Here is a 71608-nt window from a genome sequence, read left to right as displayed (position 1 = left end):
GCACAATGCAGGGAGGAAGAGAAGCAGTATGGTAGTGGAAAGCGCTCAGGACTGGGAGTTAAGAGACCTGGGGTTCTTATCTCGGCTCCACCACTTGCCTGCTGTTGCGTGATTTGGGGATCCACAACAAGTTGGTGCATTTTGCTTTACCAAGTGTTATTCAAGATAATGTGACAAACGGGTTGTTGTTTTTAATGGCTACCTATCAGTCTTCTCATCGTTTAAATTACTCCATCACCCGATCTTCCAAGCAAGGGAAGGTGATGGGGAAGAGGGAGGCGGGACTATCCATGCAGCTCCGTAAGAGGAAAGAACTCAGATGTGGTTAGGGGACTGGGGACAAGAGGGTCTGTGCTTTCTTCCAGATTCAAAACACGTGTGGGTAAACCTGGAGCTGATCACAGGGCTAGTGGAAAGAGCACGGGCCTGGGAGCCAGAAGGATCTAGGTTCTAATCTCCGCTCCTCCATGTGTCTGCTGCTGTGTGACCCTGGTCAAACCACTTCTTCTATGCCTCAGTTACCTCATCTGTAAAATGAGAATTAAGACCGTGGGACGTGGACCACATCCGGACCTGATTAGCTTGCATCTTTCCCAGTGCTTAGTATAATGCCTGATATGTAGGAAGGACTTGATAAATGCCATTTAAAAAAAAAAAGGGGGGCGAGGGGACCCCAGGCTGGGTCACTGCAGCCAGCCCTCTCCCCGTTGGTCGCAGAGAGTGGCCAGTGCTATCACCACTTCCACCAGGCTGTGTGGGTGAAGGGACCACATCTGGACCAGAGACAGAGAGGCCACTCTCTGTTAGGAACAGCGTGGCTCAGTGGAAAAAGCCCGGGCTTGGGAGTCAGAGGTCGTGGGTTCGTATCCCAGCTCTGCCACTTGTCAGCTGTGTGACTGTGGGCAAGTCACTTCACTTCTCTGTGCCTCAGTTCCCTCATCTGTAAAATGGGGATGAAGACTGGGAGCCCCACGTGGGACAACCTGATTCCCCTGTGTCTACCCCAGCACTTAGAACAGTGCTCTGCACAGAGTAAGCGCTTAATAAATACCAACGTTGTTACTCTGGCAAGGGCAGGCTGGGAGGGTGGGTGGCCGGGTGCTGAGGTGGCGGTCCTTCTCTCCACTCATCAGCCGGGGCTCTGGAGCGGTGACTGGAGCGGGGGAAGCCCTTTTCCCTCCCCTCAAAGCAGAAAAGCAGCGCGCTGTCCCAGCTTCTCAGGAGGGTTCATACTACTCAAAGTCAGTCTCCCCACTCATCAGACCAGAGTGGGGAAGACAGAAAAGTACCTGCCGTTCCTCACCAGACCACAGAATGAAAAATGAAACCTCTTTTTTCATGGAATTTATTAAGTGCTTATTATGTGCCAGGCACTCTAAAGGGCTGGATTGGATATAAGCTAATCCAGTTGGACAAAGCCCATGCTCCACATTGAGCTCACAATGTACTTGTTAGGCGCTTACTATGTGCCAAGAACTGTTCTAAGGGCTGGGGTAGTTACAATAATAATGTTGGTATTTGTTAAGCGCTTACAATGTGCAGACCACTGTTCTAAGCGCCGGGTTAGATACAGGGTAATCAGGTTGTCCCACGTGAGGCTCAAAAGTAAATCCCCATTTTACAGATGAGGTAACTGAGGCACAGAAAAGTTAAGTGCCTTGCCCACAGTCACACAGCTGACAAGTGGCAGAGCCGGGATTCGAACCCATGACCTCTGTCTCCCAAGCCCTTGCTCTTTCCACTGAGCCACGCTGCTTCTCGAGTTAACCGTGTTGGACACAGTCCCTTGTCCCACATTGGGCTCACACTCTTAGTCCCCATTTTTTTTCAGATGAGGTAAAGGAGGCATAGAGAAGTGAAGTGACTTGCCCAAGGTCACACAGCGGACAAGTGGTGGAGCCGGAAACAGAACGAATGACCTTCTGACTCCCAGGCCGGTGCTCTATCCACTACACCATGCTGCCCCATTTTACGGAAAAAGTAGGTCACTGAGGCACAGAGTAGTGAAGTGACTCTGCCGAGGTCACACAACAGATAAGTGGCAGAGCCAGGATTGGAACCCAAGTCCTTCTGACCCTCGGGCCCATGCTCCTTCCACTGTACCGTGCTGCTATTCGTGTTTGTTTGTTTTTTAGTTATTTTAGTTGACAGAAACAATTCTGCCAGAGCCAGCAGTGGTCTGAAGCCTGGACAATCCCCGACCCGGGGAGCACTGTGACCCCGGCCAGCCAGGCCCAGCGGGGCAGACCACGGGGGTGGGGGTGGGTGGACAGGCACCAGGCTGGCATCAGAGGGTAACAAATGCCTGGCATGGGGAGGTGGCGCCACGTTGGATATTCGGCCCCTTCTCCACAGGACTGATTGAAATTTGTAAGTCAACCACACTCCTTGGATGCAAATCACACCCCCGTCAGAGACCACTGCTTTGGGACTTCTTTGAGCCTCAGTTTCTTCATCTGTCAAATTCATTCGTTCATTCAATCGTATTTATCGAGCACCTAGTGAGTGCAGAGCACTGAACTAAGAGCTTGGAAGAGTACAATACAACAATATACACATTCCCTGCCCACAATGATCTTACAGTCTAGAGGGGCGAGAAAATGGAATTAAATGTCTATTTTCCCTCCCCCTAGACGCTGAGCCTGGTGAAGGACAGGAGCCCAAGTACCCCAGCACTCGGAACATAGTAAAAGCTTAATAAGTATGACAATTACTAATTATTATTATCCTTTGGTGGTTATTTTTCAATGGTATTTGTTAAATGCTATGTGCCCAGCACTGTATTAAGCACTGAGGTGGATACAAGCTAACCATGTTGGGCCCAGTTCTTGTCCCACATGGGGGCTCACAGTCGTAATCCCCATTTTACAGATGAGGTAGAGGCCCAGAGAATAATAATAATTATTATTATGATATTTGTTAAGCACTTACTATTTGCTAAACACTTCTAAGCACTGAGATAGTTCCCAGGTACTCAGGTTGTCTCACGTGGGGCTCACAGTCTTTACAGATGAGGTAACTGAGGCATAGAGAAGTTGAGTGGGTTGCCCAAGGTCACACAGCAGATAAGTGGCGGAGCTGGGATTAGAACCCATCTCCTCTGACTCCTAAGTCCATGCTCTTGCAGAAGCAGAATTAGAACCTAGGTCTTTCTTACTCCCAGGCCTGTGCTCTATCCACTAGGTCATGCTGCTTCGTGGCTCAGTGGAAAGAGCCCGGGCTTGGGAGTCAGAGGTCGTGGGTTCGAATCCCGGCTCCGCCACTTGTCAGCTGGGTGACTGTGGGCAGGCCACTTCACTTCTCTGTGCCTCAGTTCCTTCATCTGTAAAATGGGGATTAAGACTGTGAGCCTCACGTGGGGCAACCTGATTACCCTGTATCCACCCCGGCGCTTAGAACAGTGCTCTGCACATAGTAAGCGCTTAACAAATACCAACATCATTATTATTATTATTATTCTCGTGTCCTTCAGTACTAGATGACCACATCATCGCAACCAAGTTCAGATAGAACATTGCCTCAGGTGCTTGTGATCTCGCAAGTTTGCCAGACCTTGGAGTAGAGGATGAGAGCTCGCCATTTCATGCTGGGTAGGTGCTTCAGAGAAGGCACACGGAGTCACTCAGTTCATCCGACACGCTGATGGGGTGGTCTCCGAGCCGCCGTCATTTAACAACGTCGGGACGACGGCAGCGGAGCCAGCTTTCCAGCCTTCTGGACGCCGAGCTGACCGGGCTAACGTGACTCATGTGGTTGTCATCTCTGACGGCACCGCAAAAAAACTCCCTGCCCAAGTAGCGGAATTTTTTGTCAGCTTTAAATATTACCGTGCCCCTCTGTCTGGCAAAGTAATGGAGACAAGACCCAAATCGGGATAGAGTTGCATTGGCAGGATGCTCATCTAATCCCCATTCTCCACGGTGGAGAAACCCTGGGCTGAATCAATGTTCTGCTGTGAAAGTCTCTAAGCATTTTGCAAGCTCCCTTTCTCTCCACAGATTTGGATTCCAGTCCCCCCATTCCTGCCCTAGCTGGGTGCAATCAGGACCCTGCGATACCCCCAGACTCCCCTCTCCTCTTTCTCCTCTTTCCCCACTCCTCCGTCCCTTCCCCAGGGAGTCAACGAGGTTGAGTCTCTCCTGACCGAGCCTGGGTCGGATTGACTTCAGATCGAGCTCAGTCAATGTTCTTTTGTCTAGCGGCTCCTCTGGCTCTTTGCCCAGCCTCAAGGTCTCCCTGTCTCTTCTTTCAGTTGGCCTTATTTGTGCAAGCTGCGTGTTGTAGTCTTGCTGTCCTGGCTCCCCTCCTGCTTCCGGCCAAGACACGCAATACCCAGGAATGGGGTGGTCCCCCGTCATTAAGTGGCACGCAGTGGTTTAGGAGACCATCGGTGCCCTGCCTCAGCGGGAACATGACTTTGTTCTTTCTCAGACTATCAGCTCAATGCATTTAGCAGCTTGTGTGAAACATGAGGTGGCCATTTGCTCCTCTCCAAGAGTGTTAGCCGTCATTGCGGAAGAAGCCACTAAATAATAATCTTTGCCATCTTTACCTTCGCACAAAATAGCTGCACATTCAAGAGTCCGCCATCTCGCCATTACTACGTGGAGACCCCACGCAGGGCATTTCTGAATGCATCAATCAGCAAGGTCGGAAGTCCTAAGTGGAAAAATTGGGGGGCCATAATGCAGCCTTCCTTGATGCCATTTGTGACCGCAAAGGCTGTTGAGAAGCAGCCTTGATCCTGAACCCTGACAGTCCCAAGCAGCTTTGATCCAGAAATGTGGCAGTCCTAAGTAGCCTTGATAAGCAGGATGGCGCAGTAGATAGATATGGTCCAGGGAGTCAAAAGGTCATGGGTTCTAATCTGGACTCCGACATTTGTCTACTGTGTGACCTTGAGCAAGTCATTTTACTTTTCTGTGCCTCAGTTACCTCATCTATAAAATGGGCATTGAGATTGTGAGCCCCGCTTGACTTCAGAGCTCTCCATCACCTTGCCTCCCACGGCTCAGTGGAAAGAGCCTGGGCTTCGGAGTCTGAGGTCATGAGTTCGACTCCCGGTTCCGTCACTTGTCAGCTGTGTGACTGGGCAAGTCACTTCACTTCTCTGTGCCTCAGTTACCTCATCTGTAAAATGGGGATTAACTGTGAGCCTCACGTGGGACAACCTGATTACCCTGTATCTCCCCCAGCGCTTAGAACGGTGCTCTGCACATAGTAAACGCTTAACAAATACCAACATTACTATTATTACCTCACCTCCCTTCTCTCCTTCTCCAGCCCAGCCCGCACGCTCCGCTCCTCTGCCGCTAACCTTCTCACCGTGCCTCGTTCGCGCCTGTCCTGCCGACGACCCCCGGCCCACGTCCTGCCTCTGGCCTGGAATGTCTTCCCTCCTCACATCCACCAACCTAGCACACTTCCCCCCTTCAAAGCCCTACTGAAAGCTCACCTCCTCCAGGAGGCCTTCCAGTCCCCCCCCATTCCTGCCCTAGCTGGGTGCATTCAGGACCCTGTGGTACCCCCAGACTCCCCTCTCCTCTTCTATTCTATCTCCCCCCCCTTCTAGACTGCGAGCCTGTTGTTGGGTAGGGATTGTCTCTGTTGCTGAGTTGTACTTTCCAAGCACTTAGTACAGTGCTCTGCACACAGTAAGCACTCTCAATAAATATGATTAAATGAATGACAAGTTACTGTGTCCAACCCGATTTGCTTGTATCCACCCCAGTGCTTGGGATATAGCCTTATTGTTAGAACAGTGCCTGGCACATAGCAAGTGCTTAACCAATACTATATTATTATTGCTATGATTATTATTCTCATTATCATTATAATTACTTGCAAGCTCTGTGAGGCAGGAATCATGCCATCAGTAAAACTCTATTGTACTTTCCCAAGCTCTGACTAACGTGCTCTGCACACTCCCCTTCCCCATCATGACTGAACGAAACATCAGGTAATTGCCCCCTTGCTTTCCTGCACACTCGTACCCCCCCAGCTCCCCACCTCCGCCAACCATGGCCAATCAAACTTTTCCTGCCTGCCCCCAGCCTGTTGCAGAAAAGGACAGAACCTGTGGCATGAGGCCTCATATAAGCTCGTGAGTGGCTACGATAACCATAACTGTGGCTACAGGGATGCTGTGGAAGGTGAATCCTGAGAAGCCTGATATTCTGCTTCTCTAGCCACAGCTTCCTACTGACTTTCTTTTTTTTTAGGTCTGTACTGTGTATCTGTCCTTGTACTCTTATGCCATTTTGATGCTTTATTGTCTCACTGCTTCAGATGCGTCTCCAATCCTTTCTGGTCCTTTTCAGTGCCTGGAACATAGTAAGCGCTTAACAAATCCCATAAAAAATAAAATAAAAAATGGATTGGGAAACCCTCGAGGTTCATTCATTCATTCAATAGTATTTATTGAGCGCTTACTATGTGCAGAGCACTGTACTAAGCGCTTGGAATGAACAAGTCGGCCACAGATAGAGACGGTCCCTGCCGTTTGACGGGCTCACGGTCTAATCGGGGGAGACGGACAGACGAGAACGACGGCGATAAATAGAGTCGAGGGGAAGAACGTCTCGTAAAAACAATGGCAACTAAATAGAATCAAGGCGATGTACATTTCTCGATGTCTAATTCCCACTTTTGTACTCTTCCCCAGCATTTAGTACAGAGCTTCTCCCACCATGTTTAATAAATGCTATTTTACTATAACTACTAGTAAGTGCTCAGTAAATACGATCACTGATTGATAGAAGAAGCAGCATAGCCTAGTGGAAAAAGCAAGGGCCTGGAAGGCAGAGGACATGATTTCAGATTCCTCAACGCTCAGGCAGTCTATTCAATAGTCAGTCATATTTATTTTGCGCTTACTGTGTGCAGAACGGACACATTGGCTGCCCACAACAAGCTCACAGTCTAGAGCGGGAGGTTTTAGAAGGTGTTAACGTTTCATTACCTCTCTCAGGATCACACCTGGAGAATTTCCAGTACTCTTCCAGTCTCGGCTTTGGGAGGGTTAAGCAGAGGCCTGCCCATTCCATTCCCAGCTTGGGCAGTGGCTAGCGAGTGAAAGGCAATCTGCTACAAGTCAAAACTCACCCGTGCTGGGCAACAGCGGCACGGGACAGAGTAGAGGGCGGAGACTCAAGTTGACTGAGTGGATAAACTCTGGATCCACTACCAGAATGATTGCAAATGGAGGTGGGGCGTTCTGGGAGAGATGCGTCTTTGGAGTCGCTGTGGGTCGGAGATGACACAGCAGCATAAGAAAAGACAAAAGTTTCATTGCTCCTGGTGTGGCTGTCTCCAGTCCTCCCCACCCTGGAACTACAGTCACAGCTTGAGCCGCTCAGGTCACAGGATCCATGTCTAATTCCCATCTGTGTAGTCTTTCTTAGTTCTTAGTACAGTGCTCTGCACACAGTAAGTGATTAATAAATACCATTACGACTACTCCATTCGTATGTTTGTGTTTATTTGTATATTCACTTATTTCCTCAGCTACTTCATCTTGAAATCTTTGTTCTGCCTGAAGGACAGAGTCGTCCTCGTTCATTCTTCCTCCTGCTGTCATTATCTAGCAATAATTTTTGTCTCTCTTCTAGCTTCCGGTACTTTCTGAATACTGCTGGTGCTCCCCTTTCCACAAGCAGGACTCGTGCATGGGGGTCAGGCCCAGGTCTCTCATGTTTCGATGGTCCTGACCTGTTAGATGACCTAAAGGCACAGTGAAGCACGGCCTTGAACACTGCTCTGCACATAGTAAGCGCTCAGTAAATACTATTGAATGAATAAATGCAGTGTCCCGCTGGGAGATCAAGGCAGCAGAAAGACCAGCCTGTCTGTCAGTGACCCGTGAGGGGCAGCTGTCCTCTAATACAGCCTCTGTGAAGATCCAGACACCAAGAAGCAGACCTGAAAATATACCTTGCGTGGGCCAAACCTGTCGGCTCAGCAAGGATCAGTCTTTTTGTGCTCATCTTGGCCATTCGTTTATGTATTATAAATTAATTTATTATAAAGTATTTATCTATATTAACATCTGTCTCCCTCTCTAGACATGCCTGGGACCTCTCCTGTATTGTATGTCTCAAGCACTTAGTCCAGTGCTCTGCATAAAGTAAGCGCTCAATAAATGCTATTGGTTGAGTGATGGATTGATTGATTTCAGCCTCATTGGCAGGTATGGATAGGGCATAGTGAGAAGCAGCATGGCTTAGTGGAGAGAGCACGGGCCTGGGCGTCAGAAGGTCATGGGTTCTAATCCCAGCTCTGACACTTATCTGCTTTGTGACGTTAGAGAAGTCACTTCACTTCTCTCTGCCTCCGTTACCTCGTCTGTAAAATGGGGATTGAAATTATGAGCCCCACGTGGGACAGGAACTGTGTCCAGCCCAATTTTCTGGTAACTTCCTCAGCACTTAGTATAGTGCCTCACACAAAGTAAGCACTAAATAAGTATCATAATCAATTATTATTATTATTATTATTATTAGTGGATGGAGCACGAGCCTGAAGTCAGAAGGTCATACATGGTTCTAATCCCGGTTTTGCCACTTGTCTGCCGTGTGACCTTGGGCAAGTCACTTCACTTCTCTGTACCTCTGTTTCCTCTTCTGTAAAATGGGGATGAAATACCTATTCTCCCCACCTCTTAGACTATGAGTGTCACATAGGCCAGAGATTGTGTTCAATCTATTTTGTAACTACTACCGTGCTTTGGTACATGATAAGTTCTTAACTTTTATTATTATGTCCATTGCGTTCAATCAGTCGTATTTACTATTTACTATTTGCTGAGCACTGTATTAAGTCTTTGAGAGAGTACAGTATAGCAGAGTTGGTAGGCACATTCCCTTCCCACAGTGTGATTACAGTCTAGAGGGGAGTATTTAAAATGTGAAAAATATATTCAATAAAATGGATTTTTTCACTATATGGTAACCATACAGTTGAACGTTGCCCGCAAAGAAGAGGAACATTTTGTCAGCGGACGCAGGTTTCTCAAAGTCAGGTCCATAATCTATTCTGAGTGTGAGGGTTAAAGGGGAGCAGGGGGTTTTGTGGGGGGAGAGCCAAGGGTCAATGGGAACTTGGTTGGGGTCAGGCTTCATAGGGTTCACAGGCCAGAAAGCCACCATCTTGGATCTTGTCGGCCCTGATGGAAACCTCTCAGTTCACTTCAGAGTGCTAAGATGAGCAGGGCCAGAAGCTCACCTCCGAAATAAGAATACTTATGATATTTATTAAGCGCTTACTGTGTGTCAAGCACTATCCTAAACACTGACGTAGATACGAGTTAATCCGCTCGAACACACTGTCCCAGGTGGGGTTTACAGTCTAAGTGGAAGAGAGAACAGGAAAGCTGGATGAAGGGTGGAGTGTGGAGTTGTCATCTAGGCCTCATCCACACATGGTGTAGTGGATAGAGCACAGGCCTAGGAGGCAGAAGATCATGGGTTCTAATCCCAGCTCTGTCACTTGTCTTCTGTGTGACCTTGGGCAAGTCACTTAACTTTTCTGCGTCTCAGTTCCCCCTTCTGTAAAATGAGGGTTGAGACTCTGAGCCCCATGTGGGACAGAGACTGTATCCAACCCAATTTGCTTATATCCACCCCAGTACTTAGTACAGTGACTGGACATAGTAAGCACTTAACAAATAACGGAATCATTAATTATTATCGCATACCACCACCTCTGCCGTCTCCTCATGGCCTCCAGGAATACCACCTTCCGCTCTTCAATTCTTCCCCGGACAAATCTGGGGCTTTGTAGGGAGCGGAGTTGCCATCACCCCACATCCCCATTGTAAACATGGTGCTCTTCGTGAGCTGGAGGGACTGGAGCTGCATCTGCCTTGTTCTCTCTCCCCGCGCCAGGGCCCCTGACACCCTCTGGTCCAGCTGAATTAATCCCTCAGACTGAAAAGTTGGGGACCCCCACTATGACGGCCAAGATTTAAAATTTATGAAGCTAGAACTTGTCTATATCCCACGGCTGCTGGAAGCACCAAGGTCACACCACCGTCCTTGAGGAAATTTGAGCTTCATTAGGCATCCTAGCCGCTGGGTGGCTTTAATGTTCATCAAAAATCCATAAAGCAAGGCCGTCGGTGGAACATTCACACTCCCTGCGTCGTCTCCGTTTTTATGAGGAACCTGGTATTTGCCAGCCCACATCAAAAGGCCAGCCTGACCCATTTCATATTTTGCCTTTAATGTATCCACTCCTTGATGCTCCAGCTGTAGGTTTAGAAAAATCCCACAATAAGCCAACCCTGTTGTGCAATGTCCATTCTGCCAGTCTGAGAAGCTGACAGAGGGAAAGGAAGGCAATTCTTCCTTGCAACATCCGTTTGTACCCCGGGGCTTGCGCTGGATACAGAGACGCACTGCCGGGGTGGGTTGGAAACTGTCTTGCTCCCTGTCCCTCCCTACTTAAAAAAATCAAAGGGCTCGCTCTTGTTTTCATTTTGTTTTTGAGAAATTGCCTTTTGCTCTCTCAACTCCGAAAACTCTGCAACACTAGGATCAATAGGCTAACGAGGCATCTTCAACCATGCATTGCTGTTGGTCACAAAGGCAGAGGGAAGCAGTGTGGCCTATGTAGAGATCACAGGCGCGGGAGGCCGATTATCCAGGTTCTAATCCCACTAGAGGTAGCAATAATAGAAGTAGGAATAGCATGGCGGAGCGGACAGAGCACGGGCTTGGAAGTCAGAAAGTTGACTGACTCCGCCACTTGTCTGCCCTGTGACCTTGGACAAGTCACTTCAATTTCCTGGGCCTCAGGGACTTCATCTGTAAAATGGGATTAGGACCGTGAGCCCCACGTGGGACAGGGACTTTGTCCAACCCGATTACCTTGTATCTACCCCAGCGCCTACAACAGTGCTGGCAAATAGTAAGTGCTTAACAAATACAATAAAAAAAGTAGTATGAGTAATAATATTTATCAAGCACCTACTCTGTGAAGAGTGCTGTACTGGGAAAGAGTACACAGGGGGAATTATACATAAGCCCTATCCCTTGAAGGGCTCACAATCTATCAGTTTAAGTTATAAATCAATATAAACCCTGAGTTAATAATAATAATAATAATGTTGGTATTTGTTAAGCGCTTACTATGTGCCGAGAACTGTTCTAAGCCCTGGGGTAGACACAGGGGAATCAGGTTGTCCCACGTGGGGCTCACAGTCTTCATCCCCATTTTACAGATGAGGTAACTGAGGCACCGAGAAGTGAAGTGACTTGCCGAAAGTCACACAGCTGACAAGTGGCAGAGCCGGGGTTCGAACCCATGACCTCTGACTCCAAAGCCCGGGCTCTTTCCAGTGAGCCACGCTGTTTCAAGTTGCTCCCTTTGTTCTTCCCCCTCCAAGCTTCACAGCACTTTTGTACATATCAGTTATTCATTTACTTGTACTGATGTCTGTCTCCCTGCCTCTAGACTTTAAGCTCATTGTGGGCAGAGATTGTGTATGTTTATTGCTGTATTGTACTCTTTCAAGCACTTAGTACAGTGCTCTGGACACAGTAAACACTCAATAAATATGATTGAATGATTGCATGAATACAGGAGTTTTAGTCAAATCTCCTTAAAGTGAACATGGAGGCTTAATCTCTCCACCAAGAATCTGAAATGATGCACGTTTTCAGACTTTAAACAATCCAGGTAGATTCATTCATTCACTCAGTAGTATTTATTGAGCGCTTACTATGTGCAGAGCACTGTACTAAGTGCTTGGAATGTACAATTTGGCAACAGATAGAGACAATCCCTGCCCAATGACGGGCTCACAGTCTAAACGGGGAATGGCAAGGCATAAGAAGTGAAAGAATAAACTAAAATTTTACAAATGAAATCAGACTTTGGAACAAAATTTCGGTAGTTCCTCTATGAGGTTGTGAGTTCTGCGCTCAATCTCCAGTTAATGAAGGGAAAGCAGAGCCTTACTGATACTTGTTTTAAAGGATTCTTAGCTTTTGGGGGAATTTTCTCCCTGCCTTCCTTGAATTTTGTTTCCTTCATTTCACCTCATCGAGTACGAATCCTTGAAAAGATAGGGCAGGACCACGTTGAATGATAATATCGGATTTCTGTTCAAGGAATTAATTGAACGAGGGTGCTTTTGGATTCTGCTGGAGATTGTTCATATATTAATCAGATAACTCGCTTACCCAATGAAGTTGGCATTCAAAAACTTGAACCCATTCCATATTTGTCTCATTCCGGTCGATCCTGTTAAACTACTATAGGATAAGGGCTGTGGCAGGGCTCATCCAAAGAATTAAGTCAATAAGACGTTGAAGGAGAGTGGCTGACGTTATTAATGAAACAACATTGCAACACTTTTAATGTAGCATACCTTAGAGAAAAGTATAGTAGCAGGAAGTTTTTTTCCTTTTATTATTATGGTATTTGTTAATAATTATTATAGTATGTGTGAAGCGCTTACTATGTATCAAACACTGCTCTGAGCACTGGGGTAGATACGAGTTATCAGGCTGGACGCAGTCCCTGGCCCGCATGGGGCTCACAATCTAAGTAGGAGGGAGAACAAGCACTGACTCCTCCTTTTCTAGATGAAGAAACTGAGCCCAGAGAAGTTATGTGACTAGCTGAAGGTCACACAGCAGGCAACTGGCAGAGATGATGATGATGATGTTGGTATTTGTTAAGGGCTTACTATGTGCAGAGCACTGTTCTAAGCGCTGGGGTAGACACAGGGGAATCAGGTTGTCCCACGTGGGGCTCACAGTCTTAATCCCCATTTTACAGATGAGGTAACTGAGGCACAGAGAAGTTAAGTGACTTACCCACAGTCACACAGCTGACAAGTGGCAGAGCGGGGATTCGAACCCATGACCTCTGACTCCAAAGCCCTTGCTCTTTCCACTGAGCCACGAGATGGGATTAGAACCCAGGTACTCTGATTCCCAAGCCTACGCTCTCTTCATTAGGCTACCGGCTTCTAGTTCCTACTTTTAGTAGAAACCTGATAACTCGTTTATATCATTCCTTCCAGTGGAACTGCCTATCTAAATGTACAGTCTAGGGTCAGTCTAGGGTTGAGAAGAACTTAAACCCTAGCCCTAACAGAGTCAGTGAATAATAATAATGATAATTATGATATTTGTTATGTGCCAGGCACTGTTCTGTGTCAGGTTGGAAACAGTCCCTGTTCCACACATGGGGCTCACAGTCTTAATCGCCATTTTACAGATGAGGGAACCGAGGCACAGAAAAGGATGGCATTACCACCCTTCCCGTCTCACCAGCCCGCAACCTCGGAATCATCCTTGACTCTGCTCTCTCATTCACCCCACACATCCGATCTGTCACCAAAACCTGCCGGTCTCACCTTCACGACATCGCCAACATCCACCCTTTCCTCTCCACCCAAACTGTTACCTTGCTCGTACAAACTCTCATAATATCCCGACTGGATTATTGCATCAGCCTCCTCTCTGATCTCCCATCCTCCTGCCTCGACCCGCTCCAGTCTATACTTCATTCCGCTGCCTGGATTTTTTTTTTTTTTACAAAAACACTCTGGACATGTCACTCCCCTCCTCAAAAACCTCCAGTGGTTGCCTATTAACAATCGCATGAAACAAAAACTCTTCATTCTTGGCTTCAAAGCTCTCCATCACCTTGCCCCCTCCTTCCTCACCTCTCTTCTCTCTCCTACCTCACCTCCCTTCTCTCCATTCATTCAGTAGTATTTATTGAGCGCTTACTATGTGCAGAGCACTGTACTAAGCACTTGGAATGTACAATTAGTCAACAGATAGAGACAATCCCCGCCCAATAATGGGCTTACAGTCTAAACATCTACAGCCCAGCCCGCACACTCTGCTCCTCTACCGCTAACCTCCTCCCAGCCCCTTGATCGTGTCTGGCCCGCCGTCAACCCCAGGCCCACGTCCTACCTCTGACCTGGAATGCCCTCCTTCCTCACATCCACTAAACTAACTCTCTTCCCCTCTTCAAAGCCCTACTGAGAGCTCACCTCCTCCAGGAAGCCTTTCCAGACTGGGCCCTCCCTTTCCCTCTGCTCCTCCTCCCCTCCCCATCGCCCCTACTCCCTCCCTCTGCTCTACCCCCTTCCCTTCCCCATAGCACTTGTATATGTTTGTACATATTTATTGCTCTATTTATTTTATTAATGATGTGCATCTATCTATGGTTCTATTTATCTATTTTGATGGTAGTGATGCCCGACTACTTGTTTCATTTTGTTGTCTGTCTCCACCTTCTTTTTAGACTATGAGCCCATTTTTGGGTAGAGATTGTCTCTATCTGTTGCCGAATTGTACTTTCCAAGCCCTTAGTACAGTGCTCTGCACACAGTAAGTGCTCAATCAATACAATTGATTGAATGAATGAATGAAGTGACTTGCCCAAGGTCACACAGGAGACAAATGGCAGAGCCAGGATTAGAACTCATGACCTTCTGACTCCCAGGCCCATGCTGTTTCCATTAGGCCATGCTGCTTCCCTGACCAGAATCCCTGACCCTGATGATATCTGGGTATTAGCATTGTGCTGATCTGATCACTAATTCCCAGAAATGACAACTAGTTGGAAAAGTCAGAGACTGTCACATGATGTGGGGAATAAGAATGAATGAAACAGTGTCTTGTTTCTAGAAACACACGTCCTGTCAACCTCACCTGAAATCTACCAAGACCGACAGAACAGTCTAGAACAGTATCTGAGATTAGTAATTTTTTTTCACACTCTGGGAGGCTTCAGAATATATGGATACTTTTTCTATCTAGCTTATAGTCCTGTTAAATCATGAGCTCTCTGTGGGCAGGGAGTGTGTCACTTCTCCTTTTTGCATTTCCTAAACTCTTAATCCCTCTCAGGATCAAAGCCACAGAATTTCCAGTACTCTACCAGTCTCGGCTAAGGGACGGAGAGTCGAGCAGAGGCACATCCATTCCATTCCTAGCTTGGGCTGTGGCTAGCGAGTGGAAAGCAATCTGCTACAAGTCAAAACTCACCTATGCTGGGCAGCAGTGGCATGGGAGAGAGTATGAAGGGAGTGGAGGGCGGGAAGTCAAGTTTACTGCACGGAAAAAGGCCTTAGTACACCACTTCCGTATTTTTACCAAGAAAACTCTATGGATACACTACCAGAACACTTGTAGATAACAATAATAATAATAATGTTGGTATATGTTAAGCGCTTACTATGTTCAGAGCACTGTTCTAAGCGCTGGGGTAGATATATGGTAATCAGGTTGTCCCACGTGAGGCTCACAGTTAATCCCCATTTTACAGACGAGGTAACTGAGGCACAGAGAAGTTAAGTGAAGTTAAGTTAAGAAGCTGACAAGTGGCAGAGCCGGCAGTCGAACCCATGACCTCTGACTCCGAAGCCCAGGCTCTTTCCACTGCGCCACGCTGGAGGTGGGACGTGCTGGGAGAGATTTGTCCATGGAGTCACTGTGGGTCGGAGACAACTAGACAGCCTAAGGCAAAACAAAAGTCCTTAATACAGTGTACTGGATCCAGTGGATGCTCAAATAAAAGTATACCGTGACTAGATTAGAAGGAGTAGGATTTATTGAGTTCCTACTCTGCAGAGCACTGTACTGGATTCTTTCCAAGTTCTTGGGAGAACATAAAAATAAAATACACAGTTCCTTGTCTTCAAGAAGTTTGCCGCCTTCCTTATTCATAGGATTGTTTTAGTCCTTGTTACTAAATCTTTCATTTTCATTTTCTGCAGAAAGTAAAACAGAGCGCCAAAAAGACCTATATCTTGAATTCTGAGTTTAACATAGGACATTTGAAATCTCATAGCTGGGGTTTAATTTGTCCGGGAGAAGCAGTTATAGTCCAGCAGAAAGAGCATAGGTCCTGGGAGTCAGGGGATCAGAGGTCTAATCACATCTCTACCACTAGCCTGCTGGGTCACCTTGGGCAAATCACGGCATTTTTCTGTGCTTCAGTTTTCTCATCTATAAAATCGGGATTCCTTGCCTGTTCTCCCTCTCCCCAGTTAGACCACAGGCCCCATGAGTGACAGGGAAATGACTGTATTCATTCATTCAATAGTATTTATTGAGGGCTTACTATGTGCAGAGCACTGTACTAAGCGCTTGGAATGTACAAATCCATAACAGATAGAGACAGTCCCTGCCCATTTATGGTTTTACAGTCTAATCTACCCAGGGTTTAGTTCAGGGAAGCAGTGTGGCTTAGTGGAAAGAGCACGGGCTTGAGAGTCAGAGGACCTAGCTTCTAACCCCTGCTCCACTATGTCTGCTGTGTGATCTCGGGCAAGCGACTTAACTTCTCTGCGCCTCAGTTACCTCATCTGTAAAATGGAGATTAAGACTGTGAGCCCCAGTGGAACAACTTGATTACCTTGTATCTACCCCAGTGCTTAGATCAGTGCTTGGCACATAGTAAGCACTTAACAAATACTATGATTATTATTACAGCACTTGCCACATTGTAAACACTTAAAAAACACAGAGTGCCGAGGCTTCTCACCGTGGGCAGGTAATGTGTCTACCAACTCTAATATATTTTACTCTCCCAAACTCTTAGTACAGTTCCCTCTACACACTCAATAGGTAGGATTGATTGGTGGATTGACCCCGACGGCAAGGCCAGGGTGGGGAAGGGAGGAGCCTCTGAGGAGCCGAGAGAGCCACTACCCAGACCTTGCTTTGTTTCCTCTCTTGCAGTGCAGTTGAGCTGTTTAAAGGAGATAAGATGTATTTAATTATTACCCAAGGAGGGGCAGATTGAGATTGCTGTTTTCCCTTTTCAAGATTCCGCCTCTTAGCAGTCCCAGAATTCTACTCGCAGACTGGGGGGTGTCCCTCCCCAGCACCCCCATCCCAGTCAAGCCCGTTCCCCTTGCTCCTGTCCTTCAGAAATGTGTTCTTGGAGAGGGCAAGCTGTGGAGAACACCACTGGCCAGGGAGGTGTCTCTCTGATGCAACTCTCGCTCAGCTTTGCTTTCCCAGGAGGTCAGGTCGGGTGGCTGACCTAGAATGCTTTGTGAACTGGAAGGTGCTGAGGTACATCCAACTCCCTAACCCTCACTGGCTCTGTCTCCTGGCTCACACCCTCCCCCCTCAACTGTTGCATTTCAGGTAGGAGAGCTGTGTGGCCCAGTGGAAAGGGTTTGCCGCTGGGAATCAGGCTCCGGGCTCTAATCCAGGCTGGGCACGTCGCCTAAATTCTCTGAACCTCACTTTCCTTGTTTCTCTCCATCTTGGCTTTAACCTCATTCTGGGCACAGAACATGTCTACCAACTCTGCTGTATTATACTCGCCCAAGTGCTTAGTACACTACTCTGCACACAGACCATAAGCTCTTTGTGGGCAGCAAATTCATTCATTCATTAAATTGTATTCATTGAGCACTTAGTGTGTGCAGAGCACTGTACTAAGAGTTTGGGAGAGTCTTGTCTTGCTTTATGCCGTCAAGTCGTCTCCAACCCGTAGCGACAATGCAACAATAAACTGACGGGTTCCCTGCCCACAGGAGCTTACAGTCTAGATGGGGAATAACGATGATGATGATGTCGGTATTTGTTAAGCGCTTACTATGTGCCGCGCACTGTTCTAAGCGCTGGGGGAGATACAGGGTAATCAGGTTGTCCCATGTGAGGCTCACAGTCTTCATCCCCATTTGACGGATGAGGGAACTGAGGCAACGAGAAGTTAAATGACTCGCCCAACATCACACAGCTGACAGGTGGTGGAGCTGGGGTTAGAACCCGTGACCTCTGAGTCCTAAGCCCGTGATCTTTCCACTGAGCCACGCTGCTTCTCAAGCTTAAGGTCTAGATGGGGAGATAGACATTAATATAAATAAATAAATTACAGATAATGGGGAGACAGACATTAATATAAATAAATAAATTACAGATATATACATAAGTAATACAGGTCTGGGAGGGCAGATGAATAAAGGGGCCGAGTGGGGCGACACAGAGAGAGTGGGAGAAGAGGAAAGAAGGGCTTATGTCTATTATATTGTTATTCACTCCCAAGTGCTTAATACAGTGCTCTGAACACAGTAAGTGCTCAATAAATATGATTGATAGTAAGTGCTCAGTGAATAGAGAAGCAGCGTGGCTCAGTGGAAAGAGCAAGGGCTTGGGAGTCAGAGGTCATGGGTTCGAATCCCACCTCCTCCGCTTGTCATCTGAGTGACTTTGGGCAAGACCCTTAACTTCTCTGTGCCTCAGTTACCTCATCTGTAAAATGTGGATGAAGACTGTGAGCCCCATGTGGGACAACCAGATTACCTTGTACCACCCCCAAGCGCTTAGAACAGTGCTTGACACACAGTAAGTGCTTACCGAATACCATTGTTATTATCATTATTATTACTACTAATAATAAATACCATTGATTGATTGTTTAAGACCAAATTGCTCTTTGGAGGAGGCACTTGAACCACCGTTAGCTAAGGATGGTGGGGTAAGGAGGCAGTGAAGGAGGAGTCAATGTTCTTTGACACATCCTTTCCTTTTTTCCTTTAAAGAAAATCACCCCTGCCCTTTTCTATTTTTACCGCAGGCCAACTGGAATGAACACAGGCGACAGGAGGTTTAAGTCCAGGCCCAACCTTGAACAAGCCACTAAACTTCTCTTGGCCTCAGTTTCCTCAACCGTAAATTGGGAAAAAGAGTTCCAGCTCCTTTTACGTCTCAGGGATGTTGTGAGGATAGAATGAGATACCTAATGTAAGAGTGCTTTGGAGAAAATGAAAGCACTATTCAAAGGCCAGATTAAGCAGCATTGCTTCTAGTTTCAGATTAAGCTCCAATCTCTGATTTTCATGGGTTTCTTCCAGGTGGCACCGAGTAGGAAATGTTGGCAAACAGTCAGCTCTCTTCCTTCTACTTATCCACTCTCTTTTCCCACTACACTCCAGCTTGCTGTCTTCATTCCTCTGAAGCACATTTATTCACTGTGTCTCTTTTTCATCTCTTCTGTCACCAACTTTTTGACCAATCAGTCGTATTTATTGACTACTGTGTGCAGGGTATTGTGCCAAATGCTTGGGAGAGTACAACACAACAGTACCACAGACGCATTCCCTGATCACAACAAGCTTACAATCTAGAGGGGGAGACGGACAGGCAACAGACGCATTCCCTGATCACAACAAGCTTACAATCTAGAGGGGGAGACGGACATTAACATAAATAAATGAATTTTGGACATTTACATAAGTGATGTGGGAAGGGGTGGTGAAAAAAGGGAACAAAGTTGGGGAGACACAGAAGGGAGCGAAAAATAAAGGCTTAGTCTCTTGGAGGAGATGTGCCTTCAATAAGGTTTTGAAAGTAAGAGGATAATTGACTGTTTGATATGAAAAGGGAGGGCATTCCAGGCCAAAGGCAGGACGTGGGCAAGAAATTGGCAGCAAGAAAGATGAGATGGAGGCAGAGTGAGTAGGTTGGTGCTAGAGGAGCAAAGTGTGCAGGCTGGGTTGTAGGAGGAAAGTAGTGAGGTGAGGAAGAAGAGGGCAAATTGATTGAGTGCTTTAAAGCAATTGTAAAGAGTTTCTGTGTTGTGAAGGTGGATGGGCAACCACTGGAGGTGTTTAAGGAGTGGGGAAATGTGTCGTGAACATTTTTGTATAAAAATGATTTGGGCAGCAGAGTGAAGTGTGGACTGGAGTGGGGAGAAAAGGAGGATAGGAGGTCAAGAAGGAGGTTGATACAGTAGTCAAGTCAGGATAAGAAAAGTGCTTGGATTAACATGGTAACAGTTTATGGAGAGGAAAGGATGGATTTTAGCGATGTTGTGAAGGTTGAATGAACAGGATTTAATGATAGATTGAATATGTGTGTTGAACAAGAGAGAGGAGTCAGGGATTATGCCAAGGTTGCAGGTTTGTGAGACAGGAAAGATGGTGGTGCTGTCTTTAATGATGGGAAAGTCAAGAGAAGGACAGGGTTTGGGTAGGAAGGTAAGGAGTTATGGTTTGGACATGTTAAATTTGAGGTGATGGCAGGACATCAAAGCAGAAATGTCTTGAAGTCAGGAGGAAATTTAAAACTGCAGAGAGGGAGAGGAATCAAAGTTGGAGATGTAGATTTAGGAATCATCCGCAAAGAGGTGGTAATAGAAGCCATGTGAGCAAATGAGTTCTCCAAGGGAGTGGGTGTAGATGGAGAATAGAAGGGGACCTAGATCTGAACCTTAAGGGACACCTACAGTAAGGGGGCGGGAGGCAGAGGAGGAGCCCTTGAAAGAGCAACTGGGAATGAGCAGCCAGAGAGATAGGAGAAGAACCAGAAGACAGGGTCAGTGAAGTGGAGGTTGTTATTATCATTATTATTATTATTATAATGTTTCCAGGAGAAGGGAGTAGTTGACAGTATTGAAGGCAGCTGAGAGGTCAGGGAGGATTAGGATGGAGTAGAGGCCGTCCCCGCCTGCAAGTCCCTTCTCCTTCCAATTTGAAAGACCACAACTCTTTGTTTTCAAAGGTCTTCTGAAAACACATCTCCTTCAGGAGGCCTTTCCTGATTATTTTCTAATCTCCCAGTCTATATACCCAAAGTGCCATTTCAAGTCATTCTGGATAATCTAAAGTACCCTAAATACCCATGGCCACCCATAACAGACCCCGTTATTTAATCGGTAACTTCCGTAAATATCCCTTTTTCTGTCTTCCTCTTACCCGCAATTTAGTTTGGTGTCAATTTCCCCAGCCAGATTTAAAGTCCTGAAGGGCAGGAATCATGTCTACTAACTCAAATGTTGGTATTTGTTAAGTGCTTACTATGTGCAGAGCACTGTTCTAAGCACTGGGGTAGATACAGGGTAATCAGGTTGACCCACGTGAGGCTCACAGTTAATTCCCATTTTACAAATGAGGTAACTGAGGCACAGAGAAGTTAAGTGACTTGCCTAAAGTCAGGAATGGAATGGATAGGCCTCGGCTTGACTCTCCCTCCCATAGTCAAGAGTGGTAGAGAACTGGATACTCTCCAGCTGTGACCTTGAGAGGTGTTACTCTGGGTTCTTTCAATTATTCTGATTACTCTTTAAGTACTTCTCTGTGCATCTCCCCCATTAGAATGTGAGTTCCTTGTGAGAGGGGAAATGTCACTTGCCTCTCCTGAATTTACCGAGCTTTTAGAAAAGTGCTTTGCCATAGGTAATCGGTACATACTAATACTATTCTTTCTACTTCTACTTCTAGCAGTAGTAATAGTAGTGAGAAGGAGCGTGGCCTAATGGATAGAGTGTGTGCCTGGGAGTCAGAAGGACCCGGGTTCTAATCCCATCTCCATCACTTGTCTGCTGTTTGACCCTAGGCGAGTCACTTGACTTCCCTGTACTTCAGTTATCTCATCTGTAAAATGGTGATTGAGACTGTGAGTCCTATGTGGGCCGGGGACTGTGGCCCTGATATCTTATATTTATCTTGTACCCAATTGTTTTGTATTTACCCTAGCCTAGTACAGTGCCTAGCACATAGTAAGTGCTTAACAAATACTACCACTTCCACTTCTAATATTACTACTTGTCTTGTCTTATGCAGTCCAGTCATTTCTGACCCATAGCGACACTAAGGACACATCTCTCCCAGAACGTCAGGCTCTCCATCTGCCATCGTTCTGGTAGTGGATCCATAGAATTTTCTTGGTAAAAACATGGAAGTGGTTTTCCATTGCCGCCTTCCGCGCAGAAAACCGGAGACTCCGCCCTCGACTTGCTCCCATGCCGCTGCTGCCCAGCAAGGAGAGTTTTGACTTGTAGCAGATGGCCTTCCACTCACTAACCACTGCCCAAGCCAGGAATGGAATGGGTGTGCCTCTGCTTGACTCTCCCTCCCTACCGAGACTGGTAGAGGACTGGAAACTCTCCAGTCTATTTGTTCCCGAATTGCACTTTCCAAGCACTTAGTACCGTGCTCTGCACACGGTAAGTGCTCGATAAATACGATTGAATGAATAAATGAATGACTCTGAGAGGGGAATACTGCTACTACAAAACAGTTAAAGCAGTAGTTAAAATACTATATCAGGTCTGATTATTGTCCTTTCTAGTCACATTATTTTCACTCAATTTCACCCTCTATAATACATGCAGTTTTTTCTGTGTTATCTAAAAGATCCATGAATAAGACCTTTTTTTGATCAGTGAGAACACTCCTTATGTACTGTATGGGTTGCAAATGAAAGATTAACCCAGTGGTAACAGTACACCAAGATCATGTTTAGACAAGCAAATGCGATAAGCAGTGGTTTCCAGTGTTTAAACAATGGTTTAGGGAGAGCTCCCAAGATACCAGTTTTGTTTTTAATTCTGCTCTTAACATTGAAGAAATCTCCTAGCAGCCTGATGTAGAGTGTGAACAGCATTAAGACATGTTGTCTAACGTTAGTTATGTCTACCCAGGACACGTGAGGGGAATGAGTGATAGCAAGATACCCAAACCACTGTGTGTGGAGAGTTAAAACTGGGAAACCAAAAACAAGCAGTTCAGAGAAAATATTTTAAGAGCCTAGTTAAACAAAACATCAGACAATGCTGCCCCCCAGCTGAAAACTGAGTGTCAAATATCAAAGCTATTTCAGCATGATGTAGAGGATAGAGCACGGGCCTGGGAGTCACAAGACCATGGGTTCTAATTCTGACTCTGCTGTGTGGTCTTGGGCAAGTCACTTCACTTCTCTGGGCCTCAGTTACCTCATCTGTAAAATGGAGATTGAAACTGTGAGCCCATGTGCGACAGGGACTGTGTCCAACCTGATTTGCTTGTATCCAGCCCAGCTGGTTAGTAATAGTAAGCACTTAACAAATACCCCAATTATTATTACTATCATTCAGTTAATCAGTGACGCTTACTGAGCACTTTCTGTTTGCAGAGCACTGTACTAAGTGCTTGGGAGACTACCAAGCAGCAGAGTTGGTAGACACATTCCCTGCCCACAGGGAACTTACAATCTAGAGGGGGAGACAGACATCAGTATGAATAAATAAATTACATATATGTATAGAAGTGTTTGGTTTTGCTGTCTGTCTCCCCCTTTTAGACTGTGAGCCCATTGTTGGGCAGGGATTGTCTCAATCTGTTGCTTAACTGTACATTCCAAGTGCTTAGTACAGTGCTCTGCACACAGTAAGCGCTCAATAAATACGATTGAATGAATGAATGAATGCTAAGGTATCTTAGAGTGAGGTGAATATCAAGTGCTTAAAGAGTACAAGTACACAGGTGACACAGAAGGTAAATAGAGTAGGAAAAAAGAAGGCTTAATCAGATAAGGCCTCTTGGAGGAGATGCAATTTGAAAGTGGGCTTTGAAAGTGGGGAAAGTAGTGGTTTATCTTATATGGAGTGTGATGGAGTTTCAAGCCAGAGGGAAGATGTGAGCCAGGGGGTGATGGCAAGGTTGATGAGATCGAGGTAAGGGGAATAGGTTAGCATTAGCAACTTGCACCACTAACCCACAGGCCTGGATCACTTCCACAGTCTGCATCCTTTGCTCTCATGCACGAGCTGCAGAGTACTGCTGGTGGAAATCCAGATATCAAGCTGATCTCATCCATCTCTAGTTCATCCTTCTGTGCTTTAACTCTGCCCGGCAGCATTATTTCTTCATCCTCATTAACTCAGTCAGTCAATCCTATTTATTGAGCGCTCACTCTGTGTAGAGCACCGTATTAAGTGCTTGGGAGAATAAAATATAACACATTCCTGCCCACAGTGAGGTTACAGTCTAGAAGGGAAGACAGACATTAATATAAATTAAATAAAATTACAGATACGTACGTAGGACTCCCATGCCCATTGCTCTTGCCAATTGTTTCTGACATTCAACTTCCTCTTCAAAACTCTTGTCCCCCTCCCTCCCCCATCAGCCCCTATTATCCCCCATTAGCCATCAGCATGGTTTTGTGGAAAGAGCACAGGTTTAGGAGTCAGAGGATGTGGGTTCTAATCCCTGCTCCACCACTTGTCTACTGTGTGAACTTAGTGAGCCACTCACCTTCTCTGTGCCTCAGTTACTTCATCTGTAAAATGGGGAATAAGACCGTGAATCCCACATGGGGCAATCTGATTACCTTGTACCTGCCCCAGTGCTTAGAACAGTTCTTGGCACATAGTAACTGCTTAACAAATACCGTTATTATTATTGTTGTCATCTCTTGCCCTAATGACTTAATCACATACTTCATTGATAAAATTGAAACCATCAGGCATGATCTTCCTAAAATCTCCCCTGCTCCTTTCCAGTTCCTTCCTCCTCCTGCCCCTTATTTGACTTTCCCATCTTTCCTAGCAGTATTTCAAGAGGAGAACTCCTGCCTCCTCTCCAAATGCACTCATTTCACCTGAACTCCTGACCCCACCCCTTCACACCTTATCAGAACACTTGTCCCCTTCCTTCTTCCTTCCTTGACTGCCATCTTCAATATGGCTTTTTCCCCACTGCTTTCAAACATGTTCATTTCTTTCCTATTCTATAAAAAAAAAACCCTCCTCTGACCCCATGGCTCTCTCTAGTTATCTCCCCACCACCCTCCTACCATTTCTTTCAGAACCCCTTGAGTAAATTTTCTATATCTGCTGTCTCAATCAATGGTACTTATTGAGCACTTACTTTGTACAGAGCACTATTCTTCTAAGTGCTTGAGAGAGAACAGTACAACAGAATTTGCAGACACGTTTCCTTCCCATAATGAGCTTACAGTCTAGAGGGGGAGAAAGACATTGACATGAATAAATAATTCATAATAAATAATTTAAAGATATGTACGTAAGTGTTGTGGGGTTGCGAAGGGATGAACATTAAATGTCCAAAGGACATACATCTAAGTGCATAGATGACACAGAAGGGAGAGTGATGCTGATAATGGAAGAACCAATCAGCAAGGTTACGGATTCTGGCAGAAGACAGGGCGTTCTGGTGAAAATATATCTATTGAGTTGCTATGAATCGGAAATGACTTGATGGCACTTGACAATAATAATAAAGCAGCCTATACCATTCTTGCTATGAACTGTTCTTAAAATAAAATATTGTTACCCTTGTCATGTGTTGGTAGTGTTCCTCTCTATGATAGAGTCAAAGGATAAGATATGAATGTTTAATTTCTAAAGGGCAAAATTAAAATGATTACGGTGTCCTGGCCTGACATAGGTCTGGGGAAGTGAGCAGAGGGCCCTGAGCTACGTTTGCACAGTTAAAAAAAAATAGGAATTATGGTACTTGTTAAGCACTTACTATGTGCCAAGCGCTTGTGCCACGTGCTGGGGTGGATACAAAGTAGTCAGGTTGGACCCAGTCCCTGTCCCACGTAGGGTTAGCACTCAATCTCCATTTTACAGATAAGGTAACTGAGGCCCATAGAAGTGAAGTGACTTGCCCAAGGTCACAGAGCAACATGTGACAGAGACGGGATTAGAACCCAGGACCTTCTGACTCCCAAGCCTGTGCTCTATCCACTAAGCCACACTGCTTCTCTGGTATGGTGTCTGTTAAGCACCTATTACGTGTCAAGTACTGTTCGAAGCACGGGGTATATACAAATCGATCAGGTCGGACACAGTCCCTGTTCCAAATAGGGCTCACAGTCTAAGTAAGAGGGAGATTAGGTATTTCATCACCATTTTACAACTGAGGAAAGTGAGGCCCAGAGAAGTTAAGTGCGTTGCCCAAGATGATCCAGCAGGCAAGTGGCCAAGGTGGGATTAGAACCCAGGTCCTCTGATTCCCAGACTTGTGCTCTTTTCACTAGGCTATGCTGCTTCCTTCCAGGCCATAAATGGCCTGAAAGATATCGGTAATCAAAATTGATTCCTCTCCACGATGTTTCCTGTTTCTCAACTATTCTGCAAGACTGGCTCAGATCTGAAATGCTTTTCAATCACTCAGGAGCCAGAGATCAAAAATCGCTCACAAGAAATCTCGATTACTGACACCACAATCATTTGCAGGAGAAACCCTGTCACCGAAATTATAGCTATATCTTAATTTCTATCTTTTGAAATCAACTACTTCATTCGCATTGGAAAATGATTTGACAAGATTCATTTCTCGGAGCCCAGATTGTTTGCACAGAAGTATAAAATTGAGCTCTTAATTGCTGATTTTCCCCTCGCAGATCACTGGGTGGGAAAAATCAGTTCAGATGTATTTAGGGGAGGAAGGGAATCGGTTGTGTGACAGCTTTTTTAGAGGTTACAATCTGGTTAATGGGTTCTGCGTTCTGGTGACTTGACTGAATAAACAAAGACTTTATTAATCTAATCTCTAACTCAAGACCCTTTTAAAAAAGGAAGGATATTCCTACAGATGAATGCAATAGCCCTATTCTCTTGATAAACGAATTATAAATGAATTGCAAATGAAGGAAAGTTATGCAAGTACTTTTCTGATGATCTAAAAGTTCTGCAGGAGCATAAATACGCGAGGATGGGATGGAATTTCTACAGCATTCAGTCTCAGAGACTAGAAACTTTTTACAGATTAGCCACTCGCTTTCAGACTTTTGCACAGGCGGTTAGCTAGCTGCATAGCAATTAGCTAGTTGCCTAGCAATTAGATGGTAATTTACCCAAAAGACTTTCTTGGGAAAGTGACATTTTAGCAGGAATCCTGTTCCCGCGCAAAGATTCCATTTGTGATCTGGTTCCAGTCGCCGGTCTCGAGGCCAGCTGCTCTTTCACCCATGCCCAGGTGCACTGGTGAAAATCCCCCAGGGAAAGACTGTTTGCTTGGCTTGTTTCTTGCACTGCACTTTTGGAGCCAGTTTTTCCCATGCCAGAGGAATTGAATAATTGTTCTGATTTGAGTTTAGCTCTAGAGAAGAACGATCTCCGCCATGACTCTGTAGACTGTGCCACATGAATCACACATGTCTGTAGTGCCCTATCCCGAAGAGTACACTGAAGGCAGTAGAGTGGTTACTTAAAGAAAGACAAGAGCAGAAATTAGGTCTCCACTAATGTCTCAGGGAGCATCCTCAAGAAGAAATGGAGGATTTGGACTCAGTACCTTGGTCTGGAACTATGGGATATGGATCCCGGTTGCTGACCCCTGGGCCACGTCCTCCTGCGGTCCTGGAACGCCCTCCCTCCTCACCGCCGCCAAACTAATTCTCTTCCCCTCTTCAAAACCCTACTTAAAGCTCACCTCCTCCAAGAGGCCTTCCCACACTGAGCTCCCCTTTTCCCTCTGCTCCCTCTACCCCTCCCCCCTTCACCTCTCCGCAGCTAAACCCTCTTCTCCCCTCTTTCCCTCTCCTCCTCCCCCCTCCGGTCCCACCCCCTCAGCACTGTACTCGTCCGCTCAACTGTATATATCTTCATCACCCTATTTATTTTGTTTAATGAGATGTACATCGCCCTGATTCTATTTATTTGCTATTGTTTTAATGAGCTGTTCTTCCCCTCGACTCTATTTATCGCCATTGTTCTTGTCCGTCCGTCTCCCCCGATTAGACCGTAAGCCCGTCAAAAGGCAGGGACTGTCTCTATCTGTTGCCGATTTGTACATTCCAAGAGCTTACAGTGCTCTGCACATAGTAAGCGCTCAATAAATACTACGATTGAATGAATGAATTGACTCCCAAGTGGTATAGATGCTTCTTCATTCCAAAATCAAGGGAAGTTTGAAAGAGAGAGAAATTCGCCAGAAATTTAGACCTGCTGGCAGCCTTGCTGAATGTTCTGCTCCACAGCAAGCTCCCTGTGCTAACATTTTGGGGCTTTTTTTGGTATTTGTTATGTGTTTACTATGTGCCAGGCACTGTGCTAAGTGCTAGGGTAGATACAAGCTAAGTAGGTTGGACACAGTCTCTGTCCCACATGGGATTCACAGTCTTAATCCCCATTTTACAGATGCGGGAACTGAAGCCCAGAGAAGTAAAGTCATTTTTCCAAGGTCACACAGCAGACAAGTGATGGAACCGGGATTAAATTTATGAGAACAAACTCTCGGAACTTTAAGGGCAGGGAACATATCTGCTAATTCTGTTGAATTCTCCAAAGGGCTTAGAGCAGAGCTCTGCCCACAGTAAGCACTCAATAAATTCTAATTAATGAATTTAGGGGAGTTTAATGAATCATGTGGATATTGAAACTTTTATATTTAAAGTTGTGGGAAGTGGTGGGTTCTGATTAAGCTTTCTCCCCTCTTCGCCCCCAGTGCAATAAACTCAACTTCTGGATCTGAGACCCAAGTGTTGACAAATTTCTGCAAACTTTGCTCAGGTACCTTTCTAGTCACCTTCCTACACCAGCTCAATTAATTTGCAATATTACCTGAGCATCTACTATTTGTGAGGCACTAGGCTAGGCCCTTGGAAGAGTTCAATGGAAGCAAGACACATGTATTCCCCAGTAGAATTAGAACTGTCAAGCACTTATTCTATGCCAAACAATGCAGAGCACGGGCCCGGGCATCAGAAGGACTTGTGTTCTATGTCTGGCCCCGCCACTTGTCTGCTGTGTGACCTTGATCAGGTCACTTCACTTTTCTGTGCCTCAGTTACTTCATCTGTAAAATGGGGATTAAGACTGTGAGCCGCATAGGAGATGGGGATTCTGTCCAATCCACTTTGTTTGCAACTACCCTAGAGCTTAGTAAGAGCAGAGCAAATAGCACAGTTATGATTGTTATTATTATCACTAAGCACTGTGGGTTATACAAGCTAATCAGGTCCCGCATGGGGCTGAAGTCCAAGTAGGGAGAACAGTTATTCAATCCCCAATTTTGTAGATGAGGGAACTGAGGCACAAAGAAGTTAAGTGACTTACCCAAGGTCATACAGCAGGTATGTGGCGAGGCCGAGATTAGAGCCCTCGTCCTCGCACTCAGGCCCGTGGTCTTTCCACGAGGCCATGCTGTTCCTCATAGCTTCTTCTGTTCCCAAGGAGCTCACAATGTGATGGGGTGACAGACGAAGCTGATTTACAAGGGGTGTGCATCAGAAAATACGTCAGGATGAAAGAGCAGAATAAGCAGTTGAAAGTATAAATTAGAGTCTAAATAAACTAAGTACACATACCTTCAGCTCTCACTGAGTACAACAGGGCAATTACAGTAGGCCCATTGTTTTCTATTATGATTAGAGACATCTTAAAGAGCTTGGAGTCCAGCATTTATTTATTGTGTTTCGGTGAGCTCGGTTGGTTTAATATACTAGGAAAGAGGGCGTGTGTGTGTGTGTATATATATATGTGTATGCACGTTTGTATGCGTATGTGAATTCTCAGATGCTCAGCATTCCAGTTGTGCCTCTGACTGAAACTCCAATAAAAAGGTAGAGGCAGAATTCAGTGATATTCGTGGCTAGCTCCTGCTCATAATAATAATAATAATAATACTAAAAACTGTCATATTTATTAAGCACTTACTGTGACAGGCACTGTTGTAAGTGCTGGGATAGATGCAAGCTAGTCAGGTGGGACACAGTCCACATTCCACGTGGGGCTCACAGTCTTAATCTCCATTTTCTAGAAAAGGTAACTGAGGCCCAGAGAAGTGAAGTGACTAGCCCAAGATCACCACAACAGTGAAGTGGTGAATTAGAACTCAGGTTCTTCTGACTCCCAGGCCTGTACTTTATCCACTAGGCAACACCTGCAGAAACGCTCTAGGCATGTCACTCCCCTTCTTAAAAACCTCCAGTTATTGCCTATCAACCTCCGCACAAAACAAAAACTTTTCACTCTAGGCTTCAAGGCTCTCCAACACCTTGCCCCCTCCTACGTCTCCTCCCTTATCCCTTTCCACCGCCCACCCCGCACGGTCCTCTCCTCTGCCGCCCACCTCCTCGCCGTCCCCCGTTCTCGCCCATCCCGCCGTCGACCCCCGGGCCACGTCCTCCCGCGGTCCCGGTACGCCCTCCCTCCTCACCTCCGCCAAACTCATTCTCTTCCCCTCTTCAAAACCCTACTTACAGCTCACCTCCTCCAAGAGGCCTTCCCAGACTGAGCTCCCCTTTTCGCTCTACTCCCTCTACCGCCCCCCTTTACCTCTCCGCAGCTAAACCCTCTTTTCCTCCCATTTCCCTCTGCTCCTCCCCCTCTCCCTTCCCATCCCCTCAACACTGTACTCATCCGCTCAGCTGTAGATATTTTCATTACCCTATTTATTTTGTTAATGAGATGTACATCGCCTTGTTTCTATTTATTTGCTATTGTTTTAATGAGATATTCATCCCCTTGATTCTATTTATTGCTATTGTTCTTGTCTGTCCGTCTCCTCCGATTAGCCTATAAGCCTGTCAAAGGGCAGGGACTGTCTCTATCTGTTACCCATTTGTACATTCCAAGTGCTTAGTACAGTGCTCTGCACATAGTAAGTGCTCAATAAATACTATTGAATGGATGAATGAACAGTAGTACGCTAGGGTGGGGAAATGCTTGCTTTGATTCTGATCGTGTTCTCAGGGAAAAGGTATTGAGATGTCACCTAGAAAAGAGGAGGTGGTCTAAGAGAAGCAGGAAAAGAGGCCTTCGAGGTGGTTTAAGAGAAGCAGGAAAAGAGGCCTTCGAGCACTTCTGCATGACTCTTCAAAGTCACAGCAAGAAAGATAAGAATGTAAGAAGCAGAATGCCCTAGTGGATAAAGAATGGGCCTGGGAGTCAGAAGGACCTGGATTCTAATCCCTGCTCTGTTGCTGTGTGACCTTGGGCAAATCACTTCACTTGTCTGTGCTTCAGTTTCCTTGTCTATAAAATAGGGATTAAGACTGTGAGCTCCATATAGGACATGGACTGTGTCCAATCTGACTAGCTTGTATCGACCCCAGCATTTAATCTAGTGCCTGGCACATAGTAAGCATTAACAAACACCAAAAATAATAATAATAATAATGCCACACAGACTCAGATTATACCACCAATTATTTGGTCTCCAAGAATAGGAACAAAGGATCCTTAGAGGAGTCTGGATGTACTCCTTGGCATCCATCCTCCTGGCTACAAATAGCTTTCCAATATCCTTTAATAATTGCTCTTGGATTGAGCAAGTGTGTCTGAATGCCTTTGATACTTTCTGCCTGCAAAATGCTCTAAAATAGCTGATTTCATGGACTCACCCCAACCACGAGAGGAGTTATTTCCTTCTTATTGTTTAGACTATTCAGCTGGTGCCCCCTTGTCTTGGTGCCACGAGATCTGAGGAAAGGTAATTCTGTGATCACCCCATCCACCCCCTTTCCGAGTGTAAAATTTAGTCACATCCTTTTGGGGTCAAAGTGGAATTGTGGGCCTGTGAATCTCACCTCGGTGCTGGTAAGCTGACTGCATTCCAAGGCCTTGTTATTGGTGATTCAGTCCCGGCGTGTGACGCTGAGTGTGGTCCATAGATGATGCTGGTGAAATGGGTCATTCATTCACTTATTCAATCAGTCGTATTTATTGAGCGCTTACTGTGTGCAGAGCATTGTACTAAGCGCTTGGGAGAGTACAATATAACAATGGACCGATACATTCCTTGGCAGCTTGATGATTCTCTGTGGTAAACCCCGGTTTCGTGACCATATACAAGGTTGGATACGGCAGCAGCCTTTCAGACCTACACTGTGTTGGTAAGCTAGATGTCCTGTTGCTTCCACCCACTCTTGGTTGCCTGCAAAAAGTCTTTTTGACTGTGCTCATTGGAGAGTGCACGTCCTAGTTAGCTGAATTCAGTGACAGCATATGGCAGAAGAGCACCTGACGAGAAGCAGCATGGCGTAGTGGATAGAGCATGGGAATGAGAGTCTGATGGTTCTAATCCTGGCTCTTCCACCTGTCTGCTGTGTGACCTTGAGCAAATCACTTCACTTCTCTGGGCCTCAGTTACCTCATCTATAAAATGGGGATTAAAACTGTGAGCCCCACGTGGGACAATCTCATTACCTTTATGTACCCCAGATCTTAGAACAGCGCTTGGCACTTAATAATGTTGGTATTTGTTAAGCGCTTACTATGTGCCGAGCACTGTTCTAAGCGCTGGGGTAGACACAGGGGAATCAGGTTGTCCCACGTGGGGCTCACAGTCTTAATCCCCATTTTACAGATGAGGTAACTGAGGCACCGAGAAGTTAAGTGACTTGCCCAAAGTCACACAGCTGACAAGTGGTAGAGCCGGGGTTCGAACCCATGACCTCTGACTCCAAAGCCCGTGGTCTTTCCGGTGAGCCACGCTGCTTCCCTAGTAGGCTCCCTAGTAGGCTGCTTCACTTAGTAGGTGCTTAACTAATATCATAATTATTAACCATTAGTTTTATTAATAATAATAATAATAATTATCACCAGCTCACTATTTCCCTCATTAAGTTATTTCCACAGCCTCAGGGCACCAGATGGTTTGGGACAGTTTATGGACAGTGTCAGAGAGTATCTCATCACCTCAATCAATCAATCGTATCTATTGAGCACTTACTGTGCACAGAGAACTGTACTAAGTGCTTATGAGAGTGCAACCTAACAATAAACAGACTCATTCCCTGCCCACAACGAACTTACAGTCTAGAGTGGGAGACAGACATTAATATAAATAGATAAATTAAGGATATTCACATAAATGATGTGGGACTGTCGGGGGTGGTGAATAAAGGGAGGAAATCAAGGAGAAAGAGAAGGGAGTGGGAGAAGAGAAAAGGAGGGCTTAGTCAGTAGCCTTCAGTAAGGTTTTGATGGTGAGGAGAGTAATTGTCGGTTAGATACGAAGAGGGAGGATGTTCCAGGCCAGAGGCAGGATGTAGGCGAGAGGTTGATGGAGAGATAGAAGAGATCAAGGTACAGTTAGTAGTTGACACTAGATGAGTGAAGCGTGTGAGTTGGGTTGCTGTAGGAAAGTAGTGAGGTGAGGTAGGAGGGGGCAAGGTTATTCAGTGAGCAATATTTCCCTCGGCATCTCACTGAATTAAGTGACTTGAAATCTCTAGTCCCAGAGCCGGCAGTGAGCCACTCTCCGGACTGACCTAGGCATACTGCTATTTGCCCAGGTAAATTGTGGCTACCAGGGAAAGACTATGCCCTCGTCTACTGGTTGTCCAGACCGGCTTGTAGAGATAAACTGCTCCTCCATAACTGCCTCATTCCCTCAGATCCAGGGCCATTTGTGTTCTGTTTAAGGTTTGAAGTCACAGTTTGGTGGCCATTATTTACTGAATGTCACGTGTGTGCTGGTTGCTGATTCAGAGCAGGTAGCCGAGGTCCTATAAGAAACTATGGGCAGAAAATAAATAATTCCCGTTACAAAATAAAGAATGACAAACTCTTCGTAGGATTTAGTCTATTTTGTGTGCTGTTGTAAATTACTGAAAAAAATGAGTGTTATTAAACTAGCCAAGATTTATAGTTCCCTTCCTTTATGTTCTTGATGCTTCATCTCAATCAGGGCAAAATCTGACACTAATTCATATCGTGCTTGGAAATTCTAAAATCCCCTAAGCCAAGAAATTCAAAATTACGGCTCCCCTCTGTGTAGTTAAGTCTCCATTCAGGATGTGTTTTAATAATACACTGCAATTGAGTAATGATTGTTGAGGGAAATGTAACTGAGAATTTCTCAATTCATAGGTGAAAGTTCATTCATTAATTAATTCAATCACATGGATTGAGCGCTTACTGTGTGCAGAGCACTGTACTAAGTGTTTGGGAGAGTACAACAGTGAACTGACACATTCCCTGTCCACAATGAGCTTAAGGTCTAGAGGAGGGGAGATAGATATCGACACAAATAAATAAATTATAGGTATGTATATAAGTCTGTGGGGCTGGGAGGGGGGAAGATCAAAGGGAGCAAGTCAGGGTGACACAGAAGGGAGTGGGAGAAGAAGAAAGGAGGACGTAGTCTGGGAAGGCCTCCTGGAGAAGATATGCCTTCAATAAGGCTTTGAAGAAGGGAAGAGTAATTATCTGTCGGATTAGAGGAGGGAGGGCATTCCAAGTTGCAATGCGACATTACCTGAGTTTATTGCATTAAGTCCTTTCCTGAGGGAAAAAGGAGACCAAGAAGAAAAGGGACATTTTTGCCCAGCTTGATTCGCCATTCCAAACCAAAAACTCCTCTCCTGTATGTGGTCGGGAGAAGCCGGAGGGCTTCTGTTTCCCATTGGAGCCTTCCTGGGTTGCATACTTTCATCTGGACATCTTTTCCCAGAGAAAGATTTTTAGATTGTACTTCCTTGAAGATAAGACTCATGTCTTTTATTATATGCTCTCAACTGTCCAGTAGGAAGTGCCTTTTAAGGTGTATCCTGCCCACAGGAGGTTCCCAATGCAGGGCCCTGCCTACAAGAGTTGCCCAGTACAGTGCTCTGCTCACAAAGAAGCAGCATGGTTTAGTGGAGAGAGCATAGGTCTGCGAGTCAGAATACCTGGGTTTTAGTTCCTGTTCTCACCTCTCAGGGGGGCACCTGGAGAGTTTCCAGTCCTCTACCAGTCTCGACTATGGGAGGGAGAGTCAAGCAGAGGCATAGCCATTCCAATCCTAGCTTGGGAAGTGGCTAACGAGTGGAAGACAATCTGCTCCAAATCAAAACTCACTCGAACTGGGAGAGAGTTGAGGTTGGAGACTCAGATTTATTGTGCGGATGGAGGCAGTGGTAAACCGCTTCCATATTTTTACCAAGAAAACTCTTTGGATTCACTACTAGAATGACTGCAAGATGGAGGTGGGGCGTTCTGGGAGAGATGTGCCCATGGCGTTGCTATGGGTTGGACAAGACATGACAACATGAGGAAACAACAACAACAATCCCTGCTCTGCCACTTGTCTGCTATATGACCTTGGGCAAATCACTTCACTTCTCTATGCCTCGGTTACCTCGTCTGTAAAATGGGGATCAAGACGGTGGGCCCCATGTGGGACATGGACTGTGTCTGACCTGATTACCTTACATCTACCCTAGTGCTTAGAACAGTGCCTGACACATAGTAAAAGCTTAACAAATACCTTTTTTTTTAAAAGGAGGTTCTTAGTGCAGGGATTTCCCCAAAGGAGGCACCCAGTACAGCACCCATACCCAGGAGTCACCCACTACAAGGTCCTTCCCCCAGAAGGCACCTGGTACATACCGATGATGATGATCAACCTGGGTTCTAATCTTGGCTCTGCCACTTACCTGCTGTGTGACTCAGGGCAAGTCACTTCATTTCTCTGCACCTCAGTTCCCTCACCTGCGAAATAGGAACTCTATACCTGTGCTCCCTCCTATTTAGAATATAAGCCTCATGTGGGACCGGATTATCTTGTGTCTAGCCCAGCGCTTAGTACAGTGCTTGGCCCAAAGTAAGCACTTAAACACCACAATTACGATTGTGATTATTATTGTAGTGCGAGTGCCAGAAACACATTTTTCTTCTTCTTCTGCACCTTCTAGCCATCCTCCTTTAAAGGAAGACAGGTGTGAGATATTTCAGCCAGTCAGACCAGTGAATGCTCCTGAATCTAAGAGTCGGGTTGAAAGCACACCTAGAATAGGCTATGTCTCCCTAATAAAGCATACATTTGAGCCCCTCTCTTTTCTCTCTCTCTGTTCCTCTCCACACTCTCCTCTGTATCCGCCCTGCGTTGATCACGTTCTCCTTAGACTGCAGAACTGTAAACACACTGATTGGCTTTTGGTTCATTAGGGAAAAAAATAAACCACCTAAGAAATTCTGAACCCACCCAAACCAGTCGGCCTGCATTCTTGGGAATTCATTACCTGCCGTTCAGTACAAGGAAGTAAAAATGCCCACGGTACGTAATGACAGGCTGGTTCGCTGTTAGGCCTGTGCATTGCTTGCCTTTACAATGCCATTCGAGAGCAAAGATCAGAAAAAGAGCGGCGTTTTTGCTGCCATGAGTGGGTAATAATAATAATGATAATGATATTGGTATTTGTTAAGCGCTTACTATGTGCAGAGCACTGTTCTAAGCGCTGGGGGAGATACAGAGTAATCAGGTTGTCCCACGTGGGGCTCACAGTCTTAATCCCCATTTTCCAGAGGAGGTAACTGAGGCACAGAGAAGTGAAGTGACTTGCCCACAGTCACACAGCTGACAAGTGGCAGAGCCGGGAGTCCAACTCATGACCTCTGACTCCGAAGCCCAGGTTCTTTCCACTGAGCCACGCTGCTTCTCTACTCCGATGTAATAATAATAATAATGTTGGTATTTGTTAAGCGCTTACTATGTGCCGAGCACTGTTCTAAGCGCTGGGGTAGACACAGGGGAATCAGGATGACCCACGTGGGGCTCACACTCTTCATCCCCATTTTACAGATGAGGTCACTGAGGCACAGAGAAGTGAAGTGACTTGCCCACAGTCACACAGCTGACAAGTGGCAGAGCAGGGATTCGAACTCATGACCTCTGACTCCAAAGCCCGGGCTCTTTCCACTGAGCCACGCTGCTCCTCAGCAGCAGCAGCAGCAGCAGATGTGGTCCCCCCATATCCAGCCTGGGCCCCACTCAAGTCCTACTCACCTCTGGGGGTACTGGAGGTAAGAGGTGAAGTATCCAGAGGTGAAAGGCAATGAGATCGGGGGTGAAGGTTTCTGAAACAACGAACCACCTGGGGCATCTTGGATGGTGGGTGTCCTAGCTGAGCAGAAATCCAGAAAATAACTGGCTATTGTCTCCGCGGCCCAAAAGGTGGCTATCCTGGGCGCTCTCTCCTGGCTTCTGGGAGCTGAGGCATCCGACGGTCGCTCTCTGGTACAGCCACACGGGCCATAAACGGTTTTTGTGAGAAATTCTGGTATGTACTTTGCAATTCTCGGCCTAGTGGAGCGAGCCCGGCCTGGGAGGCCGAAGGACCTGGCTTCCAATCCCAACTCCATCATCTGCCTGCTGTGTGACCTTAGACAAGTCACTTCACTTCTCTGTGCCTCAGCTACTTCATCTGTAAAATGGGGATTAAGACCGAGAGCCGTATGTGGGACAGGGACTGTGTCCAACCCAGTTATCTTGTATTTACCCCAGAACTCTGGCAAAAAATAAGTGCTTACAAACCCCCACAATTATTAATATCATTATTATTAGAGAAGCAACATGGCCTAGTGGATAGAGCATGGGCCTGGGAGTCAGAAGATCATGGGTTCTAATCCTGGCTCGGCCACCTGTCTGCTGTGTGACCTTGGGCAAGTCACTTCACTTCTCTGTGCCTCAGTGATCTTATGTGGAGAATGGGGATTGAGAATGTGAACCCCACGTGGGACGGGGACTGTTTCCAACCCGATTTGCTTGTATCTACCACAGCACTGAGAAGAGTGCCTGGCACATAATAAGCACTTAACAAATACCATTATTATTATTATTATTAATAATTTTGCTACAACCCGATCCCCCTACTCAATCGTCACATCTACTGTTCCAGAGGAATCACATTTTCTGGAGATGAGACTCTGAGTGTGGCACCATAAAAATCACTGTCACTACACTTCCTGTCAGTGACGGACTGGCAGTAACTGACAGAGGACTCCCTCCTCGAGACTGTAAGCTCCCTGTGGGCCGGGATCGCACTTACCACTTCTGTTCACTGTACTTTCCCAACCACTTAATACATTGCCCTTCCCACAGTAAGCACTCAATAAATTTCGCTGATTGATTCATTTGTGCGATGAGCAAAGACTTATACTTGTCGCTCCCCTTACTGGAATTTATTTTAATAACTGTCCCCCCCATCTAGATTGTAAGCTTCTTGAGTTCAGGGACTCAACATGTCCCACACGTCTTGTATTACGCCATCGAGTCATGTCCGAACCATAGCGACACCATGAACACATCTGTCCCAGAATGCCCCACTGTCCATCTGCGTTCATTCTGGTAGTGGATCCAAAGAGTTGTCTTGGTAAAAATGCAGAAGAGGTTCTCCACTGCCTCCTTCCACTTAGTAAACCTGAGTCTCCACCCTCCACTCTCTCCCATGCCGCTGCTGCCCAGCACGGGTGAATTTTGACTTGCAGCAGATTGCCTTCCACTCGCCAGCCATTGCCCAAGCTAGGAATGGAATGGGTAGGCCTCTGCTTGACTCTCCCTCCCATAGCGGAGACTGGTAGAATACTGGAAACTCTCCAGGTGCGACCCTGAGAGGCTCCCACGTGTCAACTATCTCTTTTAAATTGTGCTCAGCCAAGCACTCTGAACACAGCAAGAGCTCAATAAATGCCATTAACCGAATAACTGATTGAAAGTATTACTGACTGGGCTGACGTTTGTAAATCGTTTATGATAGGATATCTGTAATTTATTTATATTATGTCTGTCTCCCCCTCTAGAATGTAAGCTCGATGTGGGCAGGGAATGTGCCTTTTATATTGTTATATTGTACTCTCCCAAGCACCTAGTACAGTGCTCTGCACACAGTGAGTGCTTAATAAATGAGAGTGACTGACTAATAGGAGACTCCCTCTTATGCAGCAAATAAAGTCACTCAAACCCATAAAGAAGATCTCTTTGCCCACCCTGCACTTTGCTTCTGATACCTGTGTGCCGGGCCAGGTGAGATCGTTCTTGAGGACACGGGGCTGGTTCAGGGGCTACATACAACAAGATACATACAATATAATTACCCTATATCTACCCCAGTGCTTAGTACAGTGCCTGGCACATAATAAAAATGTTGGTATTTGTTAAGCACTTACTATGTGCAGACCATGCTGGGGGGATACAAGCAAATCAGGATGGACACCGCCCCTGTCCCACGTGGGGCTCACGGTCTTCATCCCCATTTTAAGATGAAGTAATTTTGAGGCACAGACAATGAAAGTGAATTGCCCAAGGTCACATAGCAGACAAGCAGCAGACCCGGGATTAGAAGCCAGGTCCTTCTGACTCCTAGTCTGGTGATCTATCCACTGGGCCATGCTGCTTTTTAATTCTGTGCTCTGTGGACAGCAGGCACTCAGTGTAGGGCTCTGATGGCAGAAAGCACTCAGCACTCCATAAATCTTGATAAATGAATCAACACCTGTTTCCCAGGAACGCTGGGGCCCAGGGTCAGCCTGTCTGTACTGCGGGCGTCTGCCATGATCACCTTAAAGTGGGCAGTGATGAGAGAACACAGGTCTTAGGGGGCGAATGAAAATGGTGGGTCGAAAAGGCTAGAATAGTCTGAGAGCCCCTTGCCAACCAGGGAAGTGTTCAGAACTTCCTTCCTAAGTTCATATTTCTACAGCAGAGGAGCTGATGGTATTCGGATTCTAAGCAGAAAGCCAGGCCACCCCCAACTCTGCAACATGTCTGTTTTCAGTGTCTACTAGAAGCAAAATTGAGTACTTCTTTGTCAGGGATTTTTCTCTTCCTTCCAGATTCAATCCTAGAAGTCAAAATTACACAAGAAACAGCATGGCCTAGTGGAAAGAGCACAGGCCTAAGAGTCACCCGACGGGCTTTGGAGTCAGAGGTCATGGGTTCAAATCCCGGTTCGGCCATTTGTCAGCTGTGTGACTTTGGGCAAGTCACTTAACTTCTCGGTGCCTCATCTGTAAAATGGGGATTAAGACTGTGAGCCCCACGCGGGACAACCTGATTCCCCTGTGTCTACCCCAGCGCTTAGAACAGTGCTCGGCACATAATAAGCGCTTGACAAATACCAACATTAATCCAGGCTCCTTCCCCTTTAAGAAATGTGACCTTGGGTAAATCACTTCATTTCTCTGAGCTTTGATTTTCCCATCTGTTAAATTTGAATTAAACACTCGTTCTCTCTCCTTCTCCTCTAGATTGCAAGCTTGTCATGAGCAGGGAATTTGTCTGCTATCCTGTTATACTGTACTCTTCCAAGCACTTAGTACAGTGTTCTGCACATGGTGAGTGCTCAATAAATATGACTGCGTGGCTTAGTGGAAAGAGCACGGGCTTTGGAGTCAGAGGTCATGAGTTCGAATCCCAGCTCTACCACTTGTCAGCTGTGTGACTGTGAGCGAGTCACTTAACTTCTCTGTGCCTCAGTTCCCTCATCTGTAAAATGGGGATTAAGACTGTGAGCCCCATGTGGGACAACCTGATTCCCCTATGTCTACCCCAGCGCTTAGATCAGTGTTCTGCACATAGTAAGCGCTTAACAAAAACCAACGTTACTATTATTATTATTAGATTGTGAACCCTATGTGGGACAGTGACTGTGCCTGACCAGATCATGCCCATTTTATAGATGAGGACACTGAAGTACAGAGAAGTTAAATGACTTGCGCAAGGTCACACAGCAGGCAATTACACTAGACTAGAACTGGGAGTAGAATCCCAGTCCCATGCTCTTTCCACCAGGCTATGCTGCCTCTCTAGAACAAATGGACTAGAAAAACGTGGTGTTTTTTTTTTTTTTATGAAGCAAGTGTGAGGAAAAGTACCACACAAATCAGGAGTGTGGTGCCGAATAACAGATGGCGAGGGAGATAGGAACGAGCTCATGGAAATGCAATTCCAGCATCAACAAGCCTACTCAGAATGTGAATCATGGAATAAGCCATTCAGCAGGGGGTTTCACCACCCCCTTCTGCGTCAATCATTTCCATAATCAGCACTGATAACAGAGAATCCAAAACCTGAAGTACCAGAGTTCTTAAGATAAATCTGTAGGGAGCAAAGACTTGCATGGAAATAAATGTTTTTCCACCATATTATTTTATTCCCCAAAGGGTTTTTTATCATTTCTATGGGTAGAGAAGGGTGAAGATGGAAGATTAATAAGGGCTGAGGTGAAGGAAAAATGAGTGAAGTCTACATTTAAAGTCCCCCGCATGCCGGTCTAACTCTAATTCCCCACACCTGTGAGATTCCAGGGCGTGAAACCAGTCATCACCGTGGCAATGTCTATTGCAGATCATCCACCTGCAGTAGATGTTAAAAATATGTTGCTCAGGAAGTGGGAATTTAGGTTGGAGGGAGACCCTTGGAAGAGGCAACTAAAACATGCCCTCTGACCAGTCATCAGGAGCTGGCGAAAGGAAAATAACCAATAACAATGGAACGCAGAATTAGATTGTTAATTGGTTTTTTCTTTTAGGCTACAACACACAACACCTTTTTCTAGGAATTTTAGAATGGCCAGTGGAAACTAGACTCTGGAATAATCGGAGAGTGGTAATATGGGAAGCAGCGAGGCTAAGTGGAAAGAGTACGGGCTTGGGAGGCAGAGGTCATGGATTCGAATCCCGGCTCTGCCACTTGTCAGCTGGGTGACTGCGGGCAAGTCACTTCACTTCTCTGGGCCTCAGTTCCCTCATCTGTAAAATAGGGGTTAAGACTGTGAGCCTCACGTGGGACAACCTGATTGCCCTGTATCTCCCCCAGTGCTTAGAACAGTGCTCTGCACCTAGTAAGCGCTTAAACAAATACCAACATCAATACGGGAATCTTAGCAGAGACGGAGATCCTATAAACACCACACGAGCAACAGCTCTGGTCTGTTGCAGCTTCAACTATGGACAGATGGTTTAGGCGAAGATAAGTTGACAATATATTTTCCAAGTTTATTAATCATTCCCTTAAGATTTCAAAAGCGTATCGGGCCCCAGATTAAAGGGCGTCAGCTGTCACTTTATTGCTATTTTTGGCTTTTCGTTTCTAACTGAGCTGTGCGATGCGTCAGGATGCCTGTAAGGGGAGATTCCTCCTCACCCCCGACAGCTAGGAAGGACTATCTCAAGGGCAGGAACTTGTGATCAGAGATCTCTGTGCTGTCCTGGGAGTGAGATTAGAGGGTGTATTTTGGGGTTTGCTGATGCTGCTGCACTTCCCCTCCTGAAAAGTGTGGGTCACCAGACGCACAGAAAAGCAGCGTGGCTTAATGGGAAGAGCACGGGCTTGGGAATCAAAAGACGTGGGGTCTACTCCCGTCTCCACCACTTGTCTGCTGTGTGACCTTGGGCAAGCCACTTAACTTCTCTGTGCCTCAGTTACCTCAGCTGGAAAATGGGGATTAAGACTGTGAGCCCCACGTGGGACAACCTGATTACCTTGTATCTACCCCAGCGCTTAGAACAGTGTTTGGGACATAGTGAGTGCTTAACAAATACCATCATTATTATTATTACTGTTATCTTGCTATCCCAAGGGGCTAGTCCGGTAATAGATTAAGGACCCCGAGTGAACCAGAGCCCGGGCTTGGGAGTCAGACATCATGGGTTCGAATCCCAGCTCGGCCACTTGGCAGCTGGGTGACTGCGGGCAAGTCACTTCACTTCTCTGGGCCTCAGTTCCCTCATCTGTAAAATGGGGATGAAGACTGTGAGCCCCACGCGGGACAACCTGATGACCCTGTATCTCCCCCAGCGCTTAGAACAGTGCTCTGCACATAGTGAGCGCTTAACAAATACCAACATTATTATTAACTCCTCCGTGGGGAGATAGCTGAGAGACAGTGTGGTCTAGTGGACAGAGCACAAAACTGAGAGTCAGGAGATTGGGTTTTAGCCCCAGCGTATTCCTAGAGGGCTGTGTGACCTTCGGTGAGACGCTTCACCTCTCTGTGTCCTAGTCTTCCACTCTGTTAAATGGGGATAAAATCAATGGTGAGGCTGGGGAGGGACAATCAGATAATGAGAATCTTGCGTCTGCCTCAGCACTTAGCTCACGGTGATCATTTAGTAGATACCATCGTTATCATATCTGAATCCACAACTAATTATGTCTTCCACTCTTAGAGGTATGGGGGAGAGGGAACTGAACCTTCCGGGACATGACTAGTGCTTTTATTTTCCCCAGACGCTTTCACTTCCTTGACCCGTTTTGCCCTCACAACATCCTGTGAGATAGGGAGATTAACCCAGCCATTTTACAAGTGAGGCCCAGAGAGGTTAAGTCACTCGTCGTGGGCAAGGAATGTGTCCGCTTACTGTTATATCATACTCTACCAAGCGCTTAGTACAGTTCTCTGCACACAGTAAGCGCTCAATAAATATGATTGCATGGATGAATGAATGAACACAGTGCTGACCTGGGGCAAGCTGGAAGCTGGATTTTCCCCCTTCCCAGGCTTCAAGAAGCTCTCCAGCCGGTGAGTGATGGGGCAGCGAAAGTGATTCCGTTTTCGGAGAATGATCCCGTCAACCCCAGCCCTGGCATCCTCGCCAGCCCCCAAAATGGCAAAATCAGCGAGCCTCCACCCTCCTCTTGGCAAATTCGCAAACGAAGTACATGGTGCGGTGGCACTCGGTGTCGTTCCAGTGTCCGGAGCTGAGCATCTCCACGCAGTCCTCACGGCCGGAGGGGTCGTCGGGTTCCCCCTCACGCCAGCGGCTGTAGTCCCCCAGCGGCGTGTCGTCCGTGAACACGTAGCGTCCCTCCTGCTCCAGGTCGTTGATCCCGATGAAGACCCGGAACAGGCCGCTCTGGGCCACATAGTCGGCGATGAGCGTGTTGGCCCCCTCGTCCTTGGGCATGGCCAGGGCTCCTCCCCGGATGCGACAGTGGGTCACAGACTCACGGTAATTCTTCTCCTCCCTCACCAGGTAGTAGAACTTGTCCTCCGTCTCCCTGATCCCTGCGATGACTGGCGGGGTGACAGAACAGAATCAGGAGCCGTTAGAAGCCTGGGCAAGGCCTTCCCTGACTAAGCCCTTCTTTCCTCTTCTCCCACTCTCTTCCAAGTCTCCCTGCCTTGCTCCCTTTCTTCATCTCCCCTCCCAGTCCCACACCACTTATGTCCATATCTATCATTTATTTATTTATGCTCATGTCTGTCTCCCCCTCTAGACTGGAAGCTCACTGAGGACAGGGGACGTGTTGATCGTTGTATCGTACTCTCCCGAGCGCCGTACTCTCCCGAGTGCTTAGTTCAGTGGTCCGCACACAGTAAGTGCTCGATAAATATGACTCTCTGAGTGAAAGGGAAATAAAACGACACTCTGCCTACGATCCCCGCTGTGCTAAAAGAGGTCAGACGGGATAAAACAGTCCCTTGGGTGAGGTCACGTCTCAGTGAGTCAGTCGTTGAGGGAAGAACCGAAGGGCTCTCTCCGATCAAAGGTTTCTTATAATAATAATAATGTCGGTATTTGTTAAGCGCTTACTATGTGCAGAGCACTGTTCTAAGCGCTGGGGTAGATCCAGGGTCATCGGGTTGTCCCACGTGGGGCTCACAGTTAATCCCCATTTTACCGATGAGGTAACTGAGGGACAGAGAAGTGAAGTGACTTGCCCACAGTCACACAGCTGACAAGTGGCAGAGCCGGGATTCGAACCCATGACCTCTGACTCCCAAGCCCGGGCTCTTTCCCCTGAGCCACGCTGCTTCTCAGGTAAGCTCCCTAGACTATAAGCTTCTTGTGGACAGGGTACATGTCTACCACCTCTGTTACAGTGTACTGTCCCAAGGCTTTTCATTCACCATCCAATCGTATTTACTGAGCGCTATTGTACTCGCCCAAGTGCTTGTCCAGAGCACTGTACCAAGCACTCTTGGGAGAGTACTATATAGTAATAGACATAGTCCCCTGCTGATAACGAGCTTACAGTCTAGAGAGGGAGACAGACATTAATATAAATAAATAAATTTCAGGGATGGACATGGGCGCTGGGTCGCTGAAGGGGGGCGGTGAATAAAGGGAACAAATCAGAGCAACGCAGAAGGGAATGGGACAAGAGGAAAGCTAAACCAGGGAAGACTTTTTGGAGGCGATGTGCCTTCCATAAGCCTTCGAAAGCGGGGAGATTAGTGCTCTGCACACAGTAAGCGCTCAATAAATATCACTGATTAATGGAAAGGGCGACAAAGAAGCAAAAGAGAACTGCAAACATGAAGCACAACACCACCCAAGATAATCTTTTTGTGTGCACGGTGTGTCCAGGATTGAGGATCCTGCATTGCCCTTTCCAGGACTGCACCCACTTACAGGTGGACTTCACTGTCAGGGGTGTTTTCTTCAAATACCAAGGCAATGTCATCGTATTTGAAGACTTCCCTGACCTAGAAGCAGCATGGCCTAATGGATAGAGGACGGGTCTGGGAGTCAGAAGGACCTGGGTTCTAATCCCACCTCTGCCGCTTGTCTGCAGTGTGACCCTGGGCAAGTCAATTCACTTCTCTGTGCCTCGGTTAACTAATCTGTAAAATGGGGATTAAGTCCGTGAATCCCATGAAGGTCAAGGACTCTGACCAAATTGATTTGCATGTATCCACTTCAGCGCTTAGTTCAGTGCCTGCCACATAAGTAAGTTCTTGAAAAAACCCACAATTACATATATGGATATATGTAATTGTGGAATATACATATAATTGTGGAATAATGGTGTTGTATATATCTATCTCTAATAATAATAATGTTGGTATTTGTTAAGCACTTACTATATGCAGAGCACTGTTCTAAGCGCTGGGGTAGACACAGGGTATTCATTCAATAGTATTTATTGAGCGCTTACTATGTGCAGAGCACTGTACTAAGCGCTTGGGATGAACAAGTCGGCAACAGATAGAGACAGTCCCTGCCGTTTGACGGGCTTACGGTCTAATCGGGGGAGACGGACAGACGAGAACAATGGCACTAAACAGCGTCAAGGGGAAGAACATCTCATAAAAACAATGGCAACTAAATAGAATCAAGGCGATGTACAATTCATTAACAAAATAAATAGGGTAACGAAAATATATACAGTTGAGCGGACGGGTACAGTGCTGTGGGGATGGGAAGGGAGAGGTGGAGGAGCAGAGGGAAAAGGGGAAAATGAGGCTTTAGCTGCGGAGAGGTAAAGGGGGGATGGCAGAGGGAGTAGAGGGGGAAGAGGAGCTCAGTCTGGGAAGGCCTCTTGGAGGAGGTGATATTTAAGTAAGGTTTTGAAGAGGGAAAGAGAATCAGTTTGGCGGAGGTGAGGAGGGAGGGCGTTCCGGGACCGCGGGAGGACGTGACCCAGGGGTCGACGGCGGGATAGGCGAGACCGAGGGACGGCGAGGAGGTGGGCGGCAGAGGAGCGGAGCGTGCGGGGTGGGCGGTAGAAAGAGAGAAGGGAGGAGAGGTAGGAAGGGGCAAGGTGATGGAGAGCCTCAAAGCCTAGAGTGAGGAGTTTTTGTTTGGAGCGGAGGTCGATAGGCAACCACTGGAGTTGTTTAAGAAGGGGAGTGACAGGCCCAGATCGTTTCTGCAGGAAGATGAGCCGGGCAGCGGAGTGAAGAATAGACCGGAGCGGGGCGAGAGAGGAGGAAGGGAGGTCAGAGAGAAGGCTGACACAGTAGTCTAGCCGGGATATAACGAGAGCCCGTAATAGTAAGGTAGCCGTTTGGGTGGAGAGGAAAGGGCGGATCTCGGCGATATTGTAGAGGTGAAACCGGCAGGTCTCGGTAACGGATAGGATGTGTGGGGTGAACGAGAGGGACGAGTCAAGGATGACACCGAGATTACGGGCCTGCGGGACGGGAAGGATGGTCGTGCCATCCACGGTGATGGAGAAGTCTGGGAGCGGACCGGGCTTGGGAGGGAAGATGAGGAGCTCAGTCTCGCTCATGTTGAGTTTTAGGTGGCGGGCCGACATCCAGGTGGAGACGTCCCGGAGGCAGGAGGAGATGCGAGCCTGAAGGGAGGGGGAGAGGACAGGGGCGGAGATGTAGATCTGCGTGTCATCTGCGTAGAGATGGTAGTCAAAGCCGTGAGAGCGGATGAGTTCACCGAGGGAGTGAGTGTAAATGGAGAACAGAAGAGGGCCGAGAACTGACCCTTGAGGAACTCCAACAGTTAAAGGATGGGAGGGGGAGGAGGCTCCGGCGTAGGAGACCGAGAATGATCGGCCAGAGAGGTAAGAGGAGAACCGGGAGAGGACAGAGTCCGTGAAGCCAAGGTGAGATAAGGTATGGAGGAGGAGGGGATGGTCGACAGTGTCAAAGGCAGCAGAGAGGTCAAGGAGGATCAGAATGGAGTAGGAGCCATCGGATTTGGCAAGAAGGAGGTCACGGGTGACCTTAGAGAGAGCAGTCTCGGTAGAGTGGAGGGGACGGAAGCCAGATCGGAGGGGGTCTAGGAGAGAATGGGAGTTAAGGAATTCTAGGCATCGATTGTAGACGACTCGTTCTAAGATTTTGGAAAGGAAGGGTAGTAGGGAGATAGGACGATAACTGGAGGGGGAAGTGGGGTCGAGAGCGGGTTTTTTTAGGATGGGGGAGACGTGGGCGTGTTTGAAGGCAGAGGGGAAGGAGCCCTTGGAGATCGAGTGGTTAAAAATAGAAGTTAAGGAAGGGAGGAGGGCAGGGGCGATGGTTTTAAGAAGGTGAGAGGGAACGGGGTCCGAGGCGCAGGTGGAGGGGGTGGCACTTGCGAGGAGGGAGGAGATCTCCTCTGAGGATACTGCAGGGAAGGATGGGAAAGTAGGGGAGGGGGTCGTTGGGGGGGAGGGGAGAGGCGGAGGGGTGACTTTGGGGAGCTCAGACCTGATCGTGTTGATTTTCGTGAGGAAATAGGTGGCCAGATCATTAGGGGTGAGAGATGGGGGAGGGGGAGGAACACGGGGCCTAAGGAGAGAGTTAAAGGTCCGGAACAATCGGCGGGGGTGACGGGCATGGGTGTCGATGAGGGAGGAGAAGAAGCTTTGCCTGGCGGAGGAGAGGGCAGAGTTAAGGCAGGAGGGTAATCAGGTTGTCCCACGTGAGACTCACAGTTAATCCCCATTTTACAGATAGAGAACTGAGAACAACAACAATAGAGAACTGAGGCACAGAGAAGTGAAGTGACTTGCCCTCAGTCACACAGCTGACAAGTGGCAGAGTCAGGATTCGAACCCATGAACTCTGACTCCCAAGCCTGGACTCTTTCCATTGAGCCACGCTGCTTCTCTAACAATGTTGGTATTTGTTAAGCGCTTACTATGTGCAGACCACTGCTCTAAGCGCTGGGGGAGATACAGGGTAATCAGGTTGTCCCACGTGGGGCTCACAGTCTTCATCCCCATTTTACAGATGAGGGAACTGAGGCACAGAGAAGTGAAGTGACTTGCCCACAGTCACACAGCTCGCAAGTGGCAGGGCCGGAATTCGAACCCATGACCTCTGAATCCCAAGCCCTTGCTCTTTCTACTGAGCCACGCTGCTTCTCTCTATATAGATAGATATATAGGTGTCCTTTGTATTTGAAGGCACCCCTGAAACTTAGCATATATATATATATATATATATATACACTCACACACACACGTGCATATGTATATATACATATATAAATATGTACGTGTCTATACATGTGTATATACATAAATGTATATATATAATGCATGTGTATGGATATAAAAAGTCTCCTAGCTTTGCTTTCTAGTTCTGGCATTTATCCTGCCCTGGGCACTCTGGTTGTGAGCCAAGAGTGGTAGGAAAAGAAAATGAACCTCTTCTCTCTTCCCCTTTTCCTTTCTGTTCCCACTCCCTCTCCTTTACCCCAAGGAATGTGGTTCTAGAGTAGAGCACACCTAAATTTCTAGATTAGAGCAGTTTAGACTGTGAGCCCGTTATTGGGCAGGGATTGTCTCTATCTGTCGTCGAATTGTACACTCCAAGCTCTTAGTACAGTGCTCTGCACTTAGTAAGTGCCCAATAAATACTATTGAATGAAATAAATACTATTGAATGAATGATTAAAGATCTGTCTAAGGGGTTCTGGCCTAGGTCTAGGGGCGTTCCAGGCCCCGGGGCAACGGAGATTTCGGTCAGCTGATCTCGGGGTGATCTCAGGCTGATGCCAGACTTCAGAGATGCTCCGGGGTGAACTTGGGAATCTAGAAGAGTAGTGATACGACTGATGACTTACTTATTATGTGAAAAGCACTATTCTAAGAACTGGGAAAGAATTTTCAGGTGAGAATTCGACACAGACCCTGTCCCTTGAAAGGCTCATCTGGGGTCCGGAGGATGTCCCTGGGCTTTTCCACCATGCCACGGCTGCCTTCCACCTCAGGAAATCAGGTTTATCCAAGACAAGAACTGCACGGGGCCTGGGAGTCAGGGGACCTGGGTTCTACTCTAGTTGCCTGATGCGTGACCTTGGACAAGTCACTTCACTCCCCTGGGCCTCAGTTTCCTCACCTAGAAAATGGGAAATCAATATCTGTTCTCCCTCCTACTTAGGCTGTGAACCCCGTGTGAGATAGGGATTGTGTCCAAACTGATTAACTTGCATCGGCCCCAGTGCTTACTACGGTGCTCGGCGCATGGTAAGCACTTTACAAGTACCACAATTATCATTATTATTCAACCACTCTCCACTTCTCAATCTCCAGCACTTGCGCCGCCAAAGCGAACGAGAAAATTGGACTCGTTCGTCGGAGCTGCTTCCCTCTGACCTTAGGCAGAGGTTACAGGGAAGGGTTGCTTCCTATTCCGTCTTCCTAATCGACAAGGCAGATTGGATCATTGTATAGTTCAGATGGTTGGCAAGAATGACAGTTGATAACATGCTGACTTGAGGGTCCAGAGCGAAGTTTAAAATGCTCACCATTCTTTACAAATTTCATCGAGGTTTTGAGTCTAGCAACACTGATATCCAACTGTCCGACCACTTTGCGGTACCTTCCACAGTCACAGACGGTGCCTAAAAAGAGGAGCGGGAACTTTGAGTTTTCCGGGAAGAGATGACAAAAACGAGTGTGCTCACAGAATCTCAGAAAATATGCAGCCGGGTCTTCCCCACTTTCAAAGCCACCTCTTCCAGCAGGCATTCCCTGATTTATTCCTAGCTTCCTGCTACGTCATCCCACTCACCACTCTTTGCACACATGAATATATTGGTTTATTTATTCTCTTTGCTCATCTAGCTTGGGGTTGTTGTTTTTTTTTGCTATCTTGGTTGTTACTAGTTGGATCTGTCCTTACTCCTGCTTCCATAGTACACATCTGATTTGTGCCTGCCTCTTTCTCCCGGTAGGCTGTGAGCTCCATGAGGGAAGGTGCCGCGTTCTTTACTTTAGATTCTATCCTCCTAAGTGCCTCATACATTGCTTCACACACAGTAGGCAGGCTCCACATTAGTGGGGAGGAAATCACCCCACAGAGTGTTCTGCACACAGTGGGAATCCAGGAGAACACTTGGGAGCTAGAGAGCACTCTGTAAATATTGATGATTGAATGAATGAATGAATGAATGAATGAGGTATTCTGGAAAGATAAATGAGTGAATGAATGAATGAGGTACTCTGGAAGAATGAATGGATGAAGCACTCTGGAAAAAGGAGTGAATGAATGAGTGAATGAGGCTCTCTGGAAGAGTGAATGAATGAATGAAGCACTCTGGGAATAGGAATGAATGAATGAATGAGGCATTCTGGAAATGCAAATGAATGAATGATGAATAAGTACTCTGGAAATAGGAAGGAATGGATGAATGAATGAGTGAGGCACTCTGGAAATGAGAATGAATGAATGAATGTATTGCAATGAAACCGTGCCTGTAGCTTAACCAGATTTGATTTCAGATCCGATCCGGGTTCTAGCGGACGGTCAGTTGACACAGCCGAGCCATTTTCAAAGGTGTGCTAGTCACCGTGGGACCACCAGGCTTCGTTGCTGTGTGGGGGTCCCTTGTTCCAGCATGACCCGACGAGTATAGAAAGCACAGAACCTCTCACCAGGCCCAGATGTTGTCTGGAGAGGAGCGCTCCCCCCTTGGCCTAGGGCTCTTTAAGGGAGCACGGGAAAACAGTCTGAGTAGGAGGAATGATATGGAGGTCGGCGGAACCCCCATCTCGGACTGGGGGAGAGAGTGATGGTATTTATTCCAACTTGGCAAACTAATCCTACTAAATGAATCTGGCAACTCACCAGGGCAAGAAGAGAAGCCGGAGAAACGATACTGTACCTGCTTTTCCTTTTCCTCCTGTGCCACCCGGTGAACCCTTCTGCCCTTTGTCCCCTGTGGGGGGAAGAAAAAGGGAAGGTCATCAGTCAGTCAATCAATCAATCGAATTTATTGAGCAGGTAACTATGTGCAGAGCACTGGATTGGGTCAAGCCCCACTGCAGGCAGCTCGCCCGTCCCTAATAGGTGGAAAAAGCTTCAGCGGAGCCTGTGAGCCCTCTCACCAGCAGCTCTGTCCTGAAACAGCCCTGAGGGGCTCGCACAGGGAAGTCAGGCTAATGTCACCTGATAGATTCCCTTGGCTGAACATGCAAGGGTGGCCAAAGCTGAATCCCGGAACGGCATCTGTGATGCCTCTTAGTCTCGTACGCTCTGTGGGCAGATTTGAATCACCGAGATTCTTTCAACTGGTCCTTTGGCTCTGATGACTCGATTAATCAATCAGTGGGATTTATTGAGCATTTACTCTGCACAGAGCACTGTGTTAGGCTTGGCGGAGTACGAAACAATAGAGTTGTTTTGAAGGCACGTCTCCTCCAAGAGGCCTTCCCTGAAGAAGTTCCCTCTTTCTTCTTCTCCCGCTCTCCTCTGTGTCAACTTGACTTGCTCCCTTTATTCATCCCCCTTCCAAGCCCCACTGCTCTTATTTACCCATCTGTAATTTTATTTATTTATATTAATGTCTGTCTCCCCCTCTAGACTGTCAGCTCATTGTGGGCAGGGCATGTGTCTGCTTATAGTTATATTGTAGTCTCCCAAGTGCTTAGTACAGTGTTCTGCACAGAGTAATCGCTCAATAAATATGTTTGAATGAATGAATGAGTTAGTAGATATGATCCCTGCCCACGAGTAGCTTCAAGTGTAGAGGAGGAGGTAGATCTGAAAATAAATTTCAGGTAGGAGAAATGGCAGAATATAATAATAATAATACTATGAGAATATTCATTCATTTATGTTTTTAATCAAATTTGGTGAGCGTCTACTGTGTGCAAAGCACTGTACTAAGTGCTTGGGAGAATAAAATACAACAACAGACACATTCCTTGCCCACAATGAGCTTAAAATCTAGAAAATATGTACTTAGGAGCTGAGGGGCTGGGGGAAAGGTGAATATCAAGTGTTCAGGGGTACAGAGCGAAATGCATGGGAGACACAGCAGGGAGGGTGAATAGGAAAAATGACGGCTGAGTCCGGGAAGGCCTTTTAGAGGAGATGAGATTTTTGTAGGACTTTGAAGGGGAGGGGAAGGGTGATTATCTGGGTTAGTGTGGGGAGACAATTACAGACCGGAGGGAGGATGTGAACAAGGATTGGTGGTGAGATCAATGAGATTGCAGTATACTGCTGCTTGAGTCTCACAGCTGGGCAACAGTTCGTTCTGAGGTGGCTAGTGGAATGAACACCGGCCTGGGAATCAGAAGACCTGGATTCTAATCCTGACTCTGCCACTTGCTTGCCTTGTGACCTTGAATAGATCACTTATTTTTCCCTGGGCTTCAGTTTCTGCTCAGAGTGAAGTGGAAAACCATTCCCCAAAGCATGAAGTGATTGAATTCAGTGACCGTATTTTATTTTGATACTGAACCCATCATGATGAGGCCTCAGTAAATCATGATGCTTTCTTATTCCTGGGATGAACTACTGAAACCCAGAAATCTTCCTCACTTGGAGAATTGATGGCATTCAGGTCAACTGCCACAGGTGAGATTAATTTGAGTTAGCAGAAAACTCTGGAAGCACTGGAGAACAAGGTTGGCTGAAAATTTCCAAGACTAAATCCGAAATGAAATCTCTTCCTGCAAGTCAGAGTGGGGAGATGGTGTTTGAATTCTGCAGGTGCAGTCGAATAGAGGGATACCATGTCTTTCCTTCGCTCTCTGAGTGAAAAGCAATAAAAATATTAGTGTGGGATCAAAAAAGGAGGAGGGGGGACTCTTGCCTCTAAGCTCATTCCATGTCAGAAGTGCCTGCAGTTTTGATGAGCTGAAAGGAGGGCAAATTGTTTTCCCTAGAAAATGCACTTCCTAATTTAGAGTGCTCAAGCACAGAGAGCACTGTAGTTTTGGGCCATTGTCTGGACACTTTGCATTTATTCATTGCTCACAGAGAACACTGCAAGTTGGTACGATCATCTGGACAGCTTGCATTCATTCAGTGCTTGAGTACGGAGAGCACTGCACGTTGGTATGATCGTCCGGGCGGTTCGTATTTATTCAGTTCTCGGGCACAGAGAGCACCGCACATTGGTATGAATGTCAGGGCAGTTTGTATTTATTGAGTGCTCAAGCACAGAGAGTACTGCACGTTTGTATGATCGATCAGACATTTTGTATTTGAGTGCTCGAGCACAGAGAGTACCGCACGTTGGTATGATCGATCCGACAGTTTGTATTTATTCGGTGCTCCACCATAGAGACAACTGCATGTTTGCATGATGGTTAGGACAGCTTATATTCATTAGCGCTCTGTCTCTGAGGAGCAGTAAGTGATTCTTTTTATGGGTAGGAAAAAAAAAAAAATCCACATTGGTATTCCAGGTGAAAAACATTCACAGGATCACAGGTATCTACAATCTTTTTCTTAATTACATCAGGTCAGCCCTATCCAGATCCGTGGGCTCGGAGAGGATATGTTGATTAGGAAAGGTCTTTCTACTGGTTCGAACGAAGCTAATGAACACAGGCATAAGTGCCTTTGTGCCCTCTCAGCATAGCAAACATGATTCATTCAATCGTGTACTAAGCGCACGTCATTCCTGGGACTCTGGAAGAGTTGAGGGGCAGGAGAAGGAGGGCTTTCACTATAAACAGAGTGAGCTTCTGAGTGGGGGGAGATATTGTAGGAGTCCAAGTCTGGATGATAATGAAGGTACCTGTGTAAGAACAGCCTGAGACATGTCCATAGTCACCTGTCCGTAGCGAACCAAACTGAATCCGTTTTGGAAAGGCCCACCATCTCCTCTGTTATCCGCGAACTGTTACATGTTCTGAGTTGTTTACGTGTGGGTATCGAAGGACTTGTAGTCAGAGGCCACGGCTTACAGAAGCCCAAATTCCCTGAAACCTTCCCCACCTGCCACTAAACGTTTATTTGTAGATTAGGGTCCATACGGACGAAGCTCAATGTTACACCTCACAGGCAGATTATCTTTTCCAAAACACGGCGGTGCTCCAGTATGCTTGCCGGGTTGGTCAGCGGAATGCAGACGCCCAGCTTCCACATCCACACCCCTCCATAAAAGCTGTTTACACCTGAGTACGCTGCTGCTCCTCGCAACCAGGAGGGGAGGCTAGGACAGCCCGGAATGTGCTCGGCTCTCCCGGGGATGCCCAGTCCAAGGCTCCGGCAGGGACCAGCCGAGTACTAGAGAGGAAAAGACGTTCAAAGACCTGTCCGTATGGGACAGAGGTTGATGCGGGCGTAGAACCGTTCCTCGGTGGGGCGAAACACTGGGATTCTAGGGCATTGTAATATGTAAAAACTTTGCTTGTGGGTCCCTAGAGGATGTGATAGCTTGTGTTCAGGGTTTGGGTATGTTTCATGCAGTAGATCCATAGCTTTTTTCAGAGGTTTATATATATTCTAAAGTCATAGTTTTTCATAGATTTTACACATTAAAGCCATAGTGTTGTATGCAAAACTCAGCAAGTACATTTGTTTCATTCTTCCACCCCTCTCTTCCCCTTGACTCTATTTACCGCCATCGTTCTCGTCTGCCCGTCTCCCCCGATTAGACCGTAAGCCCGTCAGAGGGCAGGGACTGTCACTATCTGTTGCCGATCTGTCCACTCCAAGCGCTTAGTACAGTGCTCTGCACACAGTAAGCGCTCAATAAATACTATTGAATGAATGAATGAATGGACCTACGTGCCCCCAGATGAGTCCCCTCCTTAGGGGTGCGTCATAACTGGAATGCATATAAAGCTCCAAAACACTATCACATTCATTCTCTTTTCAGCTTCTGTCTCTGCCACCTGCCTGCCTGTATGACCTTCGGCAAGTCACTTCACTTCTCTGTGCCTCAGTTACCTCATCTATAAAATGGGGATTAAGGCTGGGAGCCCCATGTAGGACAGGGAATGTGTCCAACTTGATCAGCTTGTGTTTACCCAGTGCTTAGTACAGTGCCTGGCACATAACGAACACCATTAAAGAAAATATGAAGTTTTCCTACGTGTTTCTTTTTTCCAATGGCATCCGTTAAGGGCTTCAAAAATTCCTAAAATCATTTCTCATCTAGGAGGCCTTCCCTGACTAAGCTTACCCCTACTTGCCCTCCCCTCTGCATCAACTATACACTTGGCTGTGCATCCGCTAAACATTTTGATACTCATCTCAGCCCCACACACTTTTGTAAATATCCTTATTCTCTATTATTTCCCTTATCTATATTTATTTCGATGTTTGTTCCTCTCAAGAGTGTCAGCTCCTTGTGGGCAGAGATCATGTCTATGAACTCTGGCGGACTTCTGGTAGAGAAGCAGCATTGCCTAATGGATAGAGCAAAGGCCTGGTAGTCAGAAGACCTGGGTTCTAGTCCCTGCTCCACCACCTCTCTGCTGTGTGACCTTGGACAAGTCACTTCACTTGTCTGTGCCTCAGTTACCCCATCTGCAAAATGGGGATTAAGACTGTGAGCCCTCTGTGGGACAGGAACTGTGTCCAATTCGATCCCAGTACTTAGTACAGTGTCTGGCACATAGTAAGCGCTTAAATGTAATTGAAACAAAAAGAACAAAAAAATGCAACTTACCCTTCCCTCCGATTGGGCCGATTTTGCCAATAATGCCCTGGTTTCCTCGGTCGCCAAGGTCTCCTTTAGTTCCTGAAAATCAAGGGAGGTGAGCTTTTTGAAGTGAGGGGAAGCATCATAGCCGAGGGGACCGAGCATGGGCCAGGGAGTCAGAAGGTCATGGGTTCTAATACCGGCTCCGCCACTCGTCTGCTGTGTGACCTTGGGCAGAAGCAGTGTGGCTTAGTGGATGGAGCGTAGGCCTGGGAGTCAGGAGGTCATGGGTTGTAAGCTTGGCTAAGTGGAAAGAGCACAGGCTTAGGAATCAGAGGTCATGGGTTCTAATTCCAGCTCCGCCAATTGTCAGCTGGGTGACTTTGGGCAAATCACTTAACTTCCCTGTGCCTCGGTTACCTCACTGTAAAATAGGGATTGAGATGGTGAGCCCCATGTGGGACCGCCTGATTACCTTATATCTACCTCGGTGCTTGGAACAGTGTTTGGCACATAGTAAATGTTTCACAAATAACATCATCATCATCATTATTATTATTATCCTGCCTCTGCTGCTTATCTGCTGCGTGATCTTGAGCCTCACGTGGGACAACCTCATTCCCCCGTATCTCCCCCAGCGCTTAGAACAGTGCCCTGCACATAGTAAGCGCTTAACAAATACCAACAAAAAAGTCACTTAACTTCTCTGGGCCTCAGTTCCCTCATCTGTAAAATGGGGATGAAGACTGTGAGCCCCACGTGGGACAACCTGCTTACCTTGTATCTCCCCCAGTGCTTAGAACAGTGCACGGTACATAGTAAGCACTTACCAAATACCATAATTATTATCATTACTATTAAAATTACATTCCAGGAGACACAGCACTTTAGCAGGTAACTAACTTGGCAGCGAAAAGACGTCATTTTGGATACATTTTTTATGACATTTGTTAAGCGCTTTCAGTGAGCCAGGTGCTGTACTAAGTGCCGGGGGAAATACAAGCTAATCAGGTTGGACTCAGTCCCTTTTCCACATGGGGCTCACAGTCTTAATCCCCATTTTATAGGTGAGGTAACCGAGGCCCAGAGAAGTGAAGTGACTTGCCCAAGGTCACACAGCAGACAAGTGGCAGAGCTGGGATTAGAACAGAGGACCTTTGGATTCCCAGGCCCATGCTCTGTCCTCTAGACTGTTAAGCTCACTGTAGGTAGGGAATGTGTCCATTATATTGGTATACCTTACTCTCCTAAGCGCTTAGTACAGTTAGTGCTCAATAAATACGATTCACTGATAGGCTACACTGCTTCTGCTGGGACATGCTGCTTTTCACACAGGCTGACGCAAGAGAGGGAGAACAACCTATCCAACTTTTCACCTACCTTTGGGTCCCATGGGGCCCACCTTCCCCGGCCTTCCTCCTTCTCCCTCTTCTCCTTTCTGGCCACCTTCCCCTGGAAATGGAGAAAACAAGATCCATCAGACAACGGCCTTTAGTCCCTCCCTTTTAGACCACGAGCCCCCTGAGGAACAGGGACTTTATCCAACCTGATTTACTTGATAATCATAATAATAATAATAATGGTATTTGTTAAGCGCTTACTATGTGCCAAGTACTCTACTAAGGCTGGAGTGAAAAAAAGAAAATCAGGCTGGACACAGTCCCTGTCCCAAGTGGGGCTCACAGTTTCAATCCCCATTTTACAGATGAGGTTACTGAGGCACAGAGAAGTGAACTGACTTGCCCAAGGTCACACAGGCAGGCAAATGGCAGAGCGTGGGTCATCTGACTACCAGGCCTGTGCTCTTTCCATTAGGCCATACTGCTTCTCATTCAATAGTGTTTATTGAGCGCTTACTACGAGCAGAGCACTGTTCTAAGTGCTTGGAACGTACAATTTGGCAACAGATAGAGACAATCCCTGCCCAATAACAGGCTCATAGTCTAATCTAATCTATAATCTAGAGGGGAAGACAGACTGTAGAATAAACGACAGATATGATGAAGAAGAAATAGTATCTGCGTGAGCTATAAGCCTTAGTTAATGGTTAGGTAATAATTCACACGAAAGATTTCCACAGAAACGTAATGTGAGATTGAGAGAATTTGTCTGCTTTGGTGGCACAGAAATGCTGATGAGGCGATAGGTGAGATATAAACAGGGGAGATTAGAAATGAAACAGGGAAGGCATCCTGGAGATGTGATTTCAGGTGGGCTTTGAAAATGGAGGCCTGTCGAATTTGTAAAGGAAGGGAGTTCCAGGCAAGAGAGGTAAATAGGGAAGGCGGGAGCAAGAAGTCCGCAGTAGGAGAGATGACCAAAAAGTACAGTGAATAAGTTTTCTGGAGGGGAACAAAATGGGTGAGCATTAGTGAAGTGGGAGAAGGCAGTAGAAAAGTTAGAAGGAGGGAGAGAGGTGAATGAGTGCCTTAAAGCCACTGGCTAGGAGTTTCTGCTGGATGCGGAGAGGAATGGGTGACCATTGGAGAGTTCTGAGGAGTGGGGAAGAAAGTGCTTTGGAGAGAATAACTAAACCAAGACACGTCCTCCGCCCACAGTCTAATGGGGGAGACAGGCAGACACAAATTATTTAGAAATAGTTGACGCTGAGGGACAACGAGGACTTTGCTGGGAATAATACTAATGATAGGTGATCATTACGGCATTTGTTAAGTGCTTACTAGATGCTGGGCTTGATTCTATTTATTGCCTCGATTCTATTTATCGCTATTGTTCTCGTCTGTCCGTCTCCCCCGATTAGACTATAAACCCGTCAAAGGGCAGGGACGGTCTCTATCTGTTACCCATTTGTACATTCCAAGCGCTTAGTACACTGCTCTGCACATAGTAAGCGCTCAATAAATACTACTGAATGAATAGGCACTCTTCTAAGCACTGGGCTAGATATATAACAATCAGGTCGGTCACAGTCCCTGTCCCGCCGGGGGCTCACAATCCTCATCCCAATTTTACAGATAGGGGAACTGAGGAACAGATAAAATGATTTGCCCAAGCTCGTAGAGCAGACAAGTGGCAGAGCTAGGATTAGAATCCAGATCCTTCCGAACCTCAGGCCTGTGCTCTATCCGCTAGACCACCCTGCTTTTCTAGAGTGAACTTTTCGGAGCAAACCTCACACTCGGTGCTATCTTCTTCAAGCACAAGACGCAACTTGATTCAGCGCGTTATGTTCTGGGCACGGGATGGGGGTACAGGGAGCGGTCCTGGCCCTGGGTGTCCGCCTAACTCATGCTCTGAACGCGATGCTCTCCGAGATGGAGAGCAAAGAAACAAAACATTCTGGTACATCCTCTGGCACCATCCCATCTGCACCACCCTTGCACTTGGATCCGAACCCTTCAACCACTTGATATTCACCTCACCCTCAGCTCCACAGTTCTTGGATCTGTATCCGTAATTTACTTTTAACGTTGTCCCCCCTCTCCACCGACAGCTCCTCGGGGGCAGGGAACGAGCCTACCAACTCTGTTATACTGTACTCTCCCAAGGGCTAAATTCGGTTCTCCGCTCACGGTAAGTGCTCGTTGAATGCCAGTGATTGACTGATTCATTTCAGTCGTATTTACTGAGCGCTTACAGCGTGCAGGTCACTGTACTAACGACAAACAGACACATTCCTGCCCAAAATGAGCTCACGGTCTAGAGGGGGAGACACACATTAATTGATTGGAGCCCTGATTCTCCTTTTTTTTCAAATGGTATTTGTTAAGCTCTTACTATGTTCAATAGTATTTATTGAGCGCCTACTATGTGCAGAGCACTGTACTAAGCGCTTGGAATGTACAAATCGGTAACAGATAGAGACGGTCCCTGCCCTTTGCCGGGCTTACGGTCTAATCGGGGGGAGACGGGCAGACGAGAACAAAAGCGATAAATAGAATCGAGGGGATGAACATCTTATTAAAACAATAGCAAATAAATAGAATCAAGGCGATGCACATCTCATTAACAAAATAAATAGGGTGATGAAAATATATACAGTTGAGCGGACGAGTACAGTGCCGAGGGGATGGGAAGGGAGAGGGGGAGAAGCAGAGGGAAATGGGGGGCAGAGAGGGTTTAGCACTGGGGCGAATACAAGCTAATCACGTTGGACCCCGTCCACGTCCCACATGGGGCTCATCGTCGTTAATCTCCATTTTACAGGAGAGATCACTGAGGCACAGAGAAGTTAAGTGACTTGCCTTTAAGTGACTTGGCCGAGGTCACACACAGTAAACAAGTCCTGCTGACTCCCAGGGCCGCGTTCTACCCATTAGGCCACACGGCTTCTCAACTCCGCTCCAGTACCTGGTTGCTCCTTCACACTAGAGAAGCAGCGTGGTTCAGTGGAAAGAGCACGGGCTTTGGAGGCAGAGGTCATGAGTTCGAATTCCGGCTCTGCCACTCGTCAGCCGTGTGACTGTGGGCGAGTCACTTCACTTCTCTGGGCCTCAGTTCCCTCATCTGGAAAATGGGGATGAAGACTGTGAGCCCCACGCGGGACAACCTGATTCCCCTGTGTCTACCCCAGTGCTTAGAACAGTGCTCGGCACATAGTAAGCGCTTAACAAATACCGACATTATTACTAGTTACCTCTTCAGCTCCGTCTGCACTGTACAGGTTCTGTACTGTGCTCGTTGAATAGCCACTAGAGGCCAGAATTTCACGTCGACCGTAAGCGACTTCACCACCAGGAACCGTTCCGTCGCACTCCACACTATCATCAATCAATCGGTGATATTTATTGAACCCCTACTATACGCAGAGGACTGTACTAGATGTTTGCGAGAGCACAATACAACAGAATTCATTCAGGTGGATCAGGAAAAGAGCCTGGAGCAGGTGGCATTTCAGGAAGCTTGTGGGGTGGGACAGGAGCCTCAGCATGGTGGAATAGATCGAACTCGGGCCTGGGAATCATGAGGCCATGGGTTCTGATCCCAGCTCCGCCGCTCGTCTGCCGCGTAACCACGGGCAAGACGCTTCACTTCTCTGGGCCTCAGTTACCTTATCTAATAATGTTAATAATGTTGGTATTTGTTAAGCGCTTACTGTGTGCAGAACGCCGTTCTAAGCGCTGGGGTAGACACAGGGGAATCAGGTTGTCCCACGTGGGGCTCACAGTCTTAATCCCCATTTTACAGATGAGGGAACTGAGGCCCAGAGAAGTGAAGTGACTCACCCACAGTCACACAGCCGACAAGTGGCAGAGCTGGGATTCGAACTCGTGAGCCCTGACTCCAAAGCCCGTGCTCTTTCCACTGCGCCACGCTGCTTCTCATCTTAAGCTTATCTGTAAAATGGGGCTTGAGACTGGGAGTCCCATATGGGACAGGGACTGTGTCCAACCTGATTTGTTTGGATCCAGCGCTTAGAACGGTGCCTGGCGTGTAGTAAGTGCTTAATAGATACCATAATTATTAGTATCATTATTATTATTATCCAGGCCTAGTGGGAAAAGTACAGGCCTGGGAGTCAGGAGACCGCGTTCTAACCTTGGCCCTGACAACTGTTTGCTGTGTGACCTTGGGCAAGTCACTCAGTGGAAAGAGCCCGGGCTTCGGAGTCAGAGGTCATGGGTTCGACTCCCGGCCCTGCCACTCGTCAGCTGTGTGACTGTGGGCGAGTCACTTCACTTCTCTGGGCCTCAGTTACCTCATCTGTAAAATGGGGATTAACCGTGAGCCTCACGTGGGACCACCTGATGACCCCGTATCTCCCCCAGCGCTTAGAACAGTGCTCTGCATATAGTAAGTGCTTAACAAATACCAACATTATTAACTTCTCTGTGTCTCAGTTTCCTCAACCGAAAATGGAGATTCAGTACCTGTTCTCCCTCCTCCTTATACTGTGAGCCCCATGTGGGAGAGGGACGGTGTCCAAATCTGATCGACTTGAATCTACCCAGAATCAGCAGACACATTCCCTAGAACAAAGTTAGGTTTATCACCCGGTGAGGAAAATAACAGGCGATGATAACGATTGCCGTATTTGTTAAGAATTTCTCATGTTCCGAGACTAAGCTCTGAGGTAGTTTCAAGATAATCAGAGCAGACATGGTCTCTATTCCCCCTGGGGCTTACAGGCTATCAACCGTGGGTGGGGAATGTGATTGTTTATTGTTGTTTCGTACTCTCCCAAGTACTTAGTACAGTGCTCCGCACACGGTAAGCGCTCAGTAAATACGATTGAATGAATGAATGAATTTATCGAGGGCTTATTGTGGGCAGAACAGTCACCTAAGCGGTTGTGCGGGTACAATACAACAAAGGGGGAGACAGACATTCGTATAAACTAATAGATATGGAAAAAAGTGCTATGGGCCCGAGAGTGGGATGAATATCAAGTTCTCAAAGGATACAGATCCCAAGTGCAGTGAGAAAATTCCCAGTTTGGACCCGAATCCCTCCAGAAAATATTCTGGGTCACAAGAGGTTTGGGTCAGTGCTTCCGGGGCCTGTATGGATTCGCTGCTGTGTCACCCTCACGGGGACACTAAGCGTGGCCCCTCTCCGGATTCTAAATTAGGAAAAGCAAAAGTGTAGGTTCCGTGTAAGTGATGACACCCCTCCTGACGCGCGCTCGCTGCTGGCCCACCGCTGCCCTACAACGTTAGTAAGTGAGCTGCAGTGCGTTCAGTGTATACGGCGTAAACTGCTTTCTAAACAAATGCCCGTAGAGATATGAGACGGAATAGTTTTCTGGGTCTTTGGGGTTTTTTTTGTGGACAATTTCCACCTTCCCTCTCCAAATTTTCCCCTCGAAGCCCTCCTTACGGAGTCAATCCGTCAATCAATTAATCAATGGTACTTACTGAGTGCCTACTGTGTGCATAGCAACAGTGCCTGGCACATAGTAAGCGCTTAACAAATACTATGATTATTATTATCCTTGCCCTCATGGCGTAGTGGACAGAGCCTGGGCCTGGGAGTCAGAAAGTCACAGGTTCTAATCCCAGCTGTGCCACTTGTTTGCTGTGTGGCCTTGGGCAAGTCACTTCACTTCTCTGTGTCGGCAGTTATCTCTTCTGTACATGGGGATTGAGACCGTGAGCCCCACATGGGACAGGGACTGCGCCCAACTCGATTTGCTCGTATCCACCCCGTCACTTAGTACAGGGCCGGGCAAGTAGTAAGAACCTAAATACTGTCATCATCAGAAGGAGCTTACAGACTATAATTAATCAGTCGTATTTATTAAGCAGTTACTAAGTGCAGAGCAGCACACTAGGCACTTGTACAGTATAACAGAATTGGAAGATACATTCTCTGCCCACAGAGAGTTCACAGGCTAGAGGAAGCAGCGTGGGCTCAGTGGAAAGAGCCTGGGCTTCGGAGTCAGAGGTCATGGGTTCGACTCCAGGCCCTGCCACTCGTCAGCTGTGTGACTGTGGGCGAGTCACTTCACTTCTCTGGGCCTCAGTGACCTCATCTGTAAAATGGGGATTAACTGTGAGCCTCACGTGGGACGACCTGATTACCCTGCATTTACCCCGGCGCTTAGAACAGTGCTCTGCACATAGGAAGCGCTTAACAAATACCAACATTATTAGAGGACACAGACGAGAAAATAAATTACAGGCCGATCCCTGCGGACGTCCTGTGGGACTGGGTGTGCAAAGTGAATATCAAAATGTTTAGGAGGTACAGACCCAAATGCATAGGTGATGCAGAAGAGGAGGATTAGGCAAGAGCAGGAGATGTGATTTTTAGGAGGACTTTGAAGATGAGGACTCATTACGGGCAGGGAACGCGTCTGCCAATTCTTTTGTAATGTACTTTCTCAGGCATTTAGTACAGTGCTTAGAATAAGCGCTCAATCAATACCACTGATCGACTGATTGATGGGGAGTGATGGTCCTTCACATAGGAACAAGGCCGGAGTTCCAGGCCAGAGGTCGACTGGGTTTTCCAGCTGGTCCCGGAACCGCTGTCAGAGCAGGGCTTTCCCGCAACCCAGACACCGTAGTCTCCTCTCCTGGATAGCTCCGCCAGAAGCAGAGAAACAACCTTATCTACCGGGACTCCCAGCCCATCCCGCCCTCTGTAATATTATTTATTTGTATTGATGTCTGTCTCCCCCACTCTAATTATAATAATAGTAATGGTATTTGTTAAGCAGTGCAAAGCGCTGGGATAGATATAAGGTTATCAGGTTGTCCCAGGTGGGGCTCACAGTCATAATCCCCATTTTATAGATGAGGTAACTGGGGCACAGAGAAGTTAAATGACTTGCCCAAAGTCACACAGCTGACAAGTGGCAGAGGCAGGGTTGGAACCCACGATCTCCGACCCAAAAGCCCGTGCTCTTTCCACTAAGCCACGCTGCTTCCTACTAAGACTTGCCGCTTCTCTAGGCTGTTCGCTCGTTGTAGGCAGGGATTGTCACTCTTTATTGTTGTATTGTGTTCATTCATTCATTCAATGGTATTTATTGAGCGCTTACTATGTGCAGGGCACTGTACTAAGCGCTTGGAATGGACAAGTCGGCAACAGATAGAGACCGTCCCTGCCCATTGACGGCTCACAGTCTAATCGGGGGAGACGGATGGACAAAAACAAGACAACTTAATCACAGTAAATAGAATCGAGGGGTTGTACACCTTATTAACAAAATAAATAGGGTAATAAAAATATATACAAATGAGCACAGTGCTGAGGGGAGGGGAAGGGAGAGGGGGAGGAGCAGAGGGAAAGGGGACTTAGTTGAGGGGAGGTGAAGGAGGGGCAGAGAGGGAGCAGAGGGAAAAGGGGAAGCTCAGCCTGGGAAGGCCTCTTGGAGGAGGTGAGCTCCCAAGCATTGAGCGCAGTGCTCTGCACACAGTAAGTGCTTGATAAATACGATTGAATGAATGAATGAATTCGCCCTGTCCCTTTCTCCCTCTCTAGCAGCCTAGAACTGGTGAAAGGGGAATAGAGTCCTTCTGCCTTATCCCTCCCCCCATAAGGACCTCCCTTATTTTGTAGGAGTTGGGGTGGGGGGGGGGGGTCTCTCCTTTGTGGGGGGTGAAGGATGGGGCGGAGGAGGAATCTCTCCAATCCCCGTCATCTTTCAGGAGTCCTGATTGAGCCTGGTCAGGCTAACGAGGCATGTACTCACTCACGCAGGCTAATGATCTATAAACGCAGATAATATTTAGAGATGGTCAAGAGGACAAGAGGCACAAGAGGAGAACGTATTTGGGAGGGGACAGTTAGGTTAAGGAAGAACGATATTCATTTTCAAACTAGCTGAACGATCGACTAGACAGTATGGCCAAGAGTTTTCTTCTCTGTGGCTCAGTGGAAAGAGCACGGGCTTTGGAGTCAGAGGTCATGGGTTCGAATCCCGGCCCTGCCACTTGTCAGCTGTGGGACTGTGGGCGAGTCACTTCACTCCTCTGGGCCTCAGTGACCTCATCTGGAAAATGGGGATTAAGACTGTGAGCCCCACGTGGGACGACCTGATTCCCCTGTGTCTACCCCAGGGCTTAGAACAGTGCTCTGCACGTAGTAAGCGCTTAACAAATACCAACATTATTATTCTTTTTTAGAAAAATGTAATTAACCTCTTGTTTACTCATTTATAATAATGATAACGATACCAATATTAGTAATAATTGTATTTATGGAATTTACAGTATTTTGTACCATAATAGTCATATTTACGGTACAGTATTACTCATTTGTAATAATGATAACAACGATACCAATATTAGTAATAATCGTATTTAGGGAAGTGTTTAAAATGGATAATGATCATGGTGTTTATTAAGCGTTTACTAGGTGCCATACACTGTACTAAGCACTGGGGTGGATAAAAGCCAATCGGGTTGGTTACAGTCCCTGTCCCACGTGGGGCTCGCGGTCTCAATCCCCACTTGAGAAGCAGCGTGGCTTAGTGGAAAGAGCAAGGGCTTGCGAGTCAGAGGGCGTGGGTTCTAATCCCAGCTCTGCCACTTTTCAGCTGTGTGACTTTGGACAAGTCACTTAACTTCTCTGTGTCTCATTTACCTCATCTGTAAAATGGGGGTTAAGACTGTGACCCCGACGTGGGACAACCCGATGGCCTTGCATCAACCTCAGTGCTTGGAACAGAGCTTGGCACAGAATAAGCACTTAAGGAATACCATTATTATGATTATTATTTTACAAATGAGGTAACTGAGGCACAGAGAAGTGAAGTGATTTGCCCAAGGTCATACGGCAGACAAGAAGAGCCAGGATTAGAACCCATGATCTTCTGACACCCCGGTCTGTGCTCCAATCCACTATATCACGCTGCTTCATTGTGTCAAGAAGGGGGATGGATCTAATACAGTCTGATTGGACACAGTCCCTGCCTTACACGGGACTCACAGTCTAAGGGAGAGGGAGAGAGAGAGAATAGGCAACTTATCCCCATTTTACAGATGAGGAAACTGAGGCACAGGGAAGTGATAATGCACTTACAATGTGCAAAATGCTGGGGTAGATGCAAGATTATCAGATCGGATAAGTGATCAGATTGCCCAAATTCCTCCTCGAGTACCCTGCCCGTCCCCCCTTCTTCGGTTATCTCACCTCTCTGACCCCAGTTGGGCCACTCTGTCCACCAAACACTTGCCCCCGTGACTCTCCAACAGTCAACCTCCTGAAAAAATCTGAATCTTATCAAGGAAGGCTCCACAGCCAGTCTCAGACCTGGGCCCCTCGCCAAGCCTCTCCCCATCCCAGGGGATGAAGAGTGACATAGAGACACCGAACGCGGCTTGGAGAGAAGTGCCTCCCCTGACCTCTCCCCGATCAGGGCTGGGGCTATTGTTCAGTCCGCCCGCCTGGCCTGACCTCCGGGCCCATCCACCCAACCTATCCAGACCACTGTCCGACCCGTCCTTTCTGCCCGCCCCGCCTGACCCGCCCACGCAGTCTGCCCACCCGACACTCCTGTCCTGTCCATCCAGGCCACGCACCTTGCCCACCTGCACTGCTGTCCATCCTGCCCAATCTGCCCAGCCCATCTGGCCTGCCCACCCAGCCCACATAGCCAGCCCACCCAGCCTGCCCACCTCGTCCACCTGACCTGTCGACCCAGTCCGCCCACCCAGCCCACCCATTCTACACACGCTGTCCCCGAGCCTGTCCACCCACCCAACCCACCTGCCCAACCGGACTATTATCCAACTTGCCCAATTTGCCCAGACCTCCTGACCCACCCAGCCAGCAAACCAGCCTGCCCACCTTTTCTGCCTGACCTGTCTGCCCCATCCACCTACCCAGCCTACCCACCCAGCCCTCCCGGTCGGTTCATCCAGACCACCCACCCTGCCCGCCCATTCCGTCCAGGCTGCCCACCTAACCCTACCAGTCCAACCGGGCCACTCAGCCTACCCCCCTAATCCACCTATCCTGTCCACCAAGACCTCCCACCCAGCCCGGGCAGCCCACTTGGCCCACGCAGTCGTCCTGGCTCCGCCTCGTGTCTGCTTTGACATCTGCCCTGAGGAAAGGCCCCACCCGGGAGGTGAAACAATCCTGTCCCAGTTTCCCAAGGCCGTGGGGGTGGCAATGGCATTGATGAGTGTATGAGCAGCAGCAGGGCTGCGATGGGCCCCAGGTTCTCTGACTCCTGATCCAAGTTTCACCCTCCCTCGTCAGCACGAAGCCCGACCACAACCTTTCTCCCCCTCCTCCCATCCTTCGTCCTGAAGCAGTCGGCAAGAAAAAATGCACCGCTGCTTCTTAGAGCCAAACAGATTCAGAAAGCAGTCTCAGTCTGCAGCTGCCGGAGGGGGTGGTGGCACGTCTCCTCCCCGACATACCGTGGATGGGGGTGGGTGACCTATCCGATTTCGATCCGGTGGAATTGACCGGTTGCCTGGGCAACTCCTCATCCCCTCTCTCTCCGGGGCAGTTCACGAAGCCCCGCAGGAGCTACAGGCCACTGAGGACTGGCTTCGAAGGCCTTCTAACCTACGCTTCCTTTCCTGTTGCTCGTCCTCCCTCTTGCGATGGCCCGATCGATAGATTGATTGAATGATTCGGTCATTCATCTATACGTTCATTCCCCGAACAAACCACCCTGCTATCCCCAGGCCCACTGGCCCTCCCTGCGGGTTAATGGCGTCAGAGTTTGAAACTCGAAGACAATCTTTGGAGGAAATCATTTCACTGATTTCAAAACAACCCTATGACTGACTGATAAACCTGAGGCGTTTCTGATTAAAAATGCTTTTTCGTTCTAAAAAACAGGCACGCGTTCCCTCCCCCCGGCCCACCCCACAGCCACTGAACAGTGCGGCCTAGTGAAAAGAGCACAGGCTCAAAGTCAGACGACCAGGGTTCTTATCCCAGCTTCGACTAACTTCTCTGTGCTTCGGTCCCCTCTTCCATAAAATGGGAATGAAATCCTCGTTCTCCCTCGCTTTGCCCCACGTGGGACGGGACTGTGTCCGACCTGATATTCTTGTATGTACCCCAGGTCTTAGTACAGTGCTTGGCATTTAGTCAGGCCTTAATAAACACCACAGTTAGTACTATCGTGCATCCTTCAGGGAAGCACGACGTGAATGACTGATAAAGACACAGCAGCCTGCGCTCCGTCCGTTACTCCGAAAACAAAAGCTAAGAGCTGCGGCGGAGGACAGACTGCTTTTATGAGCTGCCGGCATGAGGCAACGTTAGACCACTTTGGACTAGAATGAGGTGGGGCAGACCATCAGACCTGTGGGGCCAGGAACGTGGCCCCCAAGTAGCCGTCTTCAGACGGAGAAAAACCGCAACGACTCCCCCCGGCCTTCGCAACCCTGTTACAGTGAGCGGGGAAATACGCTCAGAATCTCTTTCTTGGCCTCTAAAAAAATCCTCCCTCAAGGTTGGACTTGAGTGCCACAGATAGGTCCCCCTACTACTACTACTAATAATAATTGTGATAGTTCATTTATTTAATCATATTCACCGAGCGCTTACCGTATGCAAAGCACTGTGCTAAGCACTTGGGAGAGTACGGTACGACAATGAACCGACATATTCCCTGCCCACCGTTATTTTTCAAGTGCTTATTATGCATCAAGCCCTGTACTAAGCGCTGGGGTAGATATGAGATATATGGGTCCCGCATGGGGCTCACAGTCTAAGTGGGGGGGGGGGTGGAACAAAAGGTATTGAAACCCCACTTTGCAGATGAGGGAACTGAGGCACAGAGAAGTGAAGTGACTGGCTCAAGGTCACACAGCAGACAAGTGGAGGAGCCAGGCTCAGGTCCTCTGACTCCCAGGCCCGGGATCTTTCCACTAGGCCACGCGGCCTCCCTACTACTCAGAGGGCTGCTTGCCCTGAGAAATGGATGCCCCAGCATAGCCCTTGCCCCGGTCCTGGGCTTGGCCCTGTTCCAGCATCTGGGCTAACGCTGATAGCCCGACCCATCTAGGGGAAAGCAACCGCTCAGAGTCCGCAGCAGGTTTCAGGCAAGAGCGCGACGGGGAAGGGTTTAGAAGCGGAATGGAGGGTGGGAAGAGGATGGAAGGGAAGCGGGGAGAAGCAGCATGGAGTTGCGGATAGAGCCCGGGCTTGGGAGTCAGAAGCTCATGGGTTCTAATCCCAGCTCCTCCAGTAGTCTGCTATGTGAACTTGGCCAACAGTAATAATAATGTTGGTATTTGTCAAAGGCTTACTATGTGCAAAGCACTGTTCTAAGCGCTGGGGGATACAAGGCGATCAGGTTGTCCCACGTGGGGCTCACAGTTTTAATCCTCATTTGACAGACGAGGGAACTGAGGCCCAGAGAAGTGAAGTGACTTGCCCACAGTCACACAGCTGACAAGTGGCAGAGCTGGGATTCGAACCTATGACCTCAGACTTTCAAGCCCGGGCTCTTTCCACTGAGCCACGCTGCTTCTCTAGTCACTTTACTTCACTGGACCTGTCTCCTCATCTGTAAAATGGGGATTAAGACTGGGACAGGGAATATGCCCAACTCGATCTGTTTGTATCCACCCCAGAGCTCATTACAGTGCTTGGCACATAATAAGCGCTTAACAAATACCACAATTATTATTATTAAGGAGGGATTGTTCCTCTCCTTCCCTCACCTTTCGGTCCCGGTAAAATCGTGTGGGAGGAGCAGACGTCAGACGCAGCGCGGCCGTCGGCTTCGAAGCAGAGACTCCGGATTTGGAAAAGGAACAGCAGGGAGAGGATGAGCTGGCTCCTCTGTGGTGGCGCGCAGACACCGGTCATCTCTGAGGCTGTACAGTGGCTGGCCCGGGCGAGGTGGGCAGTGGACAGCAACAGGGCAGGGAGTGGAGGGCGGACAGTGGGAGGATGAAAAAAGGGGATGGGGGCGGGAAAGGAATTGAGGAGGAGAGAAGAAAAGAGTGAGAAGGTGAGGAGAGAAGATGCGGAGGAGAGAAAGCGAGGAGGAGAGAGGTAAGGAGGACGGGGGCGAAGAAGAGAGAAGGTGAGGAGGAGAGGAAGAGAGGACGTGAGGAGGAGAGAAGGGAAAGAGGAGAAGAGGCGACGTGAGGAAGAGAGGAGGTGAGGAGGAGAGGAGGAGAGCCCTGCTTCGTTCCAAACAGGCAGCTTGTCCTTTCCAATCCAGCCACCCGCTTGCAGGAACAGAACTATTTGGAGCTCACGTTCCCAAGGGGTCCCACGACAAGAAACAAGGCTCCCCCAGTTGTTTACGTTACCAGGGCTCCAAACAGACACTCTAGTGGCCAGAGTGTTTATCTGAAAGTGACCACTGTTTATTGCAACTTATCACAGGACCGTCCGAGAGCTGGTCGGCCCAGCAGAGAGGTCCCGGAGTGTCTGTGGGGCCATTGGCCTTCCTTCCGCCTGGGTCTTATCTGGTGGGGCGTGCTCATTAGGGAGGACGGAGGTTCCTGGTCTTTCCCAGGCTGGAGAGGGAAATTGTCTTCTTATTTAAGCAATCAGTGTTCCGTCGTTAAGAGTCCAGCATGGCTTAGTAGATAAAGACGGGCCCGGAAGTCAGAAAGATCTGGGTTCTAATCCCCGTCCCGCCACTTGTCTACTCCGTCAACTTCACTTCTCCGTATCTCAGTTATCTCATCTGTGGGGATTGGGACTGAGAGCCCTATCGCCCAACCCGATTAACCTGTATGTCTTCCAGCGCTTAGTACAGTGCCTGGAACTGCTCAACAAATGCCATAAAAAAAAGGAAACGTGAAGTCCGCAAGTAGCTGACTGTAATCAGTGTTACTGTGTTTTAGCTTTTTTTCTGTTTCAGTCACCCCTGGTCATTGGCTATTGGATTTTTGCTCACTGATAGCCATGTTCTCTGATGAGGACCAGCACCGTAGGCAAAAACAAACAATATCCGCTCCTAATCCACCAAGCCAATAGGTCAGTGAGTCGTTCAATCAGTGGTGTTTATTGAGTGCTTACCGTGTGCAGAGCACGGTATTAAATGCCTTCCCATTACGAGTCCCACGACTTTCTCTCCCTGAGCCCCCCGCTGCCTCCCTGGGATCGCGCCCCAGCTCTCCTTCGCGTCACCGGACCCTCCGTCCCAGCCCACCTCAGATAGTAATGATAATGTTGGTATTTGTTAAGCGCTGACTATGTGCAGAGCACTGTTCTAAGCGCTGGGGTAGATACAGGGTCATCGGGTCGTCCCACGCGAGGCTCACAGTTAATCCCCATTTTACAGATGAGGTAACCGAGGCCCAGAGAAGTGAAGTGACTCGCCCACAGTCACACAGCTGACAAGTGGCAGAGCCGGGAGTCGAACCCATGACCTCTGACTCCCAAGCCCGGGCTCTTTCCACTGAGAAGCAGCCATGGCCTGGCGCCGCCTCAGTGAAACCTCGGGAAGTCCGCGGCGCCCGCTACTATAACGCTCACTGTGAGTGACCGTGACTGTGGGACCCTGGTCTGTGAGAGGCCCAAAGTTAAAAACGCTAATATTTGTTAATTCCTTGCTTTGAGTCAAGCACTGAACGAAGCACTGGGAGCAGATACAAGATAATCGGGGAAGACACCGTCCCTGTTTCAGTAGGAGGGAGAACAGGCATCGAATCTCCATTTCACAGATGAGGAAAGTGGAGGCATGGAGAAATTAGTTGACTTGCCCAAAGTCACACAGCAGGTAAGTGGCGGAACCAAAATTCTGCTCCTGCAGCCTCAGCACCTTAAGGATCTTGGTTTTCGCCTTCCTGCTTAGTGCTTTTTTTCACCTCCC

At 47.5% G+C, this 71608-nt stretch overlaps 1 protein-coding gene and 2 non-coding genes across 3 annotated transcripts; 1 reads left to right on the top strand and 2 right to left on the bottom strand.

Moving 5' to 3' along the window:
• Window positions 1–34367: 34367 nt before the first annotated feature.
• LOC114811950 lies at window positions 34368–34505 on the top strand. The gene has a single exon (XR_003759645.1). It is a non-coding gene; the product is annotated as a small nucleolar RNA SNORA7 (small nucleolar RNA).
• Window positions 34506–37915: 3410 nt separating this feature from the next.
• On the bottom strand, window positions 37916–38053 carry LOC114811511. Its single transcript, XR_003759209.1, has one exon. It is a non-coding gene; the product is annotated as a small nucleolar RNA SNORA7 (small nucleolar RNA).
• A 4817-nt stretch (window positions 38054–42870) lies between these two features.
• Window positions 42871–69799, bottom strand: COLEC10 (collectin subfamily member 10). The gene is made up of 6 exons (XM_029063481.1): window positions 69495–69799; window positions 56824–56895; window positions 55471–55542; window positions 50719–50772; window positions 49360–49455; window positions 42871–43451 (listed from the first exon to the last, which is right to left on the bottom strand). The coding sequence occupies exons 1-6, from the start codon at window positions 69640–69642 to the stop codon at window positions 43051–43053; spliced, it is 843 nt and encodes a 280-aa protein (XP_028919314.1). The 5' UTR covers window positions 69643–69799; the 3' UTR covers window positions 42871–43050.
• Window positions 69800–71608: the final 1809 nt, after the last annotated feature.

The sequence above is a fragment of the Ornithorhynchus anatinus genome, chromosome 4, assembly GCF_004115215.2.
Source record: "Ornithorhynchus anatinus isolate Pmale09 chromosome 4, mOrnAna1.pri.v4, whole genome shotgun sequence".
NCBI lineage: Eukaryota > Metazoa > Chordata > Mammalia > Monotremata > Ornithorhynchidae > Ornithorhynchus > Ornithorhynchus anatinus.
The sequence above is the reverse complement of the archived record's forward strand: the minus strand, read 5'-3'. Positions and strand labels throughout refer to the sequence as shown.

Excerpts from the sequence above, each read along its gene's own strand:
- COLEC10 (XM_029063481.1), bottom strand. The coding sequence starts at position 69,642 with ATGACCGGTGTCTGCGCGCCACCACAGAGGAGCCAGCTCATCCTCTCC. Across the intron at positions 56,896-69,494 it reads GATTTTACCGGGACCGAAAG|GGGAAGGTGGCCAGAAAGGA; the intron begins GTGAGGGAAGGA and ends CTCCATTTCCAG. Across the intron at positions 50,773-55,470 it reads CGGCCCAATCGGAGGGAAGG|GGGACAAAGGGCAGAAGGGT; the intron begins GTAAGTTGCATT and ends TTCCCCCCACAG.